Here is a 69,679-nt window from a genome sequence, read left to right on the forward strand (position 1 = left end):
GCAAAGCCAGACCCCCGTTCCATGGGTGCAGCACAACTGCTTCAGCTGCCGCACGGCCAGAGAGGAGCTGCCGAGCATTGCGCTGAAGAGGGGGCGAGCATTTCCACATCCCCCCTGCCAAGAGAGAGCCCCTCTAGTAAGTGTGGGTGAGCACAAGGATGGGAAGGTTTCTGCCCTCCTGTTTTCCTGGCCTTTAGCTTGAATGCACCCTAAGATGTGAAACTTGGCAAGGCAGGTTGAAAAGGATTTTCCACTTTACCAGCAAGAGCAGAGGATGGGGAAGGGAAGGCCACCGAGTGCACAAGTACAATGGCGGTGGTTATCTCGGTCTTGTACAATATGCCACGTTCCCTGTTATCGATGAGCCGGGTCCACGAGGGCAGGTTGGCAGAAACCCAGCCTGGGGCCAGGAAGGTCGAGAGCCCAGCCTGTCCCAGGAGCCAGCCCCAACAACAGAGGGCGTGAGCGGCACGATGGAGCCAAGCCAGCCTGTGGGGCACAGAGCCAACCCATGGGGGGCACAGAGCCAGCCCGTGGGGCACATGGAGCCAGCCCGTGGGGGGCACGGAGCCAGCCCGTGGGGGGCACGGAGCCAGGCCCTCGCATCACCTCTTGCCCCTCACCAGCTCAGTGGGAAAAGCTGATGGTGCTCCAGGTTTTCCCACATGAAAGCCATGGAGGAGCACGGCCCCAGCTCAGGATGGGTGTGAGGGGCATAGGCGGCCAGGGGGAAAGCAGAGAGGAGCGGGAAGAGGGCTGGTGAGGAACGGCTCCCTCTTGGGAGCTCCCAGGCTGGAGCCCTCACCTTGCAAGTGGAGCAGGGAGCCTTGCAGCCCCTCTCTGGAGGGCCAGGCTGCAGCAACTAATCCCCCATCACACGAAAATGAGTCTTTCCCATCTCTTCTTCTTGCTCTGGATGGTGCCTCAGATGGAGAAATGGGGCAGCAAAATACTAACATATCCTTTTCTCCAAAAGCACTATAAATGCCCAGCACACCCAAACCTGCAGCTGCAGCTGCACCAAGGGCTGCAACCTCATCAGATGGTCATGAGAAACATGCATAAAGTACCAACTAATTCTTCCGAAGAGGGAATGATACCTGCTCACCACCTAAGCCTTTGCAGCCAGCCCTTGCCCACCAGGCACCCCCACCACAGCACCCTCACCAAATCACTCTCCTGCTCCCCTGGCAAGTGGAGCCTCTTCTCATGCAGAGAACTAGGGGGAAAGGGGCACAGGTTTGTCCCAGACCTGGCCAGATCCCACACCTCCTGCATCCCCAGAGCCCTTCTGGCAAGCAGAGCTTAGCTCCTCCTGGCATCCTCAGCCTGCCTCTCGCTCCTGCCTGGCACAGCTGATCTGAAGCAGCAGCAAACACTCAGTGCAAGCTCTCTGAGGAGTATCAGGCCAGGTGCTGGGAGAGCCTGTCTCTGCCCGCAGCCCCCGGGAAGTGCTCAGATACCACTTGCAGGAGGGGGAAGAAAATTCAGGCCAAGTTTCCTGATGGGCTGAGGCAGTTGGAAAGTGCCTCCACATTCCTCCACCCTCCCAGCCCCTTGGCAAGCCAGAAGATGTGGAAGAGAACAAGCTCTTCCTACCCATGGTGTTACAGCAGCCTTGCAGGAACGGCAGAACATGTGCTATAGAAAGGGGCTGCTCTCATCCAATTTAAATCCTGACTCTTGGGCTGGGCTAAGCTACAGCACAAGTCGTGGACAGTGCTGGTGGGAACAGGAGATGCGCTCGCCACCACAGCCATGCCACAGCTCCCACCTGATGTCCCTGCTGGTGGCCATGGTCTAAGCCCAGGAAACAACCTCATGGTTTCATCTCGGGGTGTCTGTGATGCTCTTCTGGCAATTGCACTCACACTTTACCTCCAATGGCTTCCTGCCCTCCCAAAGCCCAAGTGACGGCCCCCTCTGGTGTCACACAGCCAGGACACTGCCAGGAGACCACTGGTGCCTGGCTCTTCTGGTTTTAATGGGAGACATTGCAACGGAGGTGAGGGGCAGTGAGAAACCAGCTCCTCTTTGGAAAACACCTTCACTCAGAGGAAAAGTCTGTCCATGAACTCGTGCCTTTCCGTAGCCTTTCGGAAGAAACCTGTTTAAAGGTGCTTTGAGGGATCTTTTGGTCTTTCAAGAAAGATATGAGGGAAACAGGGTGGAATGAACTCAATGGCACTGCAGGGCACAGAGACCTTCAGGTGTACCAGAGATTACTTCTGGAAAGTACCTTCCTGGTTGTGTTTGAACAACAGCTCAGAAACCTATTGGAAGAGCAATAAAGAGTGGTTCTCTCAGAAAACCGTGACACCTGTGAGGATGATACAGAAGTTTGAACTTCCAGGCATTACATTGACATCACAATCAGATTTCTCCATAGTTTGAGTGTAATCTATTCAGGTTAATGATATCAGCACACCCAGCATACATGCAATCTGCAGCAGTGAGAACAGGCTTTATCAGTAGCATCTACACCAATTTAGTGAGCAAAGTAAGCTTTATCAGCAAGACACCCTTTTGTAGGGGTGTAAACTTAAGGTCTTTCAGAGATTTTACAGAAATATCTGTGAAAACAGGCTCAATCTCTAGTCAAAGATCTGCCCTGGAGAACTGGCCTAGAGAATTGAAGGTACATTGTCCTGCACCCTCATCAGCTTCACTGGCAGCTGGTGGTTCATACAACACAGCACTGCACCGAAGAAATGAGGACCAGAGGATCACAAACACCTTTCCACGGACGAACTGAGCTGCAATCACATTAACCAGTCTGCAGATTCACCCCAAGCAATCCAGTCTACCAGCCTGTCATCTCCACGCTCAGAGTATGCTTGATGGCATCAACATTTTGGCAGCTGCTAACCCAAGTTCATACCTAGAAGATGCTCAGTCCCCAGATACCGCTGAGCCCCTCCAAGCTCTCTGCTGTGCACCAGGAGTCTGGGAGAAACAAGAAGTCACCATATAAGCAGAGAAACCAGGGAGGCTTCAGCAGCTCCGGGGTTGCCCCTTATCTCTGTTCTGGCTTTCAGGGGAAGGGTTTGTTTGGATGAAGCTTTTCCCACACCAGAGAACTAATCTCTCCTCAAGGCAGGTTCCTTTTTTTCACAGAACTTACACCACCATCTATTTCTGGCATGTCCAGCCTGCTAAAAAGGGCTAAAACCAGGACAAGACCCATGTCACAAACAGCGTGACTGCCTTGAACTCATTTTCTTAGAAAATCTCTCTCTCTAGGTTTCTCAGGTCACTGGAGCAAAGTCCCACACCACCGGCTATACCTGGCAGGTGCTCCCCAGATTGCTCTGACAGATGCATTTTCATTACCTGAATTTTTAGCCTTTTCCTTTTGGCTCGAGGGAGCAGGAGGGTGGGAACAATTCCAGCCTTCAGTATTTTCCAAGGCATAGAGAAGCCCAGGGACTCTGCAGGTGCTAGAGAGCTAAGGGCAGACTGCAACCATCGCCGTGTCCACAACCATGATGCTCCCATACCCTTTGAGCTATTCCAGCACCATTTTACAGGAACAAGGGCACTGCCCTTTGCCTCTGGATTTCCTCTGGCTACAGCAGAGGCCAACACGGCATCTCACCAGGTGTGGGGGTTCGAGGGGACAATTAACCTCTGATCTCCCCCGTGGCTGAATGCTTCCTCATTGGCCTTCTGCTCTTCCCAACCCACCTTTCTTTTAATGGCATTTCCGTTAAAACCAGCAGGTTGTTTCACCCCAGGCTGCTGGGGCTGCTCTCTCCACCTCTGTGCAGGCAGAGGAGTCACAGGCTGCCTGTGCTGGTGGGAGGTGGCAGGCAAGAGGATGGAAATAATAACTAGCTGCTTGTTTTCAATGCAAGGAGAGCAGGTGCTTCAGGATCAGGCACCTTCCTTGGCAAGGGGAAGGACCCCTCTGCTGCAAAGCAAAGCCCCTGGAAGGGGAAAGTGGCCCCCAGCACAAAGCCCCCAAAGCTCAGCCCCAGGGGGTGAGATGTGAAGAGCTGCGGCTGCCAGGAACCAGCTGACACACATTGAATTTCCACCTGTTCCCGATGTCCCAGGGCCTGCTCACAAACAAGGGTCTTGCTGTGAGTTTACAGTCTCCTTCCTAAAACAAAAACATCCCCCATAAGCCACATGGGCCGATTTCTGGCTTGTAAATCTGCAACTGAAAACAGGTAAGTTTTACCAAAACGCACAGACACAGCTAATCTGCCCAACTTCATTACTTTCAGCTGAGTAAAAGGCTCAGGGGGGAAAAAGGGAATAACCAGGGCAAAATACTCTGTAAAGGCAGCCAAGTCTTATATAGAGAGACATATTTATCCTCCGCTGTCCCTGAGCGCAGCTGCCCTTTCCCATGGGAGATCTTTGCAAAGCAGAGGGAGGCTGCCCGCAAAATACAGCACTAGAGTTCCCAGCTCGCCGGTGGGATGCAGGGACCTGCAATGCTTGCAGCAGCATGAGCCGAGGAAACGCGGCTCTGCCCTTCCCTGGCTCCTCACGTCACCCGCCTGCTCCTGCAACTCTCCCACAGGACAGGCTGGGTCCCCCCGAGCCCCGCCAGCTCTGCCGGCTGCAGCCCCAGGGCTTCACAGCACTGACAGGGAGGACACGGAGAGCTCTGGCAGGAGAAACCTTTGCCAGGCAGCCTTATCTCTGAGATGTTTTCCTGACCTCCTCAACTGCAATAGGTATTTATCTTCACTACACAACTCAATCCCCCTAAACTACTATGGCATCAACCTTCTGGCACAGGCACTGTTGAGCAAGCTTTGAAAGATATAGGAGAGAAGTGCCAAGTTTCAAAATCAGGTACTTTGATACCAGCTTATCTAAATAGATGAATAGCTGCACTGTTTGCCAAGTTACATCAATTAGGAAACAGTCACAGAACCACTTTGTGTGTTATTTCTTTATACTGAGGAAAACAAGTCAGCTCAAGAAATGTCAAAAGACCCACGTATTGCAGTAAGGAACATCTATTTTGCCTTGCTGGTAATGCAAGACACAGAAAGGTGAGAGTATGAAGCCTGGTAACTGTTCACAAGCTGTTAAACACTTTCATGGGCTCATGGATCTCTGCCGATCGATGCTTGCATCAAAGCTGCCCTTTGCTCACCACCTCCTCATCCAGCAAAGCCCATTCCTATCACTACCGACTGAGTGTCTGTTTCCTGTACATCAGGCAAACACGTTCTCCTTTCCCTGGGTGGCAGGAATTAGCCAAGAGGAGCTCTGAGCTGTGCAGATTGTGCCACAGATCCCTCCTGGAGACAAGGTCTAGCTTGAGGGCTCCACAAGGTATATGACAAGCATTGGGGATGTCTGTGAATAAAAGAATAAGGCCAAGTAGTGTTAGGGATAAAGTTCAGATCCCAGAGCTAGTTATAATGGGATGGAATAAACAAGATGCAAAGAGGAGGAGCAGCAGCAGCTAAGATTACTAGCTCAAGCCATATGTGCTGTGAAGAGCATTGACATCAAGCTTGAAGGAGGTGTGGACGTTTCCTACTTTAGAAATAGCTTGTGAGAAGAAAATAAAGGTCTGTCTCTTCCCCTGCCCAGGGTGGATGCTTCAACGGATGGATGGCTTTGGGGATAAAACTTCCTACCATGATCAGAAACACAACAGCTCCCCAAGGCTGCTGGCTGTTTTGCACCTCAGAAACCATATTTCATGCAACCATAAAAACTAATGCAAGTGTCCCAAACATGGTGGAAGAAAACTTCAACTCCTTGGCATATCCTGGTGCAGATTCAATGCCAAGAGCTCTATTGAAAATTAAATGCGATGGGGGTGTTTTCTAGTGGTTTAAGGACCAGCTGGCAAGATGTCAAAAGCTAAAAACCAAACGTGAACGGAGATAAAAAATGCTCCATTCAGACCATGAATGGAGGGAGATAAGAGCGCTGCCTTCGGGCTCTACTGTTACCACCCGCAGTACTGATCTGAAAACACAGTGAACAGCACAATCTGAAAAAGTCAAGAGAGGGCACAGAAACAGCTCCAAGATCTGGAAACACAAGCTGAAAACAAAGCAGGACTCAACCAGACAGGAAATCAGGAATGGTGGGCACAGAGGCAGCACCTACAGACTGCAGAAAAGCACAGTTGTATAGACTCCTCCTTTCTATCCCCACTAGCAACAGTGGAAGTAATTTATCCGGTAATGAGTCTAAGTCCAGCCATGGAGGGAAGGAGGTGGCAAAGTTCTTCCCACACAGGATGGTGCGCTCTCTATCCACAGAGCTGTGTTGCTCAACTCTGGCTTTCAGGCAACACATATGACATGTTTGGTGACAGCACCTAAGCCACTGGTTTCTGTCACCTGGCCTCTGCCTCTCCAGGATGAATGAAGCGTTTGAGTCAAAGGAGCGATGCTGTGCTGGCCACCCAACCATATCCACCACCTGGGCAAGAGACCGTACTTCAGGAAAGACAGTGAATGCACGATGGTAAGGAGGATTCCTCATCAGCTCCTTTATGCCAGTCATTTTATACCTATAGGAAACCATGTTTGATTCAGTAAGCGGAGCTGGAAATAAGTACAGCTTTAAACACCACTGAACTATATGCATTGCCCTTAGGAGGCACAACAGGGAGCTGCAGCATCCTTTAGTCTGAGGGTGATCATCCCCCTGTGGCATGCATGGCTGCTCTCAAACCCCAAGTCTTCCTCCAAAAATCCTATAATCCTTGAGATTTGCCAGGTTAAAAAGATGGTCATACTGCTGGCTAAAGAAGAGTCTAAGAAAATAAGCCTAAAAAGATAATTTAAAGGTCAATCTCCCACGTAGGACAGCATCTGTTGAAAGAAGCTGGGCTCAACCCAGAGCCTCGCAGCAGATCTGACTGCAAGCCCCAGCGTCACCGTACCACCGACTGTTCCCATAGCTACACAGGAAGATAAATTTAGTTCAAGTAACCTTGTGTTGCTACATTATTTAACGAACAAACAGACGCGCTCAAGAGGAAAACACAGGCAGGGACTCAGTTTAGCTGCTGCGTGGGCTATCAGACCCATGACCTCAAGTCTGCTCCCCAGAAAGGTCCCAAATCCTGAACCCCTGAACCATGCTGCTCCAGCCCGAGCCAGGCGGCTGCGGTAGGTACAAGAGGACTCCAGGATGGCCACAGAGTGCCCAGGCTGCGCTCTCCTGGGACGCTTCTTGCACCAGGAGCTGGGGAGCCATCACCAGGGTCTCCTGCTCCTCAACCCCGACTGCTGAAGAGGGAAGCGGAGGGACCATCGGGGCTGTGCAGGGGCCCAGCTGTGCTCAGAGCCATGGCCATGCTGCTCACACCGCCTCTGGGTTTCTGCTGCCTGGGGCACCCCAGGCGCCAGCAATGGGGAGCAGAAGAGCCATGCTGGTCCTTGCAAGAGCAAAGGAGGGAGAGGGGAACCACTTGCCCCACTAGAATAGGGATCTAGGACACAAGTAAAGAAAGCAGGGTTTTATTAATGGTCACATGCAAAAGGCACATGAGGTTTATCTCCTCCAGTATGGTCTGCAAAATCACATCCACCTGACAAAACTCAAAGTTAATATCCTGGAGCTCCAAGTTGGGGAGAGAAGCCAGAGGAGAATCTGTGTTGAGAGGCTGGATCTGATACCTCCCATCACACACTCAGCTGTTATCTCATCTCCCTTCCTATCAGGAGCACCATGTGCACCAGGGTTCCTTGCTCCATCCCCTTCTTCTCCCCATTACAGACCCAACACCATGCAAGAAATCCAGTAACAAGGTGCCACAGTACAGGACAGAGAGTATGGACAAAGCACCTTTCTGTAGGGCATCTTTGAAGCTGGATCAATTATCTGGATTCATCTGGTGATTGTACCTCCTCATTCCAGTGGGCTGCTGGACAGTTTATCCAGAAGGATACTGTGAGACAGTATCAAAAGCTTTGCTAAAATCCAAACCTACCGTATCTACTGGCTCCCCATGGGCAACAAGATGTGTGACGTTGTCATAAAAGGAAATTAAGTTCATTAAACAGGAATTTCCCTTTGTGAACCTGTGCTGGCTATGACCAATGACTGCATTGTCTCTCAAGTGTTTTTCAATAACTCCAAGAATAATAACTCTTCATAATTTTACCAGGCATTGAAGTGAGACTGACTGGCCTGTAATTACCAGGGTCTTCCTTCTTACTCTTCTTGAAAACCAGGACAACCTTTACCAGCTTCCAGTCAGCTGGCACCTCTCCAGCACATTGGCCTTGGGGTATTACAGGAACTGGTGAGCTGTGAGCCCTATCACCTGTGAGCTCCAGTAAAAGCCTCCTTTCTAAGCTTCACATCAAGATTTGGCTTCCCAAAGGTTACCAGAAGACAAGAAAGATAATTCAGCCTCTCTGTTAACTGAAATCTCTATACATCACACCAGACAGGCCTGAGCCCAGCTCCGAGGTTGACCTAGAACCCCTCAGTGTGCTGAGGCTGCTGTGGGAGCAGAGTGGCAAGAGGCAGCAGGAAGGATATAATGAATCTTGGCTTGTAAAAATCATATTCAACGTTGGCCAGGCTTTTGGTGATCAGCTGAGTGTTGCCTCTGGAAGACTTGCACAAAACAAAGGTGAATAAATACATACCAAGGAAATACCATAATAAATACATTTATTTACAGGGCTACTTCCTTCCTTGCCATAAAGGGCTGAGAAAGCAGACACACACGTAGAACAGGAGGAAAATGCCAGCATGCCTCAGCAGTGTAAAGGCATTGCCCATCTCTCTCAAGAAGAGCCCAGTCCCCAGCTCTCTCCCTTCCCTGCTCTGAGATTCCTGGACCTGCATGTTAACTCCTAACAGTCCTTCACTGCCACAGTTATGACCAAGGAGTTCCCATGGCCCATGCAAATCCACAAGCTTATCCATCCCTTACTTGGTAAGGGGGTTCTCTCCAGCAGAGGAGCAGGGGACAGCACAATCAGCCTCTGGCAATTGCCTCTTGCTTTTCCCAAATTCAATCACCAGCGGCTTTCCCTGCAGGTTGTACCCGTTCACCAAGAGCATGGCGTCTTGGGCCGACTGAACATCTGCAACAAGACAGTAAAATGGGCACAGGTTACACGGCAAGTTCTGGCGCAGACGTATGTGGTGTTCACAGAGATGTTCCTGGTTTATGGACCCTGAGCCTGCAGCACAACACAGTGCAGCGCTGCGATCCTCCGGCCGGACTGATGTGCTGAATATGAACACAGCACGTAACAAACTACATCCCTTCTGTTTTGATCAATCCTCTTCCAATCCAGGGAAAAGACTATGATGTGAAAGGAAGAAGAGGAGGAGGAGAGTTCAGGCTTGGGTCAGGGAAGAACCAAGAGGAATGAGGCAGCGACTCACCAGGGAAGGTGATAAAAGCCTGACCCCTCATCCGGCCACTCAGGAGGCGGAACTGGATCGGTGGGCTGTCCTCCTTCTGGAACCGAGCAAACAAGGACACCAGGTCCTTCACTGTCACTCGAGGGCCCAGGTTCTTCAAATACAGCACCTGTTCCAGAGACACAGAGGGTCAGCCAGACCATGCTACGCAAACAGACACCTTCCAAACTGGTCTCAAGTTGTACACTTCAAAGGTGTGAATCAGTTCACTCCCTCCTGCCATCCCAGAGTCCTTCTTCCACCCACACGCCCACAGTGGAATTTGGAAGGCAGGTGGGTGTACAGACAGCTCTGGACTCAGGGCACCATCGTGCTTGTGTGCACCAAGTGCTGATAGCTCCAGTTACTTGTAAAACACAACCAGCTCCAGCTACCAGTTAAGCACAGTTTGAGTGAAGTCACAGCTGGTCTGAGTCAGGCCCAAACTGGGAGAACACATCTTGATGAGTGAGCTGCCAGAGCCAGAACAGGCCAGGGGCTGAACTACGGCTCTTTGCCAGGCAACTTCCCACTAGAGCCAAAGAGCCCCTTCCCTGTCAGAGCAGGGGCTGCTCTCCCTTGGCTGGGAGATCAACTGAGCACCCTCCAGACAACAGCAAAGAGGAGCCTTTTCCTGTGGAAGCAACTTCAGGGCATGCTAGGGAGGAAAAAGAAATAATCCTGGTTCGTCTCAACATACCTTGTTAGGCTCCCCAGGTTGGTAGGATGAGAACCTGGGTATATTCCGGAGTTCTTCCTCTGAAAGACGGTTCTTGCAGATCTCCTCTTCTGGGACAAACTCTACAGGCTCCTTTATAATCACAGACTGTGGAGGGGACTGGTGTGGCCTTGCTGCAGGAAGGCTGGGACTTCTTCCCGGTTCTGCTTGCTCTTGCTGGTCTGGAAGTGATGACTCCTCAGCCACTGGCCCCTGTGGCACCAGGGAAGGGCACGAGCATGGGTCAGTCTTGGTAGGCTGGACTTCTTCAGGCCCCTTCTTGCTCAGAAGCTCTTGGTAAACACTCTCCAGATGAACCATGGGGTCCTTGTCATCTGTTACCTTCTTCTGAGTGTCATCTAATCCACAACGGAGAAACACGGTAACGTAACTACCACCAAGAACCTGAAAAACGCGCTGACTGCAGGAAGAGGCACAGACAGAAGAAACCATGTTCTGCCACAGCCTCCATGCATCTGCCAACCAGGCCCTGCTGGTTATTTAAAACAAGAAGAATAGTCCCAGCAGCCAGCAAGTGCTGGTGTCCCAGCTCAGAATGAACCTGCAGAGAGCAGCAGGTCCACCAGTGCTTTGTACAGAGCTCACTTCTTCCAGAGATGTCCTCGCTGGCTTATCTGCAGCCACATTTCAGTACATTCTAGTGACTCCTTCAACACACCTTCCTCCTCCTTCATCCATGACCAAGATGTGCCACGCTGCCTCTCTACACCGCTACCTGGAATAGAAACTTTTTGCTTCCAGGGACAATATCAGATTTAGCTCCTGGGTTTAAAGAAGGTCCATGGCACGGGCTGACCAATAATATCTCCTTTATTCTGTTTAATGGAAATGAGGACAGAAGTGAGAGGGGCATCTCCCAGCCAACGAGCCTCCACCTGGCCACCTCTTAATTTTGCTAAATACCACAACACTGATGCCAAAGGAGGGAGCAGAGGGTGCCAGGACAGCTGGACATTTTATCTTGAACAGTGTCAACACTGATCAAAGTGGTGTTTTAGGAGCCAGAGTTTAGAAGTTCCTCCTCATCTACTTAATGCTGTCTTACATACAAAAACCAGTCTGGGCTGGAGCTTCATGCCCACATGTTCTCCACCTAAAGCAGGCTGGAGCACTTTTTGCCATCTCTGGACAGCACTTCACTTTCCATCCAGAGAAGTCACACCAAGCCACAGGCTCAGGGACAAGTGCTGTGATCCCATGGACACAGTACTGGAATCAGCAACCGAGCTCCAATTCCACTTTGGCTATTGGGAGAAGCATTTAACATGTCACTCCTACTCTTTCCTGCTCTGTGCCTTTGCTTCCCTCCCACCCCTGTTACACTGTAGCTACATCAGTGAAGGGATGACCTCCAGCCCCACACAGGCACCTTGTGTCACTGGGCGCAGCTTGGTGTGGACCTCCAGACTCTCCCAAAGCATAACCCCGGCTGCTCTTCCACTTAATGAGCTGGGCTCTGCAATACATGCAGCACATCCACAAGATCCATCGGATCCACGCTCTCCAAACAGAAACGGACTTAACAAGCCTCTATATTCAACCCTTCAGAGAGCCCACTCTCTGTCTGCTCATGTAAGAGAGGAAAATATCTCCTCCCACACAGTGCCAAAACAGGGACATAAGGGCAGACAGAAATGTGTTGGACTCCCACACACGCCAGCTCTCTGCGATGGAGCAAAGGCAAGAACAGCCTTGAGCCCACGAACCTTGGTGGTAGAGCGCCCGGAGGAAGGAGTGCCGGTCTGTTCCCTGGAAGAGGGCGTTTTCAATCTCCATCTCCCGCCGGCTCAGCTGCTTGCTGCCAGCAAACCTCTGGGGCAAAGCGAGTATGCGCTGACGCTCTTCTATCTTCTCCTGGATGGCATGGAGTCGGTCCTGCGTGGCCTCTGGGGCTGCTCCCAGCCCAGAGCCCTGGAAGACAGGAACAGCTTTGCTGAGATGCAGCACATGCCTCCTTTTGGCCAGCAGTCAATCGAAGTTCACATCCTCCAGCCCTGGAGTGAGTGCAACCAGGAACCATCCCCCGCAAAGAGCAGCTCACCAAGAGGTCCTGTTACTGCAAGTAACCTACCTACGGCTATCCCAAACCAGCTGTGAGATCCCAAGCTGTGTCAGAATACAGAAAGGAGAAAGTTGAAGCGCTTTGAAATATTTCCCCCTTTTTCTCCTCCAGCCTTTAAATCCTTCTTACACAGGTATAAACGGGTGAAATTACTTTCTTGAGACCACCAGGGTAGAAGCAGGAATATAATCAGGTCCTGCTGTGTTCCAGTTGACCAACTCTTCTCTCCACCACAGCTTTTAGCAAATAGCAGGGGTGTCAAACTCATTTTCACCGGGGGCCACATCAGCCTCTCAGTTGCCTTCAAAGGGCCAAATGTAATCTTAGGACTGTATAAATGGAACTACTCCTACATTTATACAGCCCTAAAATTACATTCAGCCTTTTAAAGGCAACCACAAGGCTGATGTGGCCCCTGGTGAAAATGAGTTTGATGGTTCTGGCATAGACCATCCCACCAAAGAAAACAGAAGAAATGTGGGGTCATGCCGGCCTAAAGGCAAGAGACATATAGAGTGGCCATTCTATACCAGAGGGCTTACAAAGGACTAGAATTTTCTACCAGGCTGCCATAGGCCATGGGGTTAGAGGGACCTGACCACGTTCACATCAGAGCAGAGCTTGCCTACCTTCTCTGCTGAAGCCTGATTCTTCCAGAGCAGGATCTCTGAATCCGAGAGCCCCAGTTCCCGGAGAGAGGCAGTTTCTTTGTTGCTCTCCTGCAGAGCCTGGAACTGTGACAAGGTCAAAGCCCCTGCGGCCTCTTCCCCAAAAGGCTTGTAAAAAGCTGCAGGGGCGAAGCATCTTCGCTTTGACTTGCACCTGTAAGCCAAACAGAAATAACTTAGCACTAAGAAACTGGGCGAATAAGAAGGGGTTGGCCTCTCCCTGTTGGAACGATAAAGGACTCAGCAAACAATTCGATTCAATGTGAATCACACTAAAGCCATTTATTACAGAAACAAGCCTCCTTATATATGCAACTATATTCTAATCACGCGTCCACGCTACAAGCATGGATTCACTAAATGAGTATCATGGGCTGTTCATGTGCTGGAGTCTCACTGATGATATGTCCGATGATTCATGCCACACCAGGACCCCGCTGACTGAGGAACGCCCCTCTTTCTCACAGCAGATTCTGTTCTCAGCTTCTCGAAGCGGCCTTGAGATTCCCTTGAGCCTGACTAATTCAGCAACAAATCTTTATCTATCAAGACCCCTCCACATCTCCCCATGCCCATGCTTGATCCTGCTGCACCTGGGCAGAGGTCCTGTGTTTCCAACACACTATTGATCCACACTCTCCCAACCCTTTTGAAAGCCCAGGAGATGACTCATGGCAGCACGCTGCCCAAACACGGGAAGGAAGCACCTTGTGACACTGTAACACCAAACACCCCGCAGGTGCAAACACAGGCCAGCTTGGTGGGGATGAGGTATCCAGCCTGGAAACTCACCCCTGCGTTTGCCCCAGGCAAATAAGTTATTTCCACCTAAAGAGTGAAAATAAGTTACCAACTGCATTTGCTCGAGAAGATAAGGAGTGCTGGGATGTCTGCGAAGGAGACGCAGCAAAGGGAGAAGAGTTTGCACAGCTGTTTTGGCAGACAACACCAAACGTCTCCCTGGGGAGGAAGCCCCAATGAGGCAACATTGCTGCTGGCCCTAAAGCAGCCAGAGTCAGCAGCCCCTCTGGCAGCCCCACCAGGGCCAGATGAGGACTTACTGCTCAATGGAGACAGTGGTATCAAGCTGGTGGTGAAGGAGGCTCTTCAGCTGCCTCTCCCCTTCTGTCTCCAAGTCTTCCAGGAGGAGCTCATCACTGGACAGGCTGCTGTTCACCCTGGGGCACACAAGCACAGCACGGTCAGCAAGGACGAGGGAAAACACTGCTCCAAATGCACCACGGCTACAGCCTGGCCGCCCCCTTGACTCTTTTTGTGGGATTTAAAGGGGACACAGGTTAGCGCCAGACTTAGGTTATGGTTGGATTTGATGATCTTGAGGGTCTCTACAACCGAAATGATTCTATGATTCTAAAGCACACAAGGAACCAAAACTGCTTGACCAAACTCCTGCTGATGCTAACTAGAAAAGACTTTGGGTTACCTGGAGAACACTAAAAATACCCCAGGGAGTTAAAACAAAACAAAACACCTCCCATGCGATCTTATTTCTATCACTGGAAAGCTGTTTTGTATCAGCACCCAGACAGTCATCGCTAGTTTCAAATGACCGTGGGGGAGAAGAGAAACACTGAATTCCAGCAGCGCTCCAGGGAAAGGTCCCTTTACCCTTCCTGGGGCCACCCGCTCCCGCGCAGATGGACAGACGGACACCCCGCAGACCCCCGGACCCTCTTTTGGAGAGGGCGCTCCCGCACCCCGGGCCTCCCCCGGCCCGCTCGGCCTCCCCGCGGCCGCTCTGTGCCGGCCCCGCAGCGGGGAGGGCTCCCCTGGAGGGGACGGCGACACCAGCTGCGCAGCGGCCGCTCCGCAGCCCGGCCCGGGCCCGCTCCAGCCCCGCTCACCTCCGCATGGCCGCGGCCCGACCGGCTCCCCCGCCCCGCCCGCGCCGCGGGGGCCGCCGGGACATGGAGTCCGGAAGGGCCGAGCGGGGCCTGCGCGGCTGCGGGAGCCGTGGGGGCTGCACTCGGTTACCGCGGCGGGAAGGGGCTCCGCTCCCCCCGGGAACAAACAGGGAGGGTCTGGAGGCCCCGCAAGGGTTTCCCCACAAGTCCCACCTGTAGCACCTGTCAGGCCCCCCACGCTCTGCTTTAAAGATGATAAAACACACACAGAATCACAAAATGTCAGGGGTTGGCAGGGACCTCAAAGCTCATCCAGTGCAATCCCCTCATGGAGCAGCAACACCCAGATGAGGTTACACAGGAAGGTGTCCAGGCGGGTTGGAATGTCTGCACAGAAGGAGACTCCACAGCCCCCTGGGCAGCCTCAGTGGGAACAAGTTTCTTCTCATATTTAAGTGGAACCTCTTAGTGTTCCAGTTTGCACCCATTGCCCCTTGTCCTACTATTGGTTGTCACCGACATGAGCCTGGTTCCATCCTCCTGCCACTCACCCTTTATATATTTGTAAACATTAACAAGTTGTGACTCACATTCAAGTCAGTGATTTACACTCATTACTCCTTTTTTTTTTTTCCACAGGGTAACAGGTAAGACGAGGCAGATGGGGGGTAAATGCAAAGCTCACATTATTTGAACCCTGACAACATTTTGAGGAGCAAAAGCACAAAGTGGGAGCAGAATCAAGCATGGGGGCAGTTTTACTAAATGCATCATTCACTTCCCTCTACTCACAAAGATACATTAGAATTTGTGGACAGATCCCTGCCCTAAGGCAAGCTTAAAGGGCAAAGGAGAATCAATGGTGGGGGCAGTTCTGCTAAATACATGATCATGCACATCCCTCTACTCATAAAGATACATTTTAATGTGTATTATAATCACATGTGATCAAAAAGAAGCAATTTGACTCTATCTTTTAAAAAGCCTTCCCAGCAGATTTGTTGACCACATTCTTTCCCACACCCCTCCAAGCAAACAAGCTGCACTACACCAAACCCCCACACAAGTGCCATTGTTCTACAGGCACATCTAATCAGTTTTAATTGCAGAGAAATTCTGCTTACAGGTACAGCACTAAAGCAGTTTATTGCCAAATGTACAGAAAACAAGGCTCACTTTCAGCAGTGGAAGCACATACCTCATTTAAACACAAAATCCAGCTCGCAGATACAAGGAATTTGAGTCTCTCCCTCTGCTGCAGCTCCTTCTGGGGACAGCTCTTCATCAAACCAGCTCTGTAAGGACCTCAACAAAAGCTCAGCAAGTCCCACTAAACAAAGTCCAGTTACTTTTAAGCACCAGAGAGCTCAGCTGCAGAGTCACATACTGCTTAAATCCCAAAAGGCAGCATTTGTGTATCTATCCAGGCTGCATGCAGCTACACAGCACAAACAGCACATACTCTCAGCACAAACCCCATGCAGCCTCCTCACACCAGACAGGGGGAAAAACAGTCACCGCAAAGACTGGCTTGGGAACAAACAACTGATTTTATTAAAAAAGAAAAGGAAAAAAAAGGAACAGACACATGATTTGAGACATAGGTCCCCAACAACCTCTGTTTTCTGTGCAGGTTTTAGTTTAATCCTTCAAACTTGGACTCATTCAATCAAACGTGATTCGAAAACTGCGCTCTTGCTCCTTGCGGCGGCTTTCACAAACCTTTGTCACCTCTTCTACCTTTCTCTGCAACATGGCTGTGGAAGAAATAAGGGATTAATCACCCTAAAACACCATGCTCCACACATTAGTCACCAGAAAAACATTTGGACAGTCTCTCAGATTTGACAGTGCACAAAGGAGGAGGAAATACACACACAAAGAACTGCAAACCCTCCAAGGCAAAGAAGATCATCTGAAAAGTATCCCGAGGCATTTGGGGACAGGCAGGCAAAACCAGAGGGTGCTGGGACCATGACACTTTTTGCCACGCCAGCGTGTTGGACTTTCAGGGCACTGCATCAGACAGCAGAGCAAACCTTCCCTGAACACCAACAGCAAAGCTGCTCTGCAGCCTAACAAAATGCAATTGTTGGTTAAAACAGTTTCCCCAATCCCTTCCTGCTCTCCACCTTTGAGTTACACAAATTACAGGTGAACCACCCAATCTGAAGTATGTGCACATTTTCTTGCAGGGTATCGCACCGCCGTAACAAGCTTTTAACTGTAAACACAGAAAGGACACTGCCACCACACAGGGGAGCTGAGAGCACTTGCAGCCACAACACAGATCATCTCTTATTTGCAGGTCACAGGTCTGGAAATACAAGAGCCACTGACTGATCACCACTTCAGATGCAGCTGGCATCGCAAGATAGAAAAACTCTTGGCACAAGCTGAAGCAATTTCTAATTTCATTCCAGGAATGCTCATCAGACGCTATTCAACAACACTACAACATTATGTCAGTCTGTGGCTTGGAGACAGATATTCCAGGTGAGGTTTGATTTTGCACAGCCTGCCAAACCCAGAATGTTCCAGTAACACAGTAAGTGACACGTTTCTTTCTGTCACTTTTCAAATATGCCAAAATGACATAAAACCAGCAGTCTGCCTCATCATCTCCCAAATTTCGCCCAACTCAGATTACAGTTGTACCTGCGAGAGAAGACTCGGGGTCTCTCCGGAAGAGACAGGAGGTCACAACAAGGCTTTGTTCAAACACCGTTCCCTTGTGGCAGCAGCACCACCCTGTGTCCGTTCTCAGCAAAGCCACCGAATTGTGGCAGAAGAGGTTAACGCTAATAAGAATAAACTGCCATAGTTGCACAAAACTGTTCAACAGGTCAGGCAAGTTAATAATAGCCACTGTGTAGGGGTTCACCTAGAAAAGGTCAGTGGCTGTGGGGAAACAGTCCTGGAGGTGTTCCACAGGAACCAAACCGGATAACATCACTCGCAGCACAGAGGTCTGAGCACTGGGTTTGTTTTTGTTTATTTGTTTTTACTGTGCTTTGTTGTTGTTGGTTTTGATACACAAAAAGAATATTAAGGGCTGCATCCTTCCCAGAGCTACCCATTTACTAAGAGAGCATTGTATTGTGTTTCCATCACACTGTTTAAGGGTACAGAGTAACAGGAATTCTCCTTCCTATCAAGCTTCCCCTACCAAGTGCCATCTTCAGCTCTGCATTACATCTCAAGTCATTGCTACTGTGAATTTTCCATACTCCAACATTACCCCACCTGCAGATCAATGCATCCTGCTCTGTCTTACCTGGATTTGGCTTTCCTGTTTAGAGGGGAAGATGATAACATTACACACACCCCCCTCACCAATTTTCCTAATCGACAGGGAAACTCCACAACATTTCACAAGCTGAAATATTTAACCTCACTTGGATAGAACAAAGGATGAGGTTTTCTAGTTCTCTGCTTTGCACTGATGCATTCCAAGCAGTGCTTCTTTGTGAAGCATGAGCAGTTGCCAAGAATTCTTTCTCACCAGAGGCCTTGAATACATATCAGGAGAATTCAACCACAGAAGGGACAGTGGAAATGAATCACAGAATCACAGAATCGACTGGGCTGGAAAAGACCTCAGAGATCATCGAGTCCAACCCTTGGTCCAACTCTAGTCCGTTTATTAGATCATGGCACTAAGTGCCATGTCCAAGGTGAGAAGATCCCTCAGAGATTTTCAGGAATTCCCAAAAAGCTGCAACACGACTCTCACCTGAGTTCTGGTCAATCCACTGCAACGAATCCATGTGCGCATTCAAGATTTTACAGATCTGCTGAAGCTGAGCAGAAAGAAATGATACAAGTCATTTGTTAAAGCACACAGAAACCAAGAGCAGTAAGAGACATCCTGCCTATCACTGCCTTTGGAACAGAATGCAACCAAATTTCTCAGAGGTGTAGCTCCACTAACTTGGCAGCTGCTTTCCCAGGGAAACCTGTGCAGCAACTCTGTTGTTTCACTTCTCTTTAGTGTCAAGAAAACAGACTGGTGTAGAGTATATGTCTGTGGCTTCGACTTATTCCAGTTCAGACCTAGGAACCACCACAACATTGAGCACCTTAAGGGCTTGAGGTGGCAGAAGTAAAAAGGAACAGAAAAAACCTGAGTCTGAAACACTGACAGGAAATTTTTACTGAAAAAAAAAAAAGCTTCTCAGTAAAGCCACCAGGAGTATCGAGATCAATTTACTGCACATGAGAAAGTGCTGGTAGTTCAGATCTTGGTTTCATGAGGATACAAAAGCAGCGTAAGCATAAAGAATCAACAGTTACAGAGGGTGTTCTGAACAAAATTTAGGTTTGCCACAAGATATATACAAGCAGTGGGGCAGTTGGCTGGATCAGTGTTCAGAAATGCCTCCGAAACAAGGTAAAAATAAGACCACAAGCAAATAACAAGAGTTCATAGCAGAATGAGACACTCTGGAAACTATTGACAGAACTGTAGAGTAAGGAGGTGAGTCAGGCTAACTTGAGCTGTGTTACAATGCAAGATTTACCAGAAGAGAAACCAACCAAGGATGAAAGAAAATTCCCTTCCAAGGATGCAACTACAAGCAGCGGAGTATCCATGAGGGGAGAAATGAAGAGTGAGAACTGTTCAAGTATCTTTTGCCAATTTACCAACATATTTAAAAAAAAAAAGAAAAAGCTTGGATTTACCGGGTCACTCGTGTCTGCTGGGCCTCCTGATGTATTCAGGTGCTCAATTATGTCCTTCAGATCTTGTGCCATATGTTTCAACTGAGCATCTATGTTTTCAGCCAGTTTATAGCTGCAAAAGGAATGGGAACCAAGGTCAGAATATTTAAAGTGAACTTCAGAAGATCTGCTCCCAGTCACACCAACCCTGCGCAATCACAGCCAGCGTCTGCACCTTTCCACTGATGCTGCCAGACACATGGGGACAGCACCACGAGAGACACTGTGGCACACACATGAAGTAACTGCTGACCTCCTTCTCTCTTGACAGACACACAAACACACAGGCAACACTGTGGAGACTTTCCGGAAGGTTTGGTCAGGACTGAAGGAACCAACTCGTCCTGATTCTTCAACATTTCTCCCTCTCAAACCCAACATTTGTTTAATTACCCTGCCAGGATTTAAGACTTAATGCTTACAAGGGAGCTTGAGCCACACACAGTGCATGCTGCTCTCATCACTTCTATCGCTAAAGAATCACTAATTTTCAGAGACTAGGCAAAATTAGTAACCCTTTCCCACACAGCTCATTACACCAGCATCCAAAGAGCTTTGCTTGCTGATTCAAGGGCTTCTAGTCCCCATCACCCTGTTTCTAATGCGTAAAATCTAAGCTGCCATGCATAAAACAAGATCACATCTATGACAAATGCCGCTGGTAGATCAATATTGTCACACAGCCCATTTCTACTTCTTGCTGATCGATCACCACCACATTTCTCTGCTCAGCACACGTCCCAAGCCCATTGTTCTCTTACGTCCTCTCCCGTTCTTCATCCGCATGCTGCAAGTAGATCGTCCCGCTCTGTTCCTTCACAGACTCCTCCAGAGGGGTCAATAAGTCCTCAAGCTCTTTCTGCTGTGACAGAATGAAGTCTAGTTCCTGATCCAGTCTGAAAAGAGAGACTGTCAGCTACCCCACTCACAGGTTACATACATTCTAGATCTGCCACACCACCACACAAGAACATTTGGGTTCTTTTTTGCATCTCTTCAAGGCTTCAGACTTTCATACCTCTTCTGATCAAGCTTCACTTTCTCTACCTCTCTGTGTAATGATGTAATCTGGAAACAGAAGACAATCAATTACACTACGAAAACTCAAATGTCAACTTAAAAGAGAAGGGTGGTGGAACACAGAAAGCACTATACATATGTCTACTAGAAGCAAACAATGGTTATAGGAAGATACACAGACCAAAAATTGAATCATGGAGGATTTGCTATCAAAGTTTCACCCCAATATATCTTTTTATCATAATAGATAATAGATTTCCAGCCTCCAATGCCTACAGACCAGGGCAGACATACAGGGAGACTTTCACAATCTATCTAAATCTAACTCACATCTCTTATTTTTTTTTTAACCAGTGGAATGTCCCCCTGGATGTCTCGCTGCATCTGTAACAGCAAAGGCCTTTACAGATCTCAGCAAGCACAGCAAGTTTACACGGGACGTCACCTGACCTTCTCGCCATTCTCTATCAGCATCCGGTCCCAGGCATTGACCTGCGTGGCTTGATGGAGAAAGTGCTTCTCTTGGTCTTCCAGTTCCAGACTCCACTTGTTGATCAGACTCTCCAGCTGGGCATAGGTCATCACTGGAGGCGCGCTGGGAGGAAGCGTCGGACAGTACACAAAACAAGATCAGAACCCAAAATACAAACAACATTCATCTCCCATTCAGACACCAGACAGCAGCATCAACACTGCGCCTCTCGCCCCAGTCGGGAAACACGCAGTTACAACAAAACACTCACCTGGATGTTGTTGTGGTTACGGCAGCTGTAGAAGTCCCCACTACAGTGGCACCGGTTGTACTTAATGGCTTCAGATTCAAAGCAAAGCCAGAAGCAGAAGTGGTGCCTGAAAGAAGAGATTCAAGTCAACCAACACAAGAGGACACAGCTGCTATAGAACATAACAAGAGCATCTCCAACATACACTTCCAAAGGCACCTATTTGAGCTCACAGAGCACTGTGCTTGGAGAGACCAAAAGCAAATCCCATGTCTGCCAAGACAGGAATAAAGCACAACTTGACACAGAAGTACTGGCCTGTAAATGCCCGAGTGGCAGTTCCAGGAAAATGAGGAATTGGCTCCCTCTGCTGTGGCCAGGATCTCACAAGTCATGAGTGACTGTGTGTTTGGGGAGATGGGTAACGAGGATGAGAGAGAGAAAGACCTGTGTTATTTCAGCATCTAGTTCTTACTCGTGGCAGTGCTGGTTGTGGTAGCAGCTGTTGTTCCAGGAACTTTTAATCCAAACCCAAGCGTTCCAAGACTGGCTGTCCCAGTGGAAGGGGCAACAACTGTCAACAGAAGACAACATGCTTAGAAGCATTCTTAAACTCTAATATTAAGGTCAGCTTTGGAACTAGAGTAGCAATGCAAGCATTGTAGAGGTAGTAAAATACAATTTTTAGACTGGTTTATATTACATCTAAAAATTGCAGCTAGTTAGTTAAAAGTAATCAGTGTGACTTTAACGTTAAACTTGTGAAAGTCCTTGGCAAGAGCTGCCTATATTCAGACAGCATTATGTATGGAATAGTTGTCTAGACTCTGGTAAACATTGACATTTACTGTAGGTAGTGTGTCCATAATCAAAGGAAACTGAAGTGTTAACATCTCATTGCAAGTTGAGAAAGCAAACTGTTGGGACTCTCTTCAAAACTTGGCCACAGCCTTAAAGCTCTCAGAAAACATACACTATTTCCTGCCATAAAAGTAATTTTGCAAGAGGAAACTTGTCAATTAGTGCCAGAGGAACCTGCAATCATACATCTGTGTGAATGCTTGTTTTTGGCACACAGCATCTCTACTGTCATGGGCCACTGTTCTTAATTGTGAACACCTAGTGCAAGTGTCAAAGGCAGATGTAACAGACTCAAGGTACTGGGTTCTGGAGGACAGTGGCTAAAACTTCACTAGAAAACTCAATTGTGGTGATACTACTCACAGGAAATTAAAAATTCACACTGTGAATCTATAGCATACTTTGCTTTGAAAAAGACACCCTCCATGCCCCTCCACTGAAGACAGTTTGCCAGAAATCACAAAGACAGGAGGTGGCAAAAGCAAGAAGACCCAGCCCTTTGAATTTTCCTGCACTATCCCAGCAGCTGAAGCTCCACTACTGACAGGCAGAACCAACTGCCACGTGCTGCTTGCTCACTCCGAGTCTGAAGTGTGCTGGTTTTGAAGAGCAGCTAAGGACTTTGAGTATGTCAAGTTTGGGAAAAAGGAGGTTGAGGGGTGACCGTATTCCTCTCCACAGCTTCCTGAGGAGGGTACATGGAGGGAGACATGCTGACCTCTTCTCCCTGGTATCCATTGACAGAACACCTTGGGAATGGCTCAAAGCTGCACCGGGGAAGGTTCAGAGAGGGAATTAGGAAGCATTTCTTTACAGAGAGGGGGGTCAAACACCAGAACAGGCTTCCTAGAGAGGGGTCAATGCACCAAGCCTGACAGCGTGTAAGATGCATTTTGACAATGCCCTTAACAACATGTTTTAACATTCAGTGAGCCCTGAAATGGTTGAGCAGTTGGACTAGAAGATGATTGTAGGTCCTTTCCAACTGAAAAATATTCTAATTATATTATTGCTTTGAAAAAAGTCTTGTGTGACTCAGCACTGAAGAAAGTTTGCCAGAAATCACAAAGGGGGAACGTTGCCAGCATTGAGAAAACCCAGCTTCGTGAATTCTCCCATATTATCCCAGCACCTGCAGCTCCACCACTGACAGGTACCACCAACCATGTGCTGCTCATTTATTCCCCAACAGATGAAACCTCCACAGTGTGACTCACGTGAGAGGCCTGTGGTGGTAGATGACGTCGGTGCTGAAGAACTCGCTACAGATGCAAACAACGTAGGCCCCGTTGAACCAAGGATGGAGGTTGTGGTGGTAGCGGCAGTTGTAGCAGCCGTGGTTGTTACTACAAGCAGAGAAAGCACAAACCCTGTACAATGCTGCTGGGAACATAATACAAACCTGCCAATCTACACCAGTTCTAACTCTACCTCATATCTCTTTTCCAATGTACCCTTTAAACCCATGGCTCCTTTCCACTACACTCCAGCAACAAGTACAGAACAGAATGTGGCACATGGGACGTAATAAAAAAAAACAAAGGATACTAAGTTCAATGGCTCTATAAACAGTCAGATTACTGATGCCATTGCAAACTGACAGTAACAAACACTTTTAGCCCATTCCTAGGCTCAGTTTAGAAAACTATTCCTAGAAGGACAGCAGATTCACTACGTCTTGAGTAATTATTCCCTAAAGTCATTCCTACCTCCAAGCTTGGTTCCAAAGGACAGAGCAGGTCCCTGGCTGGTACTCGTGGTCAGCGTTGCTGTGGGTGCACTAGTGGCTGCTGTTGAAGTCAATAACCCAAATTTTAGACCTGGAACAGGAAGCAAAAGAAAAAGACAAACTTTACTAGAGACACCATATTTTCAGTAGATCAAGCAATACTCAAATTAGAAGCAATAAAAGTGTAAGAAAAATGTTAATATCCAATGTAACAAATACTCTGCACATTATCCAGGACGTGGACCAGAGCTAACAAACACACTACATAAAAAAAAACACTTTCAAGAGTGATTCTAATACAGATGAAAATTACCCTCTCCCCAGAGCTGATGACCTTCCCTCCAATGCCTGAACTGTCACCAACAAGTAAATCAAAAGCTGAAAACTGAGCTTTTGGCAGACTCTGCAGGAGCGGGCAGGTTCCTGCCATCAAGGAGGCAAAAAGAGGTTTGACTCTGTGGGTTGGGTACATTCTGCAGCATCCACAGGCCACCACTCCAAGCCCTTTCCCTCTGCACAAGCAAGCCCACCAAACAGATTTTAGAAGTGCTGCAAATGCAGCTGAAATTTCTATACACACCAGCAAAATTACTTCAGCCTCACTCTCCAAACGCAAAGGCTACACAGCAATTTTCACTCATCGCTGAAGACCCTGCATAAGCACATCAGAAAAATCACTGATGGCAGCCACTCGCTCCATTTCCCCCCAGCAGAACCAGGAGGCTACAGAACCTCCACACCAGCCCAGCTGCCCTCCCTGCCCAAAATTCCAACCGCCCTTTCAAGCCCCAGCCCCACCTGCCGACTGTCCCCCAAGGCTGAAGGGGGTTGTTGACTGGGTCACAGCTCCCGAGGTGGCCGCGGTGGTGGCAGCAGCTGCAGCTGCTGTTCCAAAGGTCAACCCTGAGGGTGCTGCTTGCGGAGCTGCAGTGCCGATGTTGAAGCCGGTTGTTCCGGCCTGAGTTGTGGTGCCGCTGGAAAACGTAAACCCTCCAGTTGTGCCCGACTGAGCGGTGGTGCTGCTGGTGCTGCCAGCAGATCCAAACACAAAGCCAGAAGGGGCTGCTGCTTGACTTGAGGGCACACTGGTTGCCGCAGAGCTACCAAACCCAAAGCCCCCCGTGATGCCAGTCGCTGGAGTTGCCGTGCTGCCTCCAAACGTCAGTTTTGGTGTGTTTGCCCTAGAGCAGAAACGCAAAGACAACAACCCGCTTGAGACATACATCCAGTCAAGTGCTGAGCCAGCTTTCCCACAGACCCTTTGCTGAGAGCAGGAAACACCTTTCAGTAAGACGTACACTTGACTGGGTTAACCTTTTGATTTTGACAAAGACTGTATTGCGACTCCCGTCATCCCTAGGCCTCTGTTCACTCTCTTTATACTGACTCCCCCTTAATTACCTGCATCCACCCAGGCACCAGAAGACATTTATGGCAGTGTAGGTGAAGCTGCTTATTCTGGCAGCTCCTAAGTACCCTTTTCACTTCCTCTACATAATATCATTGTCAACTACTTTTACTGCGAGTCCCCATTTGAGCTCCCTTCTCACTGCTCCCATCTGACAAGCTTTGGCAACAGCAGTTATGAAGAACCACCCCAAAGCTGACAGCCTGGCCTAAGAACAGAACGAGCCCCCTTGGCTGAAGGAACATTCTAAGCACTCTGGACTCGCATCAGAAAAGACACTTTATGCTTAGATGCAAAGTTCTATCATTTCTTCATGCAGGCATCAAAAACCAGGTGAATCTGCTTTAACAGATGGATTAGATGAGATGACCTCCACAGGTCCCTTCCAAAACCAATCATTCTGTGGTTCTGTGAGTTACAGACTGAAGCATGAAACAGCTTATTCTTAGAGCCATTCCAAAAAGATTCAGCAATGACAAAACACGGTTCTCACTCAACACTTTCCCCACGTCCAGCAGGAGCTCTAAGGCACCAGAATAACAGGTTCATCCCCTAAGAGCCACACGCAAAGCCCCGCCAGCCCATCTGCCCGTCCTCCCCCGCTCCGGGGCCGCTCGGCACCGCCAACACCCCGCACGGCCCCGGCCGCTCACCCCAGCTGGAACGCGTTCGCGGCCGGAGCCGCCGAAGCCGGGGTCGGCGTCCCGAAGCTGAAGCCGCCAGCGGGCTGCGCGGCGGGGCCCGGCGTGCTGAAGAAGGGCCCGGCGGGCTGGCTGCTGCCGGCCGGCTGGGCCGCGCTGCCGAAGCTGAAGGCGCCCTGGCCGCCGGGCGTGGAGAACGAGAAGCCGCTCGTGGCCGTGGTGGCGGCCGTCTTCGGCGTGCCGAACGTGAAGCCGCCTCCCGCCGCGCCCGACCCGAAGTTGAACTGGCTCATGGCGGCTGCGGGCACACGCACCGGCCTCAGCGCGGCCCGCACCGATGGCCGCGGCGCTCCCGCTCCCTCAGGCCACGGAGCGCCGCGCTCGCGCGCACTGATGACGAACTTACCCCCCGCCCCTCTCCCTCGCCTCGCCAACCACCGGCCGGCTCTTCCTGCTCTACACGGCCATTGGCTGGTCTCGCCGCCGCTCCAGGCCGGCCCGCTCGGACTGGCCGGTGAGTCGGGGCTGGGCGGCGCCGCCCGTTGCCGTGGTGACGGGGACGCGGCCGCTGGCGGCCCCGCCTGGGCCCTGCGGCTCCGGGGCGCTTGTTTGGCCAGAGCGGCCGCTCCAACCCGGTGCGTCTGTGGGGACGGGGCTGCCCCGCTGCCCGTACGGCGGGGCCAGGACCCGCTCTGCAGCCTGGAAGCGGGGCCGTGGGGAGGGCGGGTTCCGCGGGCACTGTGGTTCCCTTCACCCGCAGCTTGAGCCGAGTCTGGGTCTGACCTAAGCCTCATGGAGTGAGGCAGGGGTTAGGCAGAGGACCATGTGGAGATCAGTCCTAAGACAAGGGTAAAGTGCAAAGTATTAACAGTGAGGGCAGTTCTCCTAAACACATGACCATTCACATCCCTCTACTTGTAAAGATACATTTTAATGTGCATTTTAGTCACATGTGACAAAAAAGAAACAATTTGACTCTATCTTTTAAAATGTCTTCCCAGCAGACTTGTTGACCATGTTTTTTCCCCACACCCCTCCAACCAAAGAAGCTGCACTACACAAAATCCCTACACAAGTGCCATTGTTCTACAGGCACATTTGTTAGTTTTAATTGCAGAGAAACTGCACTAAAGCAGTTTATTGCCAAAGATACAGAAAACAAGGTTCACTTTCAGCAGTGGAAGCACATACCTCATTTAAACACAAAATCCAGCCCGCAGATACAAGGAATTTGAGTCTCTCCCTCTGCTGCAGCTCCTTCTGGGGACAGCTCTTCATCAAACCAGCTCTTTAAGGACCTCAACAAAAACTCAGCAAGTCCCACTAAACAAAGTCCAGTTACTTTTAAGCACCAGAGAGTTCAGCTGCAGAGTCACACATACAAATACTGCCTTTCCAGGATTTAAGCAGTATGCTGCATGCAGTTACACAGCACAAACAGCACATACTCTCAGCACAAACTCCATGCAGTCTCCTCACACCAGACAGGGGGAAACACAGTCAGACACCACAAAGACTGGCTTGGGAACAAACAACTGATTTTATTAAAAAAGAAAAGGAACAGACACATGATTTGAGACATAGGTCCAACAACCTCTGTTTTCTGTGCAGATCCTAGTTTAATCCTTCAAACTTGGACACGTTCAATCAAATGTGATTCGAAAACTGCGCTCTTGCTCCTTGCGGCGGCTTTCACAAACCTTTGTCACCTCTTCTACCTTTCTCTGCAACACAGCTATGGGAGAAACAAAGGATTAATCTTATAGTCACCCTAAAACACCATCCTCCACACATTAGCCACCAGAAGGAGATAAAACATTTGGACAGTCCCTCAGATGTGACAGTGCACAAAGGAGGAAGAAATTCCCACACAAAGAACTGCAAACCCTCCAAGACAAAGAAGATCATCTGAAAAGTATCCCAAGGCATTTGGGGCTTACTTCAAAATTGTACTGGTTTTCCACCACACTGCCTTAAGGGCACAGAGAAACAGGAATTCTCCTTGCTATCAAGCTTTCCCTACCGAGTGCCATCTTCAGCTCTGCATTACATCTCAAGTTATTGCTACTGTGCATTTTCCATACTCCAACATTACCCCACCTGCAGATCCATGCATCCTGCTCTGTCTTAACTGGATTTGGCTTTCCTGTTCAGAGGGGAAGATGATAACATTATACACACCCCCCCTCACAGGTTTTCCTAATCGACAGGGAAACTCCACAACATTTCACAAGCTGAAATAATTAACTTCACTTGGATAGAACAAAACATGAGGTTTTCTAGTTCTCTGCTGTGCACTGATGCATTCCAAGCAGTGCTTCTTTGTGAAGCATGAGCAGTTGCCAAGAATTCCTTCTCACCAGAGGCTTTGAATACAAATCAGGAGAATTCAACCACAGAAGGAACAGTGGAAATGAAGGTGAGAAGACTCCTCAGAGATTTTCAGGAATTCATTTATGTCCAGAAACACAGCCATAAATGCTACATGCTTTCTACTTACATTCCCAAAAAGCTGCAACACGACTCTCACCTGAGTTCTGGTCAATCCACTGCAACGAATCCATGTGCGCATTCAGGATTTTACAGATCTGCTGAAGCTGAGCAGAAAGAAATGGTGTGAATTACTTGTTAAAGCACACAGAAACCAAGAGCAGTAAGAGACAGTCTACAACAAAATACCCTTCCAAGAACAGAACTACAAGCAGTGGTAGTACCAAGAGGGAACACACAAAGAGTTTCAAATGTTTAAATATCTTTTGTCACCTTATGCATACATGAAAAAAAAAGGTTGGCTTTACCGGATCACTCGTGTCTGCTGGACCTCTTGATGTATTCAAATGCTCAGTGATATCCTTCAGATCTTGTGCCATACGCTTCAACTGAGCATCTATGTTTTCAGCCAGTTTATAGCTGCAAAAGGAATGGGAACCAAGGTCAGAATATTTAAAGTGAACTTCAGAAGATCTGCTCCCAGTCACACCAACCCTGCGCAATCACAGCCAGCGTCTGCACCTTTCCACTGATGCTGCCAGACACATGGGGACAGCACCACGAGAGACACTGTGGCACACACATGAAGTAACTGCTGACCTCTTCCTCTCTTGACAGACACACAAACACACAGGCAACACTGTGCAGACTTTCTGGAAGGTTTGGTCAGGACAGAAGGAACCAACTCACCCAGATTCTTCAACATTTCTCTCTCTCAAACCCAGCATTTGTTTAATTACCCCGCTAGGATTTAAGACTTAATGCTTACAAGGGAGCTTGAGCCACACACAGTGCATGCTGCTCTCATCACTTCTATCACTAAAGAATCGCTAATTTTCAGAGACTAGGCAAAATTAGTAACCCTTTCCCACACAGCTCATTACACCAGCATCCAAAGAGCTTTGCTTGCTGATTCAAGGGCTTCCAGTCCCCATCACCCTGTTTCTAACATGTAAAATCTAAGCTGCCATGCATAAAACAAGATCACATCTATGACAAATGTCGCTAATAGATCAATATTGTCACACAGCCCATTTCTACTTCTTGCTGATCAATCACCACCACATTCCTCTGCTCAGCACACGTCCCAAGCCCATTGTTCTCTTACGTCCTCTCCCGTTCTTCATCCGCATGCTGCAAGTAGATCGTCCCGCTCTGTTCTTTCACAGACTCCTCCAGAGGGGTCAACAAGTCCTCAAGCTCTTTCTGCTGTGACAGAATGAAGTCTAGTTCCTGATCCAGTCTGAAAAGAGAGACTGTCAGCTATCCTGCTCACAGGTTACATACATTCTAGATCTGCCACACCACCAGTGGCACAAGAACATTTGTATTCTTTTCTGCATCTCTTTAAGGCTTCAGACTTTCATACCTCTTCTGATCAAGCTTCACTTTCTCTACTTCTCTGTGTAATGACGTAATCTGGAAACAGAAGACAATCAATTACACTACGAAAACTCAAATGTCAATTCAAAAAAACAGAGTAAGCCACACCATACAAATGTCTACTAGAAGCAAACAAGCTACAAGAAGACTTACAGACCAAAAACTGAATCATGGAGTGGCAGCTACGAAAGTGCTACCATAAGATAAGTTATCATCCTGTAAGCTCACGTAACAGATTTCCATGCTTCAATGCCTACAGACCAGGGCAGACATACAGGGAGACTTCCACAAGCATCCAGATATAATTCACATCTATTTTTTTTTAACCAGTGGAACGTCCCCCTGGATGTCTTGCTGCATCTGTAACAGCAAAGGCCTTTACAGATCTCAGCAAGCACAGTGAGTTTACACGGGACGTCACCTGACCTTCTCGCCATTCTCTATCAGCATCCGGTCCCAGGCATTGACCTGCGTGGCTTGATGGAGAAAGTGCTTCTCTTGGTCTTCCAGTTCCAGACTCCACTTGTTGATCAGACTCTCCAGCTGGGCATAGGTCATCACTGGAGGCGCGCTGGGAGGAAGCGTCGGACAGTACACAAAACAAGATCAGAACCCAAAATACAAACAACATTCATCTCCCTTTCCGACACCAGACAGCAGCATCAACACTGCGCCTCTCACCCCAGTCGGGAAACACGCAGTTAAAACAAAACACTCACCTGGATGTTGTTGTGGTTACGGCAGCTGTAGAAGTCCCCACTACAGTGGCACCGGTTGTACTTAACGGCTTCAGATTCAAAGCAAAGCCAGAAGCAGAAGTGGTGCCTGAAAGAAGAGATTCAAGTCAACCAACACAAGAGGACACAGCTGCTATAGAACATAACAAGAACATCTCCAACAGACACTTCCAAAGGCACCTATTTGAGCTCACAGAGCACTGTGCTTGGAGAGACCAAAAGCAAATCCCATGTCTGTCAAGACAGGAATAAAGCACAACTTGACACAGAAGTACTGGCCTGTAAATGCCCGAGTGGCAGTTCCAGGAAAATGAGGAATTGGCTCCCTCTGCTGTGGCCAGGATCTCACAAGTCATGAGTGACTGTGTGTTTGGGGAGATGGGTAACGAGGATGAGAGAGAGAAAGACCTGTGTTATTTCAGCATCTAGTTCTTACTCGTGGCAGTGCTGGTTGTGGTAGCAGCTGTTGTTCCAGGAACTTTTAATCCAAACCCAAGCGTTCCAAGACTGGCTGTCCCAGTGGAAGGGGCAACAACTGTCAACAGAACACAACATTAGGAGATTGCATAACCCATTAAATACAGTGTCCCACTGAAATGTTCCACCCTGCCTACTCACCCATCTCCACCTGATCTTTATAAACCAGGACCACTCCACATACAACAGGAAAAAGGGCAGAGTGAAGGTATAAAGGAGCCAGAACACTTTGCCATTCTTCCAGGAAACTTTATCAACCCAGTTACCCAGCTACTGTCACTTTAACCATTTTGAACTCTCTAACATTTAACTGCTGCCAAATGCTAAAATAAGCAAAGGGTACCGGACACATACAGGCAGGAAATGCAATCTCACCATGAGTCTATTTGTAAAGCAACACAACTGCATGTACTACAGGAAACACACTGCTCATAACTCAGTTCCCTGGAAACAACCCTCCTGATGTCTTTTAAGAACAAGTTTTCAGACACCCTGATAAGGAGAGAATGCCCACTAGCTTAGAAGCATTCTGAAACACAAGATTAAAGTCAGTTTTGGAACTAGAGTAGCAATGCTTGCATTGCAGAGCTAGTAAAAATACAAATTTTTAGGCTGGGATATATGACATCTACTAATTGCCACCGATTAGTTACAAGTAATCAGTGTGGCTTTAACATAAAACTTATTAAGGTCTTTGGGAACAGCTACCTATACTTCCAAAGCTAGGTGCTAGGCAGCAACAGGTATGGAATAATTGTCTTAACTCCAGTACACAATGACACTCACTGTAGCTAGTGTCTCCATAATCAAAGCAAATTGAAGCTAAAACCACTCCATGTTGCTTGCCAACTCTGAATCTAAAACACGCTTTGGTTAGAACAGAACCCTCCATGCCTCGCCATTGAAGAAAGTTTGCCAGAAATCACAAAGGGGGAACGTTGCCAGCATTGAGAAAACCCAGCTTCGTGAATTCTCCCATATTACCCCAGCACCTGCAGCTCCACCACTGACAGGTACCACCAACCATGTGCTGCTCATTTATTCCCCAACAGATAAAACCACCACAGTGTGACTCACGTGAGAGGCCTGTGGTGGTAGATGACGTCGGTGCTGATGAACTCGCTACAGATGCAAACAACGTAGGCCCCGTTGAACCAAGGATGGAGGTTGTGGTGGTAGCGGCAGTTGTAGCAGCCGTGGTTGTTACTACAAGCAGAGAAAGCACAAACCCTGTACAATGCTGCTGGGAACATAATACAAACCTGCCAATCTACACCAGTTCTAACTCTACCTCATATCTCTTTTCCAGTGTACCCTTTAAACCCATGGCTCCTTTCCACTACACTCCAGCAACAAGTACAGAACAGAATTTGGAACACAGGACACAATAAAAAAAACATAGGATACTAAGTTCAATGGCTCTATAAACAGTCAGATTACTGATGCCATTGCAAGTTGACAGTAACAAACACTTTTAGCCCACTGCCAGGCTCAGTTTAGAAAACTGTTCCTAGAAGGACAGCAGATTCACTACATCTTGAGTAATTATTCCCTAAAGTCATTCCTACCTCCAAGCTTGGTTCCAAAGGACAGAGCAGGTCCCTGGCTGGTACTTGTGGTCAGCGTTGCTGTGGGTGCACTAGTGGCTGCTGCTGAAGTCAATGACCCAAAGTTTAGACCTGGAACAAGTACCATGAATAAAAAGAAAATATGAACCTTTTACTACAGAGACACTGTATTGTCACTTATCACTGAAGAACCTGCATAAGCACATCAGAAAAATCACTGAGGGCAGCCACTCGCTCCATTCCCCCCCAGCAGAACCAGAAAGCTGCAGAACCTCCACACCAGCTCGGCTGCCCTCCCTGCCCACGGGCTGCCTGCAATTCCAGACGCCCTTTCAAGCCCCAGCCCCACCTGCCGACTGTCCCCCAAGGCTGAAGGGGGTTGTTGACTGGGTCACAGCTCCCGAGGTGGCCGCGGTGGTGGCAGCAGCTGCAGCTGCTGTTCCAAAGGTCAACCCTGAGGGTGCTGCTTGCGGAGCTGCAGTGCCGATGTTGAAGCCGGTTGTTCCGGCCTGAGTTGTGGTGCCGCTGGAAAACGTAAACCCTCCGGTTGTGCCCGACTGAGCGGTGGTGCTGCTGGTGCTGCCAGCAGATCCAAACACAAAGCCAGAAGGGGCTGCTGCTTGACTTGAGGGCACACTGGTTGCCACAGAGCTACCAAACCCAAAGCCTCCCGTGATGCCAGTCGCTGGAGTTGCCGTGCTGCCTCCAAACGTCAGTTTTGGTGTGTTTGCCCTAGAGAAGAAATGCAAAGACAACAACCCATTTGAGATATATATCCACCCAAGTGCTGTGCCAGCTTTCCCACAGACTGAAGCATGAAACAGCTTATTCTTAGAGCTATTTCGAAAAGATTCAGCAATGACAAAACACGGTTCTTACTCAACACTTTCCCCACGTCCAGCAGGAGCTCTAAGGCACAAGAGCAATAGGTTCATCCCCTAAGAGCCACACGCAGAGCCCCGCCAGAGCAATGGGCGGACGGACAACACCTGCTCGTCCTCCCCCGCTCCGGGGCCGCTCGGCACCGCCAACACCCCGCACGGCCCCGGCCGCTCACCCCAGCTGGAACGCGTTCGCGGCCGGAGCCGCCGAAGCCGGGGTCGGCGTCCCGAAGCTGAAGCCGCCAGCGGGCTGCGCGGCGGGGCCCGGCGTGCTGAAGAAGGGCCCGGCGGGCTGGCTGCTGCCGGCCGGCTGGGCCGCGCTGCCGAAGCTGAAGGCGCCCTGGCCGCCGGGCGTGGAGAACGAGAAGCCGCTCGTGGCCGTGGTGGCGGCCGTCTTCGGCGTGCCGAACGTGAAGCCGCCTCCTGCCGCGCCCGACCCGAAGTTGAACTGGCTCATGGCGGCTGCGGGCACACGCACCGGCCTCAGCGCGGCCCGCACCGATGGCCGCGGCGCTCCCGCTCCCTCAGGCCACGGAGCGCCGCGCTCGCGCGCACTGATGACGAACTTACCCCCCGCCCCTCTCCCTCGCCTCGCCAACCACCGGCCGGCTCTTCCTGCTCTACACGGCCATTGGCTGGTCTCGCCGCCGCTCCAGGCCGGCCCGCTCGGACTGGCCGGTGAGTCGGGGCTGGGCGGCGCCGCCCGTTGCCGTGGTGACGGGGACGCGGCCGCTGGCGGCCCCGCCTGGGCCCTGCGGCTCCGGGGCGCTTGTTTGGCCAGAGCGGCCGCTCCAACCCGGTGCGTCTGTGGGGACGGGGCTGCCCCGCTGCCCGTACGGCGGGGCCAGGACCCGCTCTGCAGCCTGGAAGCGGGGCCGTGGGGAGGGCGGGTTCCGCGGGCACTGTGGTTCCCTTCGCCCGCAGCTTGAGCCGGGTCTGGGTCTGACCTGAGCCTCATAGAGCGAAGGGGGCAGGCAGAGAACCGTGTGAAAATCTCTTGTCTGGTCCCTCAGTGCCAAGCCTGAGCCAAGGCGTCCTGCTGCCCTGGTCTGGGCTGCAAATCTTTGTTGACACGGGTCTACCAGATCTAACAGTCACTAACGCTTGAGCTGTGATTACAACTAACGCTCATGGAGCAAGGAGCCTATAAACCGAGCACAAAGAGTAAAGGTTGATTATGCTCCATTATTTTTATTTTGACATTATGCATGTGAGAGTTTAGCCAAACTTCATGCTTCCAGAACACACAGCAGGAAAGTTGGGTTTTACAGACAGTACAGAGCACATTTGTTATTTCTTCATCTGTCGCTTGTCTTTTTTTTGCATAGGTGAGCAGTGGCTGTTGATATGGACAGTGTTTCCTCAGGCTCTTCTCTGCAGTTTCTTGCCACACTACTTCGTGATGCTGAAAATGAAGATAGTGATGAATGTGAGGTGAGTATTTCATAAAAATGCTGTTGCTTTTACATGTTGTACCATAGCCTAACCTTGTTACACGAGGAAAAGCTGATCTCTCTTTTCCCAGAGTGAGTAAAAAGAGCATGAAAGCCTTAGAAGGTTTTGGACTGACACAGCTAGAAGATACTTTTAAGGTAGCAAGTTCTTGAGGGTTAGAGCAAGGAAGATGCCCCAGGAAAACAAGGAGAGATTGTGACCGCAAAGTGGAGGGGACATTTAAGTTTTCAGCCTGAAGGAAATGGGAACACACAGTTGAAAGACCTTTAGATGCTTTAGGCTTCCCCGTACTTTTCCCTGAAGTCTGCCAGAGACGAAGGTAATTAGAGCTATATATTTCATATGAAGGGAAAAAAAGGTGCTGTTCAGCTTCTGAGTAAAGACTAAAATATCCAGAAGTGTCTGAGCATACAAATACTGTGTGTCAGGCATTGAACTATAGAGATAATTGATCACTGAAGTGCAATAGTCATTGTAGAACAGGGAAGGGCGAGTAATCATCCTAAGGTGAATTATCTGAATGAATAATGAGAGAAATGTCTTCCTATTCTTCTGTATCAATTAATCTCAGAACTATGTGAAAATCACATGTTCTAGAAAGAGTATATTGTTCCTGCAATATGCAACTGCTGCTTTTCTCTAGGTGTGTATGTGCACTGGAGAGAAATACCCCAATTGGGCCATGGATGCCAACAATTACAATGTGGAAGGTCTCTGTGAAGGCTTAAAACTTTACCAAGTCTCTTAGGATTTTGAACAAGTCGTGTTATGACATGGATAACCAAAAATGGCAAGTGCCTCAGTATTCCCCCAAATCACTCCTCAACAAAGAGCCGGCTGGCTGACCCAGCAGTTGTGCACTAATAGTGCCAATGGTTGTAATATTTGGGATAAAAGGGGTGCATATGCCTTCAAATTTCCTTTTAGTAGGTGGTAGATGTCGTCCTTCACACTCTTAACTACCCTTCAGCTCTTTGATGCCTGCCTATTAACACTAGCATTATTGATGTACATCTTTGCAGTAAACATCCTGATTTTAAAAGAATTTGTTTACATCTGATTAATGAAATGAATGACACTTCAGAGACAGAAATGGAAAGTTGCCATGAGGGGTGTCAATTAAGTCTGAGTCAATCTGGGCAAACTGAAATCTTTATTTTGATTTAATTTAATGTTCTGTGCATATGAGCGCTTTTATCAAACCAAGGAATCTTCATATATGGAGAAATGCCTCACACTGCCTATTAGCACTAAATTAATACATAATTAGAGGAAAATGATGTTGCCTCATGTGATCTCTACTGTCAAAAGGAATCCAAATGTGATGGGGTTTTCATGTAACACCCTTGGTTTCCTGCAATATTTTCATGGCAGGCAAAGCATGGAAATTTTGCCAAAATGCCATGGCAACTAATACTCAAAGAGCACATCTGTCCATAACGCTGTGCTTCTGGGAGTCCTGCCTAAACCTGGTGTGTCAAGGTCACTTTCTGCTGGGTGAGGGTGAAGAGGAGAGAAAGTTGAATGGTTCCGTCATGTAATTGTGTGATAATATGTTTTAGCTTCTAGCAGGGATTTGTTTGACCTCAGGTAACGTTTTATATTTATTGACATTACCATTTTTACTGGGCTCTATGAAAACTGATTGAAGTTCTATTTGCCTTTTTCACAGCCACACACTTCTGTTAGCACTATGACTCCTGCTAGTATTGGACCAGTAAAGAAAACCACTGGTAAGGAGGAGCATTTGTATGTTTTAGCATTCAATCCCATGTTAGCAGACTAAAACAGCTGCAGTAAGTTATCACAGATAGGGTTTGCTTCAGTAAGAGAGCGGCCACTGACCTTTGAGGTGGAAATAGCATTACATTTTCACAATAACACTGTAAATTTCTTCTTTTCCTGTAAGCTTAAGAGCAAAATATATAAAGAGAAGCAGAAAGGGTAACTCCAGATAAACAGAATTGTTATAGTAAACAAGGAAGATGGGCTTCTAAGTGCTCAGCTGAAAGGATCTTCATGGAGTAAACTGTGTGGAACTGAGGCTATGCCCATGAGGAGAAAGAGCTATGAAGTGTACCGTGAAACGTAGTCATACCACATTTCCTCCCGGGTTTCACAACCCTATTCAGATCACACATAGGGAAAAACAGAAGCTTTGTTCAGTGCTGCCATCGACAGACCGAGAGATGTTTGTCATTTATTCCGCTTCCTGTACCTCATTCTTTGTCTGCAAACCCCAATCAGCTTTGTGTCTTACCTGGCTCACATGTTCTGGCACCATATATGGGAAGGTAGACACTCGGACAATGACAACAAATATTTTGAGGCTTCCTAAATTTGTGTCAACATCCTGAACTGTACTCAGGAAAGAAAGACAGAGAAGTTCAGTCTTGGCAAAGTTAATGTAAAGTTCTTCCTGGAGCTAATGCTGTCACATTATTTGGCAGCTTAGTTATGAGCCCTAAGAAAGGTCAACAAGGACCAGGATGAGCGTAGCAGGAAAGGAACTGTGGCAAATAAAACAAATACAGTAGTTCTGCTTGGGATTCCAACATTAACCAGAGATTCAACTATAAAAACCTTCAGGTTGCAGATTTACCAGCTTAATAGAAAATATCTTTTTCGATGTAGGACAGAGATAAACCACAGCACTCTGCCCATGAACTGCCATGTGTCTTCAGTACCTTAACTGGGCTGTGCTCAAGAACTAATGGGAAGAACTGGATTTCTGTGTGAGGGGGGATGTCCTTTTGTAAATGACTCTGCTCACTTAAACTCACGTCAGGGATCTTGGGGAAGATTTCTATGTCATACCTCTACACTTTACCCATTTAGAAGTGCTAGATATTTTATGCCCGAAAGGAGGATTTCTTTGGCATAGAGGCTGGGTAAAGGAGATTTAAGGGAAGGGTAAACATCCTCCTTCTGCAAATTCTTATTTATAAGATAACTGAGGTGAAGAAGACTGTAATCTTTAACTAGAATGCTTTTAATACAAAGATTTGTTTTCTAAAGCATAGAGAAATGTAAGTTTTCAGCAAATCTAGAGGAACAGAGGCATTCCAAAATATGACCATGTGATTTTTCTCATCACTTACAGTTACTCTTAAACTGAAATCCCAAAACAGCAAAACTATTTGGAATACAGAGGAGGTTCCAGAAGGATCTGAATTTGACGATACCCAGGACCCTAGAGAAGAGCCAGAGTAAGTGAGCTGAGGTTGCCTGCGGGGCTTTACATAGCATTAATGGAAATAGGAGTTAAACAGTGTCTGCTGCATGTGGGTGAAATAGCCACCTGAAAAGCTCATGTCATGGAAGAAGATATCAGTGTTGCATCTAAAGCAACACGTGAGGAGTGATTTTAACCTCTCCTTTGGAAACCTTCTTATCTCGTAACAGAAATGCAGAGTTAGTTTTTCCCATTATAACGTTACTTGCAGCATCAGATACTTGTATGAAGTGCAATTAGGAGGGGAAGTAGGCCAGCAAAATTATTTCCTAGCTTTCAAATATGCCACTTGTGTGAAGTACCTGTCTTTTCCCACGGCAACAGAGATGCATTCATCTTCAATACTCATAAATTCATCAAGTACTTCAACTTGCATTTGCGTTTCAAACAATTAAGCTCTTTAGGGACAAATAGTACTAGAAGAAAGGAAGGAAGGAAGGAAGGAAGGAAGGAAGGAAGGAAGGAAGGAAGGAAGGAAGGAAGGATGGATGAAAGAAGGAAGGAAGGAAGGAAGGAAGGAAGGAAGGAAGGAAGGAAGGAAGGAAGGAAGGAAAAAAGGAAGGCAGGCAGGCAGTTTTGTACTTTTAAATCTTGTCATTCAATCTTAGTCTGCCAAGGGACAGTCTAAACCCAGAGTCCTTTCCCTTGCTCGTAGAAAAACAATAATAAAAACGTTCTTGAAATAGATACAGTCGGGCATATTAGTTGTAGTTTGTAGAGGTCAGAAAGCCCTCGGGGTCAGTCCACAAAGCAACCTTTGTAGTTCTAATCATTGTGCTCTGATGCAATATCCCAGAGTGCTAAATGAAGCCCATGAAGCTGCATACCATACGCTCTTTTGTAGTCCAGAATCCCCATTTTTCCCCACATGTAAGTCATGCCGTTAGGTGTTCAATTTCCTGCTCTAAACACAGGACTGAGACTCACCTGAACTTAGACTCAGCATTTCGCAAAGTGATTTGGCATTAACCTGTAGACTCACGTACAGTTGTACACTTGTTCTTCAAACTGTTGCCTGTGAGCTAGAGGACACACTCTCTATTGTTGGCAAAACAGAAGCTTTTTTCGTGCTATTTTTAAAGCATTCCCCTCCATGCTGAGTCAAATGCAGTGCTTCTCTAGCCTCCAGCAACTGGGACCTGTGTTGCACAGATGAAAAGAAAGTGTAAATCTTTGTTCATCACATTGAATCAAGGAAAATGACCCCAAAAGAAAACAGATGGCCAGAGAGGTGCAGCCAGAGATGTGCAGCCAGAGCTATTAGACTGACTTCTCACTGACTTAGGAGTTATTACCTATGCATATGAATACCGGAGATGTGAAGACTTTGCATACACTCTTTCCAACAGCTTAGAGAATTAACTCACTCCACTTATTTTGCTCAATTTAGTAGGAGTAACATATGTCCTAAATACAATCTTTAGCTTGTATTTCCTCATTCATTAAGTATCAAGAGCAGGGGAGAATGTGATTTTATGTTTAGTGAATGTGGAGGGAAAGGAAATCAGTGTTGGCCAAAGGCAGAATAATTACAATCTGACAAAAAAGTGTTAAGCCCAGGCTGCAAGAGCATGTTGAATGACAGAAGAGAACACAGGTAATTGTGACAGTATCCTTTTCAAATCCATTTCCCACAAGTTTGTGGTGTTTGATTAGTTGGCAAGTATCATATTCACTTAGGATGCACTTTGTGATCCCTCAAAGGCTGGTTAGTGAACTGTAGGCAGCAAAGGAAGAGCCTTGGAAGGTGAAGTGAAGGACCTTCACCTGTCTTCTAGCTAACTCAGTCATGGTTCTAAACACAAACTCTGTGCAGATGGGATGAAGCCTTAAAAGGAGACTGAAAAGGAGGAGGGACAATGCAACGAGGATATTTACGGTCCTCTGAGAGACACAATCTCCTGCCCCTTCTCCAGTATTCTTAGGCAACTACTTCTCTTTCTCAGGTACCAGATTTTGTTCAAACAGTGTGTGGGAACAGAGGATGTCTTCCTTGGGATGAGCAGGAAAGACCACTCCACAGCCTGCTGTGAATACATGGTGGTGAGCTGGACCTGTGTCCCCATCCTTTGTGCTCTTTCTCTGCCCTTTTCAATCTTGCTGCCTTCTTGAGGGACAGAATGTGAACACTAAGCTGTGTAACTGCCTCTGGCCTCCCGAAGGATGTTCTTGTAGTTCTTCAAGCATTTGTAGATGATATTTACACTTGCTAGCCTGAGGAACTCATGTGTATCTCAAGGATCTAGTGTACTCAAGAGAATCATATGCCACATCCTGATTGAGGAAAACAAAATGTAGCTCTAAGATAGTTTCATCTTGGACACAAATTTGAAGGGGAGAGGAGCTGGGAAGCAGATGGTTTACATCTGCCTGCATTTCTTACAAGGTATGTGAGTTAGCAGAATGCTACAATACTGACAATCTTTAAACTTACAGCTATCAGACCCTGTCCTATTATTATTTGATCAAAGACCTTCCTGCTTTCTGAACTTCAGGGCAGGTGGAACTGTTGTGCAATTTTTTCTAGTAGAAGCAAGCTGTCCTTGGAATACACAACGCCAGGGGAGTTTGCTGGGTCTAGAATACCTGTCAAGTATATTATCAGCTCAGGATTTTGAAGAAAATAGGATATCAATACAAATCATTAAGCTATGGAAAGCAATGATTATCACTGTCCTACTTTCTCTGGTTCAAATTACCTACTGAGAATGTTGCTCTTTGACACTATTGTCAAAATATTCATGAAGATGAGATCTTTTATGGCTTAAAGCGATACATATCTAATCACAGCTTTGCCTCTGCCCATCATTTCAGATTAAAATCAAACTGCCAGAGACAAAGTGCTCAGATATTGCATTAGATATCCAGGATGAGGTTCTTGACCTTCGAACTCCCAAAAGGTAAGTAAAACACAATGATAGAAGTACAGTTAAAATCTTGTTTGAACTTCAACTGAATGCTGTATGGAAAGCAGAGCTAAAGACAAAGATCGGATTATTGATTGCACATGAGAAATAGATATAGACAAAAACAAGCATAGTCCATCTGTAGGTGTGTAGTATGCTAGCTTTGAATCCGTGATACTGTTTCAGCAAAAATAGCTTTAAGACAGATTTCAGCTGCTTAAACAGCAAGGCTTCAAGGACCCAAAATGTCTGGCAAAAAACTGCCCACAGTCTTGAAGGACTTCCTGAGAGTTTGCTTTCTAAATACTGGTGTGTGCAAGGTGATAAAAAATGTACAGATACATTTTCAGAAGTTGAAAGCCAGACTGTGGACATATCCAGGCATGGATGCAGAGATGGAAATGTTACGAGGTTTCCATAAAGAGACTTCCTGTGAATCCTTTTTTTTTAATAGGGCTATTTCATACCTACAAATATAATCAACCAAGTTATATACTCTCATTATTCTTCCCTATTTCCCTGAGTGTGCAATTGCCCTGCCTGAGATTTCCAGCTAATTCCCGTGTCTGCTTTGCTTTAAGTCCTTCTTCACAATAGAGTGCTCTCATAGGAAACTTAATCCTCGCTGGGCTGACTTGCTGCATTAAATGGAATGTGTGAAGATCCACATGTGAATAGCTTCCTGCAAATAAATTCAAGGTGCAGGCCATGGATTAAGGCCCAAATAAATTCTGTCCCTAGTGGACTAACAGTAGCGAAGTGCCTTTCTCACAGACAAAACCACGCTGAATTGGTTACGCCTTGCTTGGGTTTAACCCAAAGATGCAAAAGGAGTGGAAGAATGTTTGGAATTGCTAGCTCTGAAACTGGAAAATCGGCAGGATTAATTGTTCAGCTAATGACTTGCAGAACCTATAGGTAGTACAAGAGGTGGCTTAATGCAATACTGCAGATGTAGGAAAAGCTCAGCATCCTTTTTCTTTTGCATTTTTTGGTGACTCAGATCTGCTGTTATCTTCTTAGTATCCAGCTGTCTCTAGTCACAAGCCTGGCAAATAAAGTTTGCTGTAAATCTCATGGTTGCTTGGGTACAGCCTGAGCCAGCACTGCTTTCACAAATGTAAGTCTTCTCAGTATGAAAGAAACAAACAAGGTTTCTACTTCTACACACTGAAAACCACTGTACTCTCACAGATGTGTAGCAGGGCTCAAAGGGACTGTTTCCAACTCTATAGTCCTGGGACTGATTCTAAGCCAAGCTGATTTTAGGGACTTCTCCAAATTGTAGCAAATTGTTGTCTTCACTAGGTGTGGTGCAAAGGTGTTTGACTGTACTTCTTTCATCCGTAGCTCCTACAAGAGAGCTGAAATGGTCTGAAGAAGAATCGGCATGACTTAAATTCCAATTTAAAGTAACCCCCATCTATGCTACCGTGTTGTCTTGTTGGGCTTTATAGAGTTTGGTTGGGCAGATGTTTTGATTCTAAAGTGTCCTTGATTCTGTTTGCGCTGTCAATGCAGTGGAGGTCCAAGTCTGGCCCATTATTCATAGTGTTTATATATAAGCCTGGGATAAGAGGGGAAAGAGTCTGGGATCTGCATCAGCAAGTAAGTTTGAACAGTTGTCAATGAGAAGAGTTGGATGGTCCAGATGAGACATCCTTGTGAGGAGATAAACGGGAAGTCCTGTCAGCCGTTCCAGGAAGAGCTGTATGTCTAACATAGTGAGAGACTGGGGAATAGTTCCTGAGACCAAGACCCAGCCTTCCTTTGTGTATTATGTTACTGAGCCACAGGAAGGGGATCACTGAGTTAATCTTCAACATAGGTTAAAACTCCAGCAACTTTATAACTTCATATGTCCATTCTCATACCTGAACTGTGCTTTGCAGTGTAGACATATCCTTTGTGAAACTGGTCTGGCCAGAGTCTCTAATCAGGCTGCACCGATTAATTCTTTTTACTACAGAGGACAAACTCCTGAAGACACATTCAGACTTTAGGCATTATTCAGATTTTTATCACCAGGAGAGCATTATCAATGCAGCTCCTCCTTCCCCTGCGTTTAAAATGCAGCACTGTGCAAAAGCAAGAGCAGTGGAGAGAGCTCAAATCCATCATTGGAAACCGTTGTCATAGCCACAGCTAAAGGAAAGGAATAGTGTTGGGGGTATTTCAGGGCTTGTACAGCTGTACACCAGGTGTTGCATGAACCCCACAACCTGTCATGAGAACGAGATGCACTGGAAGAACATTCCTTGGTATACTGATTGGCGAATGGTCGGAGTAACTTGCAATGCTCTCGCAGTTCCTCATCTGGTCTGAGATGCTGAAGTTCCCTGTGTTCCCTTTTGCAGGAAGCTGCTGCTACACCTCCCCTACCGTGTGAACAGCAAGGATTGTAAGGTTCGTTTTCTCTCTGAAGAGGAGACCTTGGAAGTCACCCTGAGAGTATCAAGGATGTTTGACTTTATCAATTTTGCCTGATGGACACAGAAATAGAGAAAGGTTGCAAAAAGTAATCTTAGTTTGAAGTCTTCTTGAAACTGAACCGGTCATAAAATAGTAGATTGTTTCCTTCCAGCTGTCCAGGCAGAATATCCCTGAAGAAACTGAAGGAGTCAGGAGGAACACAGCACCCATAGGTTCTATAAGCTGAGGCTGTCCAACTCTTGCGCTGCCCTGCTTAACGTTCTGCTTCTTTCAGTCTGATACCAGCTCTGTGAATCGGAAGATAGAATAAAATTCCATAAAATTCTTTTTTTAGTCTTTTTGTGGTCATGGCTGATAAGCAGCACAATATGGCTCTGGCCAGCGCATCTGGTGCTTAATTATTGTTGGAAGACTTGCAAGTGGTAATGTTCTTGCTTGGCCTCCAATGCTGGGACTGGGACCGGTTCAGAATCTCCTCTTAGCTACTCCTTGACAAGGAGATCAAAGCTCTTCAGGGATCCATATCCACATCTGAGGCGCCTTTATACTGGCAGAGCAAGGTAACCAACTATAGTTCGATTGTTGAACAGATCTGCTCTTTCGAGCAATTTTCGACGATGTGTGGCTCAGTGTCATCTATTCACCTGCTACCCCTCCAGCTGTTTCTCTGATCTTTCTTGATTAATAAAAGAATGTGTTAACTTTGCATAACAAAGCATCACTTAAATGACTACTGAAATGCGGCAAAAGCTTCTATTTGGCCTTCAGGTCTAGTCTAGAGCTACAGAGACAGGTAACCAAGATCTTTTTCTCACTAGCTGTTTGGTAAATATACCCATTTATCATCACTAATCATGCAGGAAACAAAGGTGTTTGCTCAATGACCAAAGCGGAGAGGACAAGCAGAGCTTTGTATGTTGATGGACTTTAGGTAAGTTTAACCAAAAGCTTGTAAGCACTTTAAAATAACACACATGCTGCGTTCTTCTGGTGTAGAAGTAGAGGAAAATAACTGACCAGCTAGGTTGCAGACAGTACCTATGCAGCTAAATTTGTGGCAGGCTGTAATGAGAAGATGAATTCTTTGTAATGAATTTAAGACACTGACAGTGAGTTTCCAGGTATAGTTTTTTGTTTTGTCAGGAATTTTCAGAATCCACAGTTTGTTTGCAATAATAACTCTAGGACAATTTAAGCTGGTGCCAGGACATGTCAACCACTTTCCTTAAAATTGGACCCATTACTTGTGTCAGAATAATACTACCCAACCTTTGCTTTAATGTTAATGCACTGGAGAGCAAATACCTCAGTTAAGATTCATCACAAGCTATCGAATTTGCTGATAACACTAAGGGGCTGCTCAAATTTGTATTTGCTTCAGTTTCCACAAATTGCATTTGAATGTCTCATTCCTGCTCTACAAAGCTGTGGTGGAGGGGAACAATGCAGATGTATGAAAAGGCTGAGATCATCCCTCCTGACTCAGTTTGCACTGCCTGTGGTTGCCAAGAAGTTACAATAAGGCTGTTTCTTGGAGAAAGGTTGTCTTTGTAGTCCCCAGATAATACGCAGCTTCATTTTTACATTTCTTACACAGATTACAAGAAAAGTGGAATATTTACCTGTATTGATACACATGGGAAGATAATATTTGTCCAAATTAATTCAGTAAACCCATGGCAAAGCAGAATATAACTCTGCTCTTCTGAGCCCTATTCCAGTGCTCTATCTACAAGGTAATGCTGCCTTTATAGGTGGCAGTAGTAATTTACTAAGCCTTAAATCATCAAGTTCTGCTTAATTTAATGTCAATGTTTGATACTGAAAACAACGATGAGTTTGGCTCATTGTGCCTCTTTCCAGTGTTTTAGTTTCCTATGGAAATGAGCATATGCCACACGGGTATCCATGTCCTATTTTCTCCCCACATATTTTTTAACCTGGGGCCATTTTAATCTGCATTCAAGAGACAAAAATCTGAGGTGCGTTTTATGATAAAGTTGGCTGCTGAATAGAAAAGGGAACAAATTAGTGCTACCTAAGGGTGAAGTTCTAGTGTGGTTTCTCGTGCCTGCTGGCCAGTCACTCTGACAGCCACATTCCAGGTGACAGTAGGTCACCCACAGCCCTACACCAGGACAAGATGGCAAGTTGGTGACATGGCAAGACAGCAAAGGTGTTGCAGGGAAAGGGAGATAAGCTGGCAGGGGCAAGCTGAAATCATAGTATTATGGTATATGAACATGGGACAAACTCATAGGAAGCCAGGCTGCGTATTTTCCACTGCTCAAAAGTACAAGCTCTAACGCTGTTTTCAACAGAGTCAAAACATGGTGGTGGAACATTTGCTGCTCTGATCATCACCACCTGGAGATGCTCTCACATTCTCATTTCTTCCTACCAAGGAGAAAGAAGCTGCCCTAGGCAAAAGGTTGTTTGTTTGTCTGTCTTCCATAGATCATCCCAAGAAGAAATTGGTCAAAAGGACATGCAGGCTGTCAAGCTTCCCAGAAACCATGGGTCTGCTGCTAAAACAGCTACAAGAGAGTTTACTCTTTTGCAAGAGCTTGAAGGCAGTTTTGCTTTGCATAACTAGCACTGGCAGAAATCCTTTTGAAGGGGATACAAAACCCCCTTTGCCTCTGAACATCAAAGCTTTTGCCTCAGTACCACTCCAACACCTGCAGGCATCTTAATTAATCAAAATTATGAGCCCAGATAAACAACCGAGCCATTAAGCATCATCAAGCTTTATTTGGTTCCCTAAGAAACATCTTGATTAAATGTATTGCAGTTAAGTAGAGAGTATTGTAGCTGTGGAAATGTGATAGAGGCTGTTTACGGTAGTATCCCAATAAAGTGGAGGTTGTCATCTGGCCTGGGTTGTGCGTTCTGTCCTCCAGTTGTGGTGGCAGAGCCACCATTCCCATTTTGACTTGTTCCTGCCTTCTGTCGGAACTGTGGGCTGTGCTAAAGTACACAGCCCAGCTTGTTCTGTGTGTTTCACCTCTCTTCATATTCCCCTTTGTCCAGCTACTGACCTTCTGAGGCAAAGATACTTTCCTCATTCTATGGCCTGAGAAAGAGAAAACCCAGAAGAGCTGCTCCATATAAACACCGGAGACAGTGCAAGGACTTAAATTTAGATTTTTCCCTTAAACCTGCAGTCTAGCTTCTGGGCTGCTCATATTCCCATCTTCCTCCAGGTCTGTTGTTGGTATCATCATATACCCCATGTATTTGTTTTAAAAGGAAGCCTACTTCATTTTTCTGCTGCTCAGTTTAAAGTTTGTATCCAAAATGTCTATGTAATTCTTTCATTGTGTGAAACACTGCTTTATCAGTATCTGCTTCCCAATAGATGAAGTTTATCTACAGTAACTAAGCTGTATCTATGTGTACAGAAAGATCTCTACCCTAAAGCCTACAGAGTAAGTCAGGAGACACAACTGCTGCTGCTTCTGTCTTTCTCATCTAACCTCAAGCAATGATGCTCAGTGCTCTAGGCAAAAGGGAGCTCTGCACCATCCCTTGCAGGCTGGGGTGCACACTGACACTCCAGGGAGTGCGAATACACAAAGGAAACTCTCATTGAAGTAACCTCTGTCCCCAGGACCTCCCAAATCTTATCAGTCAGGTCGCAGGTGACTGCTTTTAGCAGTATCTACTCGGGATGTTTGGCAGCGCAGGCTACTGGATATACAAGACAGACCGATGGGCAAGGGCAGGCACCAATGCCAACCCATGCACTCACACATCCATTGCTTGTGCACCTCACCTTCACCCTGTTTCTGCAGCACCCGCAGCTTGGAGTCAGCCTTATTCTCTGGGATCTCCTTCAAGAGCTGCTGCCATGGACAGTCGCTCGCTTTAGTCTGCCTATGTATGGTCTTGGCTTCTGGGAAGGTGCCTGCAATCTGCTGGTGTTTGGGTTATTTCTTTCCTGTGATCTTCACAAACAGGAGACAGTTCATCTCTTTGTGGCCACCTTTGTCTTCTCCTTCAGGTAGTCTTTACTTTCAGATTGTGATGCAGAACAGCCAGTCCACTTTTTTCCTTTTCCTTCCCAACTGTTTCTTCTGTGCTCATTTCAGGGGACTGACCTCTCCTAAGTGCTTTATCGCACTCCCCTCGGTTGTTCTCACATTAGGACATTTCTCACCAGAGTCTCCTCATAGGTTGCAGTTGACATATCTGACCCTTGCTGGATGTGCCAAATGTTGGTGAAGTGTGTGATTCATCTCCCTTCACTCAGCTTAACACCAGGTGAAGGACTTTGTTCTCGCTGTGCAGCTGTGTGCGTGGGAAAGGGGCACACGCAGGAGAGCCACAGGCAGAACCTGGCTCATTTTAGAGCAGTTATCTTACAGTACCATGGCACAAAAGCAGCAGATATCGCAGGTCAAGGCAGGGCTGCCGGAGGAGCGCTGACAGAATTGAGAAAGGGCCCCTTGGCACAGGCACAACCTGCTTGAGCTTATGCTTCAAATGTAGCCACTCTGCAGCTCCCCAGTACAAAAATGGATGGTTATGAAGGAATGAGCCAACTCAGAAAAAGTCTGAATCATTCAGAATTTCAGCATTTCCCAAGGCCTGAAATGTTTTTTTCTGCTTCCAAATGTGTGTCTCTGCCCCAGATGAGTACTCGATTTTTTGAGATGGCAACAGTGACACGGGCAACACAGGAGTGCCCTTGGTTTTGGAGTATTTTTTTTCAGTCCATTTAAATACGTGACCACTCTGGGCTTACTCATCTCAAGGTCTCCCTTTCATCTCTTTCCTCTGTCTTTACACACTGATTTCTGAAGAGAAGGTCATGGGAAGTTGCCAGCACGGTTGTGGATATTGTCCACCTACAATCCTTAGAGACCAACTCTCTTTAATTGTGGACCCTTTTTGTGGGCTCTGGCAGACTGACAGTTCACTTCTGATGCTGATCAGCATTTTATTTCAAATCCACACCCTTTTAACTTAGTATCATGACCCAGCAAAGACTGCCAAGGCAGCGAGGTTTAATTTGGCAACCTATCTCCTGCAGCTGCTCAGCAGAGAAGAAAAGAGCCATAGAGCTCTTCTGGAAAATTCTTTTCCTATTGAAAAGCTGCACAAAAAGAAAGATGATAGGAATGGAGATGGACACAGATGATTTTGTTAACTCGTAAGGAGATTATATGGGCAAGCCAGACATTTCCCAAACAGCAGCAGAGTAGGAACTGTACCAGGTGTGAGCATTAATGCTTGAGCTTAACGATGCTGTGAGCTTTGGGTGGGTTCCATCCCTCATACATGCCCAAGTAACGAGAGTCTACCACCCCTGTGGTTTTCTCTGGCTGGGGACCCAGGTGATAGGATTTCCAGATCAATAACTTTCTTCCTGGAGGACTCAGGTTCCTGTAGCCACGTCCCTGAAGCACAGCCTGGGGTGGCACTGGGGCAAACTGGCAAGTCTATAGAGTGGAATGAGGAGTTGACTTCACCTGGAACAGTCAGCGCTAGCTTGTCTCACCTGAGCTGATCCCAGCCACCTGGGAGCCAGAGCGCTCCACCCAGGAGGAGTTAAATGGTTGCAGAGCAAAGAGGGGAGCTTGCAGGGATGGTATGTGCTGTGTTTGTGGTAATCCTGCAGAGGGACGGAGGGAAAGTTGTATGAATACTATACAACAATAAGGTAGCTGGAAGATGCATTGTTTGCCTTCACTTTGGGACTATCTGTGCTGTTCCTGGGAGGTTCAAGAGGCAATTGGCCAATGGCTGCACATGAGAAGCTCTGACAAGGTGAGACATTTTTCTGGTTTTGTTCTGGGTCACGGGTGCTGTATGAAGGCTGCAGTGTCAATGCTATTTAGCTGGATGCATGGCTCTGGGTCAGTAGCAGCTGTCAGAACGGGAACAAGCTTCTGGGGAGACCCTGAGGTGCTGAAAAGAGCTACAGCAAGTCACAGCAAAGCACTGAAAATGCCGCACTGGCCCCAAGTGCAACTTGTGCCCTGATTTGCCTTTAGTAACTAGTAATGGTGTATCTGTGTAGCTGCTCGGAGGCCAGTGTCTTATGTGGGTGAAGGTGCTGGAGGCCATGGCTGGTGTGTGTGGTGGAGAGCTGGGTGAGGATCTGAGCCTTGATATAGATAATGCCAGTAGGGCTGGAGCGTGCGGGCAGAGCTACATGGGAATTCAGGGCTGGGGGTATGTGGGGTCACATAGGGCTGGACCTGTGTCACTTACAGGCTAAATGGCGTGTGTGATGGTGGAGTGAGACAGTGCAAGTCAGGGAGGGATGTGCATTGAGCAAAAGCACAACTAGGAGGAGAAAAGAATAATCAGAGTTTCTTTAAAACCACTGTGCGGAATGGGAGGGTCGGAGCAGGTGGCTCATCACTCTGAGCTCAGAACGAACTTCAACTTCTGTTTGAATGTCACCAGTGCTGGAAACCCCGTGTGTAAAGAAGCCCTGGGTAGAGGACTGTGCCTGAAATGGATGTGAGGTCTCCAAGAGGACCTGAGTGTGAAGGTCACGTAGGTTTATTGAGCTGGGAACCCAGTCTCGCTCTGGAGGTCAGTCCAAGGTGGCACGTGTCAATTGCTCTTAGCAACACTGGATGAAAGGGAAATTGGTGCGGGAGGAGTGGGAAACGTGGCTGCAGTTCATGAACCCTCTCGAATGCCTGTAACAGCCTCTTTGCTTTGCCCTTGCTGCACTCGCTCCTGGGTGAGCAGGCTCAGTGCACAAAGTGCACAGGCGACAGATCGCTGTGCCCTGGCCTTTCCACCTCTATCCCTTTCCCTATTTAGAGCAGGCCTTGTTTAGTTTAGAAAAAGGCGCTTTTGCTGTAGAAATAATAGCTAAATGAGGGGATTAGAGTTGTTCTCATTCTGCGGCAAGATGCTACCTTCAGACCAGGGGCAGGACACCTCTTGGATGAAGCAAAGGGTTTCCTCATCTAGAAAGATCCTGCAAAGTTGTCCTGGACCAGCGCTCAGATTAGAGAGATGGCAGCGATCAGCTGTTTGCTGTGATGCGGGTCCTGAGTGAAGAGAGTAGCTGAAATAATCCAAACCCTTATTTCTGTTGTCCTCTTTACCCATGAATTCCCCAGCTTACGATCTGTGAGTTTATTTAAATTGGACCTCTGCTTCTATTCGGAAGTAATTTTTCTGTTTTCTTGAATAAAATACCTCTCCCAATGCTGTTGCCCCTCCCCAAGCCACAGTCAAGTAACATCTCAGCATCGTTCCTTAAATCAAGAGAATTGTTTATGTCCTTGGAGGCTGGAATAATAACATCTGAAGGAAGCCATGAGACACAGCAGGAATTCATTTGTAAGTTAATGAAGGCTGTGCAGTATAGCGTAGGGATGAGCAGGCTGTTCCTGGGCAGCATTTACCAAGCTAGATTTCTTTCTGTTGGTGTTTTTTCCCCCTGGAAGCATCATGGACCAGCTTAAATACCAGTTACATATGAGTTTATTCTAGCATTTCTTGGTACTAAGATGTACGCTGTGTAATAGGGCTGCGTGCGTGACAAAAATGGGAGACAGTGTGATAAGACAGTATGATATGGATCAAAAGAGAGGATCTACTTGTTTATATGCCCTACCAAAAGGGAAAGAGGGAGGGGGAAAAAAAAGGCAAAACAAACAAAACCCCACCATCTGGGTAGTGTTTAGGTGGGTTTTTGGGTGGTGTTTTTTTATTTTAGTTGTGTTTTTGTGTGCGTTTGGTTTCGGTGGTGTTTTTTTGATTGTTAGTTTCTTTTAGTTTTTCTTGTAGTTTTAAATTTTTGTTGTTTGTTGGGTGGGTGGTGGTTGGTTTATTTGGGTTTTTTTGTTGTTGTTTTTTCATATCATAATTTGTCCCCTAGAAGCAGACTAATGCTTTGGTGCTCACTGGAGGGGATAGGGCTGAAGTGGAGCTGGGGTTGGCCCATGCACTGTTTCAGGGATTTGCCTGCTATATGCAGTCCAGAACCATTTGGAGGAAAGTGCCGGTGATCTGTGTGGGACTGAGCTCAGAACACTCATGGGGTGAACTGCTGGGTGAGATGGGCTGGTGGACTGCAGGACACAATCTGAGCAGCTCTTTCCACTTGGGGCTTGATTTGGAGGAGTCCTGGTGGGCTCTGACCTTGTTCTTCCACTGAAGGGCTTGTTGGGTCCCTGGAGTGGAAGAGGGCAGTTCAAAGCCTTGACCTTGTGTTCACTCAACCTGCTGGTTGCTACAACCTTGGCAGTGCTCTTTAACTGTGTCATGTCTGCATTTTTCTGTTGGAGATGCTTCAGCTTGCAGGACTCTGCTGGCCAGTTAGTCATTGTACATTGTACTTACAGGTACAGAAGTGGCGAGGGCTGTGTCTTCCCTCAGGGGGATGCTGCCAAGAGACTTATGGAGAAGGCTGCTTCTGTGATAAGCATTACATGCTATGGACACTTGAGCTGGTGGGACTTGAGGCCTCAATATAGAGAATATTGAGAACAAGTTAACTCATAGGCCTGCTGTGTGCCATGCTGTTCGCCCCCCGCAGATCAACAGCCCTGCAGTGGTGCTTTAATCTTTATAAAATAAACACTGTCAATCAAACTGGAGGGGAAGAAGGGGTGTACTATCAACCTTTAATACAATACAAGACTGGAACATATGGTGGGGAGGCAGCTGTCCCTTGCATGTGAGCTGTGACGCAGCCTGTGTGAGCTGCTTGCTTAGCACCAGGAGGCAGAAGTAGTGAATTCCAGACTTGCGGGTGCAGATGCAGGAGGTGTTGCTGCAGAGGACAGAAGGGGAAGCAGGTGTGCCATATTCAACCCATCTTCAGAAACAGAGTTCCCCGTTCCCTGAGGAGCATTTGAGTGCTGCTGGGTGACAATTTCTCCCTCTCCAGACAGCAAACGGTGAAATGGAAGCTGGTGTTCTGCATTGTGCCACCAGAGAGAGCCACACTGCTCCATCTCTCCCAGATCACTCCTGCTAGACACACAGACATCGCTTTCTTCTGTGCAGTGGAGCTTTTACTATTGGAAGCTGTTGAATAGCTGAGTCCTGTCTTTGGGTGGAGGAGGACAACTTCAAAGCAATGACCCACTGATCTGGGTGGGTTCTCAAGGGGATGGAGAGCAGCTTGTTCCTCATCATGCAGCCAGCTCCTGCCACTTGCTGTTGACTCTGACAGATGATGGTGGTTACGGCTTTTGAGACCTGGATACAATTCCAAGTACAAATAAGCTATTCACTGACTGGCATGAAACAAGTTATCTAATAGTAAATTTGGCTTTGCAAATAATTATTTCCCGCTGCAAGACTAGTGGCAAAACTGAAAAATGCAACTTGGATCAAAGCATCAGGGGTGGAAACTGTGAGCTCATCTTTCCTTACCAAAATAAGTTTTCTGTTATTTTGCACAACGTGAAATCCTTCTTTTGGCCTGAAAGAAAATCAGCTGGTTTGGGGTTTCTTCAAGGAAATGAAGGGAATTTGGAGACTGGCCTCTTGATACTGGTAACAATAGCTTTTCCACTGGCTAGCATGCAATGGGATAGCCAGAGAGATGGGAGATGTATATGCACTGCCACCTGCTGCTGTTGAGCTCTGTTTCATATGTCGTTATGCACACAAGCAACAGCAGTCTTCACTTATTATTTCATTTTTAAAAAGTCTAGTATCTACCCACTTTCTAAGCAAGTGTATTATTAATAACTACATGCTACTGGCAGAGGCAGGGACTAATGGCAACTGCATTCCCGCCTATGGAACCCAGAAAGCAGCTTTGAAACCTCCAAATGTACTTTTCCAGCAAATATGCAATATGTTGGAGCAGCTCTAATCTTGTTTCATTGAGCAAGTCTAGGAATCTGCTGTTGCAGCATGCATTCTCTTGATGAGAATCTGCTCGGGATCTTCCTGAGGCAATGAGACCTTGTTACCTGCCAAGTCCAGGGCAGGGTTCATCAAACCTGCAGAGATTTCTTCCAATTTTTATTGGAAGTATTAGTTAGCCGAGGTGACCTGTCTGAGTGTAAACCAATGCCGCTGTGGGGATTTTGCTGCTTTTGTTGTTAATGCAGTCCCTGCTCTCCAAGGAGTGTGCGGAGAGAGCAGCAGGGTTGCCCCTATGCTGATGCCATTCTGCATGTCTGGGCTCCTTGGAGTTGTGCACTGGGGTTTTCTGGAGCATGCTAATGTTAGTTGTTCTTACTCAAACACCAGATAAAACCAAAGTACACAGAAAGCCCAAGCACACCTGAAGAAAGACTGGTAATACATCCCTGTGAGAGCTGGGACAAGCTGCTACAGTAAGCAAGGGTAACTCTTCCCCTAGACTTGGGGTTGCTTTTGTGGTGGGAAAATGGGGTCCTATAGTAAATACAGATGTGAATGCTAGAGCTGTGCCTCGGTGCTCAGGAGGACAGACTATGCCAGTGGTGGTTTATTACAGCATCTCCTGGGATATGAGTCAGATCCAGGCTCGTCACCATCATGTGGCTTACCAGTCACAAGGACATGTTTGTCCCCTTCATACTTGCACTTTTGTGTGCCTTGAAGGAAAAGGAGGCAGAACTCTGTTCTGTCTTCCTCTGCCCTGGGTCTGCTGCAAGACATTCAGTGCCCAAAGGAACGGACCTGATTCTGTTTTGTTTCTGCAAACCCAAGTGGCAGCGTGGGGACTGAGGTGCAGGCAGCCCCTGGCCAGCTGCCCTCTCCCATCCAGAGAAGGCTCCATGCTGCTTCTTGGCTATGGGCACCTCAGAAAAGTCCTTCAAAATGTATTTCAAGTACAGTTAAACTGAGACAATTTTGTATGTGTAGACAACTTGCCTCAAGTGAGAGCAATGAGCGGAGTTAACAAAGCCCAGTTTCTATGGATTTGTCTTGCAGTGAACATAGGAGATCCTAATACAGACCTTGGTGATCAAAACCCTTGCAGAGCGGGATGTGCCTGTCATCCATGTGGATTCCTATGCCTGGTAGAGCCTGAATCAGCATGCTGGTTTCCTCAACAATGGGAGCATCAGGAGATTTATTTTCCATCTAGTTGCTTGTCGATGTGCAAGGTGCATCATTCCAGTTAACACTGATAGATGTGTAGAGGTCTCATAGTAATTCACCATCAAGCTCAGAAGTTGGTGAGAGTGGGAGGGAAGCTGCAAACAGCACTGTAGTATCAGCTGCCAATTTCTTAAGAGTGTGTGTGTGTATATATATATTTTTTACAATCTGCCAAACAAATTTAAATTGCTTGGAGAGCTCTGGGAGTAGGGAAATAAAACTGAAATTGCTTGGGAAGAGGCAGCCTTGTGCTATTGTAACAAAGCTGCAAAGAACTCATATCAGAGTAGCTAGAGATGATGTACGTCATGCTTGCAGTGACCTTGGACTTGAATGGGTTAACAATGCTGTTAACCTTTCCATTCCCTGCACCTTAGGCTGCATGATGGAGTTGGGTTCCCAGGAAGCAGCCATATCTCCAAATACAGACAAGGAATGTTTAAGCTGCAGCTCTTGTTTGGTTAGAGACTAATCCCTGAAAACCCAAGTTCCTGTGCTCCCAAGGCTGATGATCAACGTGAGCCTCAAGTGAAAGACAAACACCCAGCACCTGAACTGACATGTAAACAGGAGATACTGGCTTTTCCATTCACTGCAATACTTGTTTTTTTCTAGAAAGAGCCATTAGTGGATTTGTTTAGGTCAAATTTGACAGATAATAGGGTGTCAGGTTTGGACACTCTTCTCCAGAGCTGAGCTTCAATGTGAGTGGGATGCATGGGTGGTAATTTAACTGCTGTCTTCACCAATCCAGAGCATTCTCACTGGTCTCAGTCCTGCAGACTCTCAGGATGCAGCTACACCTAGCACAAGAAGTGAGGCATCCTGAAACTGTTGTACTTTTCTGTCTCTGTTTTATCTTACCGAGATCTGGTCTCCTGAATTCTGGCCTGACACTTGCTGCAGGCTCATTCAGGTTGCTAAGGGAGGCAGAAACTCCTCTGAAGTCTTAGCTCCTCGTTTGCTGCTGATGTCTGAACTCTGAAGCAGCGCCAGATTAAGATAACGGACTAGCTGGGCAGGGACTGTGGCTGCCCTCTTGTTGATGTAATGCCAAGCAGGCTGTGAGCTTTCAATAAGAAGTAATTAATGGTAAAGCAGACTCCTGCAATCCTGCGGAGTTTCTTTTATTTCTGTTACTTGGGCTTTTAAAGGCAACAGGATCACAGTGGTTTGACTTTCTTCTCTAGCCAAAAAAGGAAGAGCACTTAATCTAGTGACCTCACATTTATCTTCTGCCCTTCATTAGCACCATCTGTCTCCCTCTGCCTGTTGAAAGGTGACTGTGCCACTCTTCATTGCTGGGACAATACAAATATTGCTCAATTACTGCAATGCTCGAAATGCAATTACTCAATTGCAATGTTAATTGAATTATTTGGGTTTAATTATTCCATTAGGAATTCTGTCACTAAAGCCTAAGTTGCTTGCTTTCTCTGGGCACAATGCAGCATCTGGCCACACAGGGAAGGATTCTGTGACTGGTTTTGCTTGGACAGCCCTAATTAGGCTGGGGAGAGTCTGGCACTGTTCAGAAATGGTGCTCTCAAGTTCAAGCACAGGTGTCAAGTTTGCAGGGACAAAGGAGTTTACAGGCACAAAAATACTTGCAAGCAGAGAGCAGTGATTATTTATGCAGGAATAATCTTGTGGGATAGTGTCAAAAATACTTGTGAGGGTTGAGTAAAGGAATCCACCTCAAGAGATACTTGACAGAAAACAAAGGGACCGGTTGCACACCGTGAATCTTGGTTCAACACAGATGCAGGGGGAATTGAGTGGTGAGATAGTTTTCTTTAAATATTTTATGCAAACATAGTCTTTGTCTGTGATGTTCCTCATTAACAGGATAGACACATGTGCACTTTCATCCTGGCTGGTATGTTTGGAGCAGTTGGAGTTTAAGGGTGGCAGGACCTCCAGTGGTCACTACTTCTCAGTCCCACTTTGCAAACATCCCTCCGTCCCCTTCTGAAGGAGAGTGGTTGCCTTTACAGCCAACCAGATCTTACCCAGCTTTGGTGAGAACTGACTCCACCAGACCCTCCTTGTGAGGTACAAGCCCTTTGAGGCTGGGGTGCTTGGCTGCAGCCATGGAAGTGCCTTCATGTGCCTCAGCACAGGACTTCCCTGGCCTCAGGGGGCTGCTGGTAGAGCTGGTCCGGACACAAAGCTGGGGCTGAGCAGCCATGCTGGTCTGGGAGGTGGCGGTGCCAGGGATGCAGCTTCACGTGGCACTCAATGGCTTGATGAATGCTGTACCCAGCTGAAGCACCTGAGACACCTCAAGGAGCAGACTGTAATTGCAACTCTCTGCCTGCGTGCTGATGCATAATGGCTCCATGCTCCTGCCATAATAGGGCAGAGGGAATGTGAATAACAGTGCTAGTGGGGCAGAGCTGGTGTATGGAGGAGCACAGGTCCCTCCTGCCCTCATCCCCTGGGAGGAGACTGGAACCTGCCTCTAGGTCTGCACACACTCTGCTGCTGCAAGGAGCTGGCTGAAGATCTGGGGACAGGAAACCTGCCCTCCTGATGGCTGTGTGACCCAGACCTCCACCTTCCACCTCAAACAAATGGAGAGGTTATGCCAACAGAAAAGGATGAGCCTCTCTGGGGAAGGGTGGGGGCTGAACATCCTGCAGAATAACAGCAGAGAGTTGCAAAAATAGCTCCTAAAAAGCCTCGGAAGATGAGTGATCCTAACGGCTGCTCCCGATGTCTTGGATGTCACATCTCCGTCATGTAGCTGCAGAGCACTTGGCTGTTTGCTGCTCAAGATGCATTCAGCCTATTGCATGGCATTGATTATTTGAATTTTGCAGGCTGCTTTCTGGGTTAATTTCCATATTCTTCAGTGTTACGCTTATGGGCTCTCTCACCCTCCTCTACGTGCCTGTGTGTACACACGAGTGCCTTTCTGCATCTCCAGCCTGCAGCCTCATCTCTGTTTGAGAGCTGTTACCCTATCAGCATTATTTTCCAAGCCCTGCCTTTTTCCAATTTAACAAGGAATTGGATTTCCATGCCTGCAGTACCTCAGCGTCTCTCCCCTCTGTACCCACTTTGTTTTCCTGTCTGCTCTCCAGGATGTCTCTGCCACTCTGGCAGAACCTCCTTATTTCATTTCTGGCAGATCAGCTCTGTGAAGCTCAATCTTGCAAAGCTGCTTCAGTGCCAGTAGATGTACCAAGGCAGTGACTGGGGTTTTTCACAAGCACCTGCAGCAGATCTTGTTGGCTGTTCCTGTGGCAAAACAGAACGGACTTATGGGGAAAGCAATAGCTTGGCACTGGGGAGCCTTCATCCATCACCCTCTGCCTTGGGCTCCTGAAAGCTGCTGTTTAAAAGGGAGGGAGCTGGGATGCTCTGAGCATCGCAGAAGACCTGACGCTAGTGAAAGGCAGCACATCTACCACAGGGTTGGAGCTTGTGGACGTGCGCTCGTCTCAGCAGGAGGGAGACGTGGGCTCTGGGGACTGAGCAGGAGCCACCTCCTGTTCCCACCAGCGCTGGTGCCTGTGCTGGGGCAGGTTTGCTATAAATCCATACCATTTACGTCACAGGCAGTCGGAGCCAAACCTGGAGGGTATTGGAAAACGGCCGTCGGATGCGTAATTTTGTTCTTTTTCACTCTAATGCCTCATCTAATATTTCACAATCTTGGCAATGTGTTACTGTGCCAGAGACACCCACAAAAGCTGGCTGGAAGTTCAACAGCTGACATTTATGTTATTAGGCTGGGGCTCTGGAGCTCATGCTCAGCAAGGTGAACAGGGCTCTCCCTTCATTCTAGCTGGAAATACAGGGTTTGCAAAAGCTTTCGGCACTGGCTTTTAGCGCTGATCCAGCTGATGGTTACAGATGGCAGAGGGGAATCAGGGCAATGCTGCTTTTGGAAACTTCGCCCAAGGTTTTCTTTAAATGGGAAGTCTGGACTAGGGTGAAAGCATCAAGAAACAAGTTGGGCCCTTGATAAACACGATCCTGAGTCAGAAGCTGTTCCCCAGTGCTCCTGGTCTGAACTGCTTCCAGATCCTCTAAAGACACCAGTTTACATAATTGCCCTTCAGTTTGGAAATATTGGCTCTTCTCTTGTATCAAATAACACCTAATGTCACTGCTGCTGAAAGCAAGTAGTATAAAATTGCCTGCCTTATTTTTCCCACTGTGTTGGCTTTATGCATTTGGCAGCATTTGAAGTTAAATCAATCTTACTTTCTTCTCCTGGACAGGTACTTAGTTTTGCTGATGTCAGGGTACAGCTGTCACACAGGGAGGGGAGAGGTGGCAAACCGTGGCTGAGAACATAGGAAAGGGGGTTGCAAAGCCCCACAGGCTGGTTGGCAACTTCAAGGCTAGTGCATGTATCTGAGATTTGCTGTATCTGCCTCCAGCTCCTGCCTTGCCTGTGAGATTCCCCTGGACAAGCTGGTCTATTCAATCTGCTTATACACTCTAAGACCCCAAACCCACTCACAAGTCAGTTTGAAATTTTCTAGGAGATCCAGGTGCCTCCAGAAGTATCTACCAGCCATCCAAGCTTCATGGTATCTGCCCTGGCTTTCAAATTGTTTCAGCCTCTCTATGTACATTGGGGTGGGAGGGACTGAGGTGACATTTGTGCTTGAAAACCCTCGTGGGCTGGGGTGAGCGGTCATTCCTGTCCTTCAAGATAGCAAAATAAGGTTCCATGTGGCCATAGCATCAAGGCAATGGCCCATCCCCTGGAGAACCTGGGCAGGGGAGCAGGACTAGGGTGAGAAAATGCTGGTGGTCAGAGGCTGCAGCTTCCCTGCGGTGGGTGAGGTTGGAGCTGGGCAGACAGCAGCAGCCTGGGCATGATCCTGCTGGCTGTTCCCCCAGGTTCTGTTCATCAGCAGGTCACAGCCACTGCTGGACGTGCAACACGGACCCAGCAGCACGCTCAGACCCCTTGCACACCACAGCGGCTTTGGAGCTGCAGGCTGTTGGGTTTTGAACAGTTTTTTGTTGTTTTGTGGTGGTTTTTTTAATACTTGAGCTGTTCTGTGCCTCAGTTTCCCCAGCTGTGAAGCAGGCACAACACTGCTATCTTTTGCAGAAGAGGACTAGCAGAGGTCTAGACACCTCAGTTCTGTTAGTGCCAAGGTCCTGTTGTGCTTGGGGACATGTACCCACTGCAACCAATGAAGTGTTTCCCATTCCACACAAAGAAACCATCCCTATATCAAAGTTGACTGGCTTTCAAGTAAAGCACACCAGATGTCCTGGGGAGGTGTTACAAGGCACAACCCTCCTCATTCAGGTACCTTAGAACTTGTGTGATCTCCTGACCTGCATATGGGGTGGAAAATATCTCCAAAGGAGGCTGACATCACAGGTGGACACGTTCAGCTTGTGTGAAGCTGCGGGACTCCCACTGCTGCCAGCACAATTCTGGCACATGGAACGTGCGTAGCATCCCTGTGCTGCAAGTGCTGAACTAGCGCTGTGGCTCATTGGTTGTCAGAACTTTCCTTACTCATTCAGGCGCTGTCTTTTCTTTCCATCGCTTTAGATGATTCCTTTCATTCTCTTCAAGCGGCCTCCTGCTGCCTTTTATATCTATTCAGTTCACCACATCTAAATACTGCAGCCCACTCCAAAACCTGATAAGGCTGAGTGAGTGCAGTGAATATTATGTCTTCAAGAGATGTTTTTCCTCTTGCCCAGGAGGATGGGGATTGCTGTCTAGGTGTGAGGAGCAGGTGAGTGGCAGCCACAGGCACCTGGGATGGCTGGGGAGTGACTTCCCCATGCACACAGATCCTTGGGAGGCTGCTGTGCTGTTCAGCTGGTGCTGATGTGAGCCTGTTCCACCCTTTTGAGGGGAAATGTCTGCAGGTGAGGCTGCCAGCACTGGATTTCTGTTCTCCTTCCAGCTGCAGCACCTGCATTTCTCCCCTTCTCCTGCGTGACTGCTCCTCGGGCCAGCTCGCTGTCCCATAGGCAAGGATGGAGAGAAATCTTTCTCTCCAATTATCACTTTCAGTGCAGTTGTAGCTGGTACTCCCTCGGATGCCTGAAGAGTGCTGGTTTTACAGTCGCAGCAGGGGAAGCATAATCTCCATTCACTGCTTTATTAGTGCTGTAACTGCTTTGGGCTACAGTTACCTTTAATTACCGGCTCTGCTGGGGCTGGTTGTACCTCTTCCAGTGAAGAGTTTTGGAGGTCCTTGCTTCCAAACAATGAAATCACTTACCATCACTTATCTTGTAAATCAGAGCTTATATCTAGCTGGCACCTCCTATTCAGTCTGCTCCTCAACACCTGCATGGACAAAAGCCGTGTAATCACGCTGTTTATGGGAAGCTTTGAAAGCTGTCCTTCTGCAGCTGAGTTGGGATGTGGCATTGAGAAGAATGTCATGTCCTATAGCGTTTGCCTTGCTGTTGAGCTCAGCTATGACGCTTCCTTCACCTTGTGTATCATTACAGGTTGAAGAAGTCTTCCAAGCATATATAAAGTCATTAAGGAGCATGTAGCCACCAAGCAGAGGAGGGAGCAGCTGAAAGTCCCTCTTACCATGTAACTGTGAGACGAGCTCTGCATCTCTCTTTCATGGGAGGTGAAAGGCAGAGCTCAGCGAGGGAAGAAAGTGACCTCTCAGGGTCCCAAAGAGCTGGAGATTTCTTCTAAACATTATTGCTGTAAACCAGGAAATGGGATTGTTTGCCCTGAAATCATTATTCCTTGCATTTAACACCAGCTGAAGGGAACTGGGAGCAGCCCTGGCATGTCCCAGCCTGTTGTTTCTCTTTGCATGCAGCCTTGGGAACAGAAACTGCTGCAACAAGTTGTCTCTGGCAAATGCTGGCTCTGCAGCCGAGATCTGTGCTCTCACCAGCACTGCAGAAACTGAGGAGTGGGCAGGAAATCTGTCCTTCCCACCCAATGACCATGGCCCTGAGGCAGATGCCTAGAGGGAGAGTATTTGGAGGACACAGTGCCTTAGAACAAGATGCAGCATCATTGCCCCGGTTGCTCTTTTGACCCCAAGCAACCTGCACCTAGTAGAGAGGATGTGTTCTCTCTGGCAAGCCCAGCCACGCTGCATTTAGTTGGAGCTGTTGGGTGCCTGAAGCCATTTCACACTGTTTCCCATGCAGGAGGAACGTTTTTGGGCTGCAGCAGGAGAGTGTGTGTTCAGAAGATGCTCTACAGCTGCATGGCCGGCTGGCTCTGCAGAGGACCACGTGCTGTGCCGTCTGCCTGAGCATCCTCTGTGCACGATGAGATGCTGGTGAGAGGGCAAAGAGCCCTCATCTAATTACTGCTGCTATATTTATACACGAGATGGGGGAAGCGAGCAAGAGACGCACGCTAGTGCTGGGAACTTGATGGCTTTAAGTGTGTGAACTGAGAGACAGGGCACTCCAATTAAGGGTTTTTTTTCCTTTTGCATATGGTTGCTATCCTTTCGCTTGCCTACCTGGAAGGCTGTGTTACCCGAGGTGTTCCCCATGGCAGGAGGTGGCTGTGGGGGAGCAGGAGGAACAGCCTGTCCCACCGTGGGTATTGATAATAACATCCTTTTGATGCTTGCTGTGTATGGAATGAAACTAAATGCACCATCCTCTTGACCGGGGTTTGAAAATGCCATTAAGGGATCAGAGCGTGCTTCAGCCCTGGGTGCTGGCAGCAGGCAGGGGAATGAAATAATTGATTGCTTTCTCCCTGTGATCCAAAATTGTTTCGATGTGAGGCCGTTCATTGAGGTAGCTGGAATACTAACACAATTCATTTGAGCTGCAGCCCTGCAAATGGGTGGCTTTACTAATGGCTAAACCGGGATGATGGATGAGCTGGGAGGGATGCTGCTGCTGAGTAAGGAGAAGGCAGGGAGAGGGAGGCAGCAACAGGCTGGGACCCAGCAGGCACTGTCCCAGCTGTCCCCCAGCCAGCACAGGAGCTTGAGGGGGTGGCAGGTTGAGCAAGTATCTGTCCTGGTCTGCTCTGTTCAAGGTGGTAAAACAAGTGGCTACATCAGAGTTTAGCCACCTGATTTTTATCAGGTCTGGACTACGTGTCAACAAAAAAGATGACAAGTCTTCTCTCCATCCTTCCTGCAGCCCTTCTGAAGAATTAGATTTATCTATTTATTGTTAATTAAAAGTGTCCTGGGGTTGCCAGCATCCTCAGGTAAATGGAAGGCAAAGCTGAATGTGAAAGAAAGGGCAGCAAAAAAATAATAAGGTGAGAGCAGTTGTGCTAATTAGCAGCAAGCGGGGGTTGGAATGTTCTCCAAGCATGGCAGGCCCAGCTTCCCTTGGATCCAACAACTGGTCCCACTTCCCCAGGCAGAAGCATGTCACTGTGTTTCAGGATCATTGCTCCTGATTTACACCGGGCTGGGTGGGAGGAGAGGTGGTGACCATGGTTCCCTTGGCTGCTTCAAGGCAGGGGAAGGAAATGCCCATTGGGAAAGGTTTGGCTGCATCCCACCCAAAATCCGTGGCTCATGCTGGGGATTCAGTTCATGGTAAGGCTGGTGGCTCAGAGAGGAGGAGAACTGGGGTTTTTCAGATCCCTGGTTCCATCTGCATGGAGGGGACTGTGCTGGGTTCTCACAACAGCACCTTTCCACTCAAAAAGCAGTGTCCACACCCATGTGCCCACCAAAAAATTGACTTTAAATGGCTGCAGATCAAGAAGAAGCTGCTTTCAGTTATCGATCATGTACTGATTACTCCAGCACTTGATATTCAGCTTGTAAATAAGATTACAGGGTAAATCTAAAAAGGAAGCAGACAGATAAGATTTTGCTCATTTACAATAAGCTCAAAGAACTTTTTCCCCTCCACCCTCCCTCCAGCTTTATTAGGAAGTCCAATAAAATACCCTGGGGATGAGAAGGAAGAGAGAAGAGCAATTCAAAGGGAACATCAAAAGGCACCTCTACCCATTTTAGCGTGTTAAGTAACAGGCAGGGAGAGATGCTCCCAGCCAAACGCGGCAGCTGCTCCGAGCACAGCAGCCCCTCACCCTCCCTGCCGCCCCCGGCTCGCTCTGCTGGGCCCAGGGCTTCCCCTTCTCCCTGCTGGAAAATCAAACCCAGCACCGTGTGCTTTTCTAAGATCTCAGATAAGTTTCTATTTTGATGACAAGTATTTGAGGTATTAGATGGGGAGTTCAATGCAATAGGTTGTTCTTGCTGTTTTCAGCCCATCTCTGCAAAAGGGGAAGAGAAAAGATACTTTGCAGCTAAAAATAATGTATTCCTCTTTTTTCCTCTGTGCTGCTGCAGTGCTCTGCTTTGGGCTCCTAGCAGTGCCAAGTACCCTGGATCTACCAAGACAAGCTGAAGGAGACTGTGATTTAATGGCTGGACATTTAAGAGCTATGGGCACCTTTGCCAGCCCTGGAAGCATCACTTTTGTGATATGAAGTGGCTGAAACAAGCCCCAGCTCCTGGAGCTATGGGAATTATTGAGAAATTTTAAATCTGGAAGAAACAGTCTCTTCCACTGGACAGCCATGGGAGGTTTCTCCCAGCTCCATCCTCTGAGGGCAGAGGAAGCATCTCCCTCCTCTGAGCAGCAGCCAGGGCATCACTGCAGGGAGCTGTGCAGGCACTGCCCTAAAGCAAGGAGCCCCTGAACCATCTTCATGATGCCACTGCTTTAAGAAGGGAAAAAATCTCCTTGTTTTGAGTTATTTAGGACCTGACACCATCCAGCTCCTGATGCTCCAGCAACATAGTTCAGGAGTGAGCTTCACCCTTCACAAAAGGATGGGCTGTTCTCTCTTTCCTGCGTGGGGTCTCCAGGAGGATGTTTGGTCTAAATTTTGCTTTCCCCACCCCAAAACTTAGTGTTTACCCACCCTTGACAGGAATTACACCAAGTTATTATCCTTCAGTGCAGCAACAGGGAGAACCAAACCCCTGTCCCAACCCTCCCCTGGAAAGATTTGGAGCCCCAGCACTTAGAGCAGCTTGTGTCCTCACTGCTGGCAGTGAGACACCCACCTCTGCTGGGGTTTCACACCACATACCAACGCCGAAACCAAACACGAAGTGCTTTTGCAGTGAGCAGTGGTCCTTCGAGGGTCAGGCTTTTCAATAGAGCAGGATTGACTCAAAAACCCCAGTTCATTCATTTTTAAATAACAGCTCTTAGATTCTTACCTTCTGCTTCTAGGTCTGTATCCCTAAGACTCCCTGGGTGTTTATGAGATCTTGAAATTTAATCTTTAAAGAATCCTCGTGCAGTCCTGGCTGTGGTCTAAAGGAGAAAAACAAGCATTGGGAAATGTGTGGTGAGACAGAACTGGCAGTGTTTCATGCTGATGGAATCACTCTCTATGTGCTAGAAACCCCCGAAAGCCCTGAAGCACAAAATGTGGGTTCCCCTTGGCTTTTGGGACCTGTTATCGGTGACATTAGTGCACATGTATGTCCCTGCTTGGGAGCTGCACTAGTGCCAGCCGTGTGCTTCTAGTAAACCCCACGCTTTCTACTGCATGGATGGACCTTGTGCTTTCGCAGCCTTTGTGTAGCTACAGCATTTCCCTTTTTCCCATATTAAGAGAAGGCAAAAGCCTTCACTTTCTTCAGGGCAAGGATTTCTGATTGTGATTCACAGGCCTGGGGCATGCATGGATTACTGCTTGGGGTAAGGAAAAGAACAAGTGTCTGAAGTCTGTACATGCATAGGGTGGATTTCCAGAGGGGACTGTGCCTCCTGGGAAAAATTCAAAGGCATATCCAAAGTCTCTCATGTGCAGTTTCTGGCTGCCAAGGGATGGGGCAGCCCCTGAGCCATAGAATCATCGGCAGGAATCTTCCAGATATTTGTAAGTCTGGCTGAAGGTTTCTTCCCTCTCTGGACATTTTCAAGCCTGTGGCCTCATGGGGAACATGTGGGTTTTCAGCAGGTCGCCCAAAAGCCTGCTGGAGGAATATCCATTGCACTTTGCAGCCCTACTGCTGCTGGGCTGGAGTGTCTGGAGAGGAAAGCCTGCAGTCGCCTTTCCCCGGGCAGAGGAGTCCTCTCCAGCTTTCAAGAAGGTACAAAATACCTATAAGATGATGAAAAAAGAAAAGCCACATCCTATCCAAAAAGGTGAAAAGACAGGACAAAGTTATAAACAACTCCGAAAATGACGGCCAAGAATAGAAATGTGTGTAACCATGGATTCCTCTCTGCAGTGCACACCTGAAATGCAGATGCCTGCTGCTGGCCCTGCTGTGCCGGAGCCTCAATAATGGCCCAGGAAAACACTCCGCTCCTGGGGCTGGCAGAGTCCTCAGCCCAGGATGGGGGTCCCTGTGCCAAAAGTAGGGAGCACTTGAAAGACAAGCAGAGAACTGAAAGCCCAGGAACGGTAATGGAGTTATCCGGGGACAGGCAAAGGCCACCGCTGACCTCAGATACATCCTTTCAGCCCGCTGCCCATCGGGTGCCCTTTGGTTCATGTTGGTGGAGCGTGTGTGGGACTAGAGGCTCTTTGCACGCACCAGACCTGTGTGAACCGCTGCCACCAGTGCTCCCACCCCTGCAGGTCCCCATCGTGGAGGGATTTATAACGTAGGCAGGGAATCGGGGCACGAAGGCGCGCCAAGACTGAGAATGCCAATATCCAAATGCCTTCAGTTCCTTTCTCCAGATAAATCACTGCGTGACTCTAATTATCGCGCTTGCCCTGGGTACACACAAGCTTAATATGGAAAATGAGTGTGGAGGATTTATTACTGCTGATCCTTGATCTCTCATTTTTGATATTAAAACATGTTTAATTCATTGCAACATAGATTGAAATAAGGAAGGCCAGAGGCAGCCTCTGGTTTCGCTTGGGGAGAAGTTGGTTGCGGGGGCTCTGGCGGTGCTGCCAGCATCAGGAGCTGGACTGTGCTGGCTCCTGCGCCCTTCCGTGCCAACAGTGAGTCCTCTCTGGCTGAATCATATTTGATTTCACCACCACGCTATCTCTGGCTGTGAATTTGTGGTTGTTCAGACGCTAACACTAGAGAGATGGTGTTGTAAGCGTCTTATTTTCCTTGGACAGACAGGTTACGGCAGAGCTTATAACCCTGTTAGATGCAACAGGAGTGAGAGGTTTCTGATGTTTTAAGCTTCCTAAATAAATGGCCACCTCTGCCAGTACGAATCAGCTCTTGCTTTCAGAAAATGTCTTTCTTATCCTACAAGAGCCTTTGACCTTCACTGCCCAGTTTGCATTGAATCTTCATCTATGGCAAAAGCATTTCTCACACAGCCTGGGAGCGTGCTGCAGAGCCAAAACCTCTTTTGTCTATTTTGCTTTTAAAGACAGCAGCACTGTATGGATTTTGCAGGGTGATGGCGCCCTGACTGTTTGCACTGGGCCTCAGCAGCAGGTCTGGTGTGAGCAGGATGCTCAGCAGGCACAGGAGCCATGCTGACAGCTCCCGCTGCTCGTGGCTGTGTCGGAGGTTCACAGGAGCATCAGTATCCACTGTGGGGGCAAAGACACATCTGAAGGTGGGGAGCACACACATCTGAACACCTGGACTGGCAATGCATATGCAACCCAGCAGAGCATCTCCTGGGACTGATGCAGCCCATCTGATGGGAGCAGAGCTGGTCCAGCCGCACGGCTGGGAAGGGCAATAAAGGGGAAAAGAAAAGCATGGAAAGGAAGGGAAATGGAGAGAAACTGCTTGGTTCACCCCACTAATGTGGGATGTGCCCCAGAGGTGTGCGATGGGAGGCACAAACCTGCCCCAAGGGAAATCTGCTGCCTGGGCACCATGCTGTCCCACGGCAGGGACAGGGATGGGGAGGTGGCAGGGCTTTGCATCACCATGGCAACCCACGGCAGGGACAGCTCCACCTTGCGCATCCTGCATCTCAAGGATGAGCCTTGGCAAATCAATAACCACAGCAGGGACGGTGACAGGCTGAGACAGAGCTGGGCTGGGCGTCCCCTCCTGCAAGGCTGGGGACAGGGGTGTCTCTGCCCAGCCCTGATGAGGACACCAATGTTTCTCTGCTGATGTATTTCTCCCTCAGCTCTACTGGGAAGTTTGTCTCCTGATGAGGCTCTCAGTGGAGCCTTGGTTAGTGCACGGCAATTGAGAGACTGCGTCATACTGAACTGATGGGGAGCTGCCATCCCCCAGGCTGATGGAGCTGGCTGATTAGGAATCGCTCTTGCATTTCTAACACTGCAGAGGTTTGGGCCAAGAAGCTCCTTGGAGGAAATCAGCAGCCTTGAGATGCTCTTGCAAAATGCAGCGTTTCTGCCCTGGTGCGCAGCTTGGGCAGGATGCACTCCCATCCTTGTGCCACGGTGTGACACACACGTGCTTGTCGGTGACTCAGTGCCCCTTTGCGCCTCCACTCTCCTGTCTCATCATCATGGCCAGGCATGGGACCGGAGCACAGGGGGAGAGAATGGGGCTGCCCAGCTTTACCCCTGCCTTTTCTGAAGCTGGAGATTCAATCGCACGTCCTGGAAAAGGAGTCTTATATAGCCCCCATTTTGGGGAGAAAGCCCTGGGAGACGGGTACAGGCAGCACTGCCTGTCGGGCTTATCACCCTGCCGAGCTCCCTGTCCCTTGCTCATGGCCAGACTCCCACCCTCCCCTTCCCCAGCTCGTCCCAGCCACCATTTACAACCTTCCCCCAGTGCCCATGTTTATTTGCGGTTGATTTGTGCTGTGGCAGAAAAGCCATTAAGGCGCTCTTGTTAGTACAGACAGAAAGGTCTGCTGTGTGCCCATGGCCACTTTAGAAAGCCGGGAGGAGGGCAGTAAATAAGGTTTCACTCTATTGCGATGATTGGAAAGTCTCGAACAAGAGCAGCGGGCTGGTAGAGCCGCAGAGGTGTCCTCCAAGGGGCAATTGCAAGCAGCAATCTGCCAGCACAGTGCTTTGCTCTCCATTTATCTTTCTGCTGAGCCACAAGATGGTTTGAAGCTCCTCGTGCCCAAGGTGGCCACAGGTGCCCCTGGGGTTGTCCTGTGGGACAGAGCAGGGTGGAGGTCTCCTCCAGCAGCAGACATCTGGCATTTGGCTCGGTTACAGGCAGCAAATCTGCTTCCTGGGGATCATGAATCAATATAAACGTGGGTAGGGTCTGTTCTGACACGAGTGGAGCTGGAGCAGTGGCTGTTCCTTGCTGGGATGCAGAGGGTGGTGGATATTTCTGCTCCCACTACCTCCCTTCCTGACCTCAGCACCCCTGTGTGCCGGATGCATCCCCAGCATTACAGCAGCCCAGCTTTCCTTACTGAGTGTTGGGAGACTCACTTCATTAGCATTAATGAAGTGTGCCTGACTCTGCTGCAGGGGCGCAGGGGAACGGCTCAGTTGAAGGTGTCTCCAGCCCCACAGAGCTGCTCAATGGAGGGGATATGCTGTCAGAACCAGGTGCTTATAGCCTTGGGTTTTCCCTGCTGCTGAGTCACAGCCAGGCTCAGCCACAAAGCAGGCTGTAAAGTCGCTATTTAGGGTTTATGGGGTCCTCGGTCCATTACAACATGTCTGAGCAGCTCCAGTGCCCCTGTAATGGTCCAGATGCTGTTCAGCCCCACACAGGGGCTCTCCCATGGCATTAGAAAGGAGCAATGCACACCCAAACCCTCGTAGTGCTTAATTTGTCGCTCTGAAGGGCAGCACCAGGTGCCTAAAATTAGACTCCCACCTCCTAATTTAGGTACTTCAATAAATAGACTGATTTGCCTCTTCTTTTCTCCTCCCTGGCACTGCTCAGCACCCAGAGGCTTCCAGGGAGGTGCTCTGTTCTTGTGCATGTTGGAGAAATCCGGTGGCACCAGGTGTAAGAAGCCCAAATCCTTCTGTATCCATGATTTAACTCCGGGGTAGAAGTTAGGGTCTGGATAAGGAGGAGCTGCAGCAGTTCCCCCATCCCTGGAGGGGAGAGCCCCCCTGGTGCTGCAGGAGCCTGGTGACTGGCAAGTGGCTGCTCCAGCAGCTATTAATTAATAATAAGCAGCCTAGTATTCAGCCTCAGCATAGAATCATAGAACGGTTTGGGTTGGAAGGGACCTAAAAGATCACCTAGTCCCAACCCCCTGCCGTGGGCAGGGACACCTCCCACCAGACTAGGTTGTTCAAAGCCCCGTCCAACCTGTCTGTGAACACCTCCAGGGATGGGGCATCCACAGCTGCTCTGGGCAGGCTGTGCCAGGGCCTCAGCACCCTCATGGGAAAGAACTTCTTCCTCATATCTAATCTGAGTCCACCCTCTTTCAGTTTAAAGCCATTACCCCTTGTCCTATCACTACATGCCCTTGTAAAAAA

At 48.1% G+C, this 69,679-nt stretch overlaps 4 protein-coding genes across 6 annotated transcripts; 1 reads left to right on the forward strand and 3 right to left on the reverse strand.

Annotated features, from left to right (window-relative positions):
• Positions 1-8,635: 8,635 nt before the first annotated feature.
• Positions 8,636-15,972, reverse strand: RBM41 (RNA binding motif protein 41; the record flags this gene model as incomplete). Of its 2 annotated transcripts, none has more annotated exons than XM_080352720.1 (7): positions 8,636-9,041; positions 9,349-9,496; positions 10,067-10,443; positions 11,812-12,016; positions 12,797-12,989; positions 13,897-14,013; positions 15,899-15,972. In XM_080352720.1, the coding sequence occupies 7 exons, from the start codon at positions 15,901-15,903 to the stop codon at positions 8,884-8,886; spliced, it is 1,203 nt and encodes a 400-aa protein (XP_080208846.1). In that variant the 3' UTR covers positions 8,636-8,883. The 2 variants fall into 2 exon arrangements, with proteins under 2 accessions (XP_080208846.1, XP_080208845.1); XM_080352719.1 differs by lacking the exon at positions 15,899-15,972 and adding an exon at positions 14,701-14,708.
• Positions 15,973-16,131: 159 nt separating this feature from the next.
• LOC308045514 (nuclear pore glycoprotein p62-like) lies at positions 16,132-26,166 on the reverse strand. 2 transcript variants are annotated; one of them, XM_080352830.1, is made up of 12 exons: positions 25,819-26,166; positions 24,556-24,938; positions 23,738-23,848; positions 23,246-23,374; positions 21,643-21,741; positions 21,189-21,294; positions 20,896-21,040; positions 20,444-20,493; positions 20,187-20,321; positions 19,387-19,498; positions 18,437-18,503; positions 16,132-16,457 (listed from the first exon to the last, which is right to left on the reverse strand). In XM_080352830.1, the coding sequence occupies exons 1-12, from the start codon at positions 26,097-26,099 to the stop codon at positions 16,366-16,368; spliced, it is 1,710 nt and encodes a 569-aa protein (XP_080208956.1). In that variant the 5' UTR covers positions 26,100-26,166; the 3' UTR covers positions 16,132-16,365. The 2 variants fall into 2 exon arrangements, with proteins under 2 accessions (XP_080208956.1, XP_080208955.1); XM_080352829.1 differs by lacking the exons at positions 16,132-16,457; positions 18,437-18,503 and having other exon boundaries at positions 19,032-19,498.
• A 1,161-nt stretch (positions 26,167-27,327) lies between these two features.
• LOC308045557 (nuclear pore glycoprotein p62-like) lies at positions 27,328-33,862 on the reverse strand. Its single transcript, XM_080352886.1, has 12 exons — positions 33,519-33,862; positions 32,811-33,193; positions 32,462-32,572; positions 31,971-32,099; positions 30,853-30,951; positions 30,399-30,504; positions 30,106-30,250; positions 29,666-29,715; positions 29,405-29,539; positions 28,605-28,716; positions 28,337-28,403; positions 27,328-27,541 (listed from the first exon to the last, which is right to left on the reverse strand). The coding sequence occupies exons 1-12, from the start codon at positions 33,797-33,799 to the stop codon at positions 27,450-27,452; spliced, it is 1,710 nt and encodes a 569-aa protein (XP_080209012.1). The 5' UTR covers positions 33,800-33,862; the 3' UTR covers positions 27,328-27,449.
• An 827-nt stretch (positions 33,863-34,689) lies between these two features.
• Positions 34,690-43,425, forward strand: DNAAF6 (dynein axonemal assembly factor 6; the record flags this gene model as incomplete). Its single annotated transcript, XM_080352914.1, has 6 exons — positions 34,690-34,776; positions 36,470-36,530; positions 37,901-38,006; positions 39,979-40,075; positions 40,847-40,932; positions 43,296-43,425. The coding sequence occupies 6 exons, from the start codon at positions 34,690-34,692 to the stop codon at positions 43,423-43,425; spliced, it is 567 nt and encodes a 188-aa protein (XP_080209040.1).
• Positions 43,426-69,679: the final 26,254 nt, after the last annotated feature.

The sequence above is a fragment of the Nesoenas mayeri genome (genome assembly GCF_963082525.1).
Source record: "Nesoenas mayeri genome assembly, chromosome: 13".
Lineage (NCBI taxonomy): Eukaryota > Metazoa > Chordata > Aves > Columbiformes > Columbidae > Nesoenas > Nesoenas mayeri.

What these genes read in the sequence shown, in the direction of transcription:
- LOC308045514 (XM_080352829.1), bottom strand. Translation starts at nt 26,099, where the DNA reads ATGAGCCAGTTCAACTTCGGGTCGGGCGCGGCGGGAGGCGGCTTCACG. An exon ending in CACAACCAGCACTGCCACGA is followed by an intron (nt 21,295 to 21,642) that starts GTAAGAACTAGA and finishes CTCTTCTTTCAG; the next exon opens with GCACCACTTCTGCTTCTGGC. An exon ending in GTAACCACAACAACATCCAG is followed by an intron (nt 21,041 to 21,188) that starts GTGAGTGTTTTG and finishes GCTTCCTCCCAG; the next exon opens with CGCGCCTCCAGTGATGACCT.
- LOC308045557 (XM_080352886.1), bottom strand. Translation starts at nt 33,799, where the DNA reads ATGAGCCAGTTCAACTTCGGGTCGGGCGCGGCAGGAGGCGGCTTCACG. An exon ending in GATGAAGAACGGGAGAGGAC is followed by an intron (nt 28,717 to 29,404) that starts GTAAGAGAACAA and finishes TTCCTTTTGCAG; the next exon opens with CTATAAACTGGCTGAAAACA. An exon ending in CAGCAGACACGAGTGATCCG is followed by an intron (nt 28,404 to 28,604) that starts GTAAAGCCAACC and finishes CTTTCTGCTCAG; the next exon opens with CTTCAGCAGATCTGTAAAAT.